The sequence below is a fragment of the Hypanus sabinus genome, chromosome 7, assembly GCF_030144855.1.
Source record: "Hypanus sabinus isolate sHypSab1 chromosome 7, sHypSab1.hap1, whole genome shotgun sequence".
Lineage (NCBI taxonomy): Eukaryota > Metazoa > Chordata > Chondrichthyes > Myliobatiformes > Dasyatidae > Hypanus > Hypanus sabinus.
The window spans coordinates 102,377,182-102,449,270 of record NC_082712.1 but is presented as its reverse complement, the minus strand read 5'-3'; the positions used below and the strand labels follow the sequence as shown (position 1 = coordinate 102,449,270).

The 72,089-nt window shown below is 49.6% G+C and overlaps 1 protein-coding gene across 6 annotated transcripts; it reads left to right on the top strand.

Moving 5' to 3' along the window:
• Positions 1-36,421: 36,421 nt before the first annotated feature.
• On the top strand, positions 36,422-71,374 carry LOC132396378 (uncharacterized). Of its 6 annotated transcripts, none has more exons than XM_059973904.1 (4): positions 36,422-36,501; positions 50,685-50,809; positions 53,063-53,207; positions 70,242-71,374. In XM_059973904.1, the coding sequence occupies exons 2-4, from the start codon at positions 50,717-50,719 to the stop codon at positions 71,339-71,341; spliced, it is 1,338 nt and encodes a 445-aa protein (XP_059829887.1). In that variant the 5' UTR covers positions 36,422-36,501; positions 50,685-50,716; the 3' UTR covers positions 71,342-71,374. The 6 variants fall into 6 exon arrangements, with proteins under 6 accessions (XP_059829887.1, XP_059829886.1, XP_059829884.1 ...); XM_059973903.1 differs by lacking the exon at positions 36,422-36,501 and adding an exon at positions 39,724-39,816; XM_059973901.1 differs by lacking the exon at positions 36,422-36,501 and adding an exon at positions 39,729-39,832.
• Positions 71,375-72,089: the final 715 nt, after the last annotated feature.

The following is a 72,089-nucleotide window of genomic DNA, read 5'->3' as shown; positions in this document are numbered from 1 at the left end:
GTGACAGACCCGTCCCCACCGGTACTGTACCCCGGTGTTATACAGTGACAGACCCGTCCCCACCGGTACTATACCCTGGTGTTACACTGTGACAGACCAAACCCCACCGGTACCGTACCCAGGTGTTACACAGTGACATACCCATCCGCACCAGTACTGTACCCCAGTGTTACACAATGACAGACCCGTCCCCACCAGTACAGAACCCCGGTGTTATACACTGACAGACCCGTCCCCACCGGTACTGTACCCCAGTGGTACACTGTGACAGACCCGTTCCCACCGGTACCGTACCCCAGTGTTATACAGTGACAGACCCATCCCCACCGGTACAGTACCCCCAGTGTTATATAGTGACAGACCGGTCCCCACCGGTACCGTACCCCAGTGTTATACAGTGACTGACACGTCCACACCGGTACCGTACCCCAGTGTTATACAGTGACAGTACCGTCCCCACCGGTACCGTACCACAGTGTTATACAGTGACAGACCCGTCCCCACCGGTACTGTACCCCAGTGTTACACTGTGACAGACCCATCCTCACTGGTACCATAACCCGGTGTTATACAGTGAAAGACCTGTCCCCTCCGGTACCGTACAACGGTGATATACAGTGACAGGCCCGTCCCCACCGGTACTGTACCCTAGTGTTACACTGTGACAGACCCGACCCCACCGGTACCGTACTCCGGTGTTATACAGTGACAGACCCGTCCAACTGGTACTGTACCCTGGTGTTATACAGTGACAGACCCGTCCCTAGGTACCGTACCCTAGTGTTACACTGTGATAGACCCGACCCCACCGGTACCGTACCCAGGTGTAACAGAGTGACAGACCCGTCCCCACCAGTACAGTACCCCAGTGTTATACACTGACAGACCCGTCCCCACCGGTACTGTACCCCTGTGTTACATAGTGACAGACCCACCGGTACCGTACCCCGATGTTACACAGTGACAGACCCGTCCCCACCTGTACAGTACCCCGGTGTTATACAGTGACAGACCCGTCCCCACCGGTACTGTACCCCGGTGTTACATAGTGACAGACCTGTTCCCACAGGTACCGTACCCCAGTGTTATACAGTGACAAACCCATCCCCACCGGTACAGTACCCCAAGTGTTATACAGTGACAGACCCGTCCCCACCGCTACTGTACCCCAGTGTTATACAGTGACAGACCTGTCCCCACCGGTACTGTACCCCAGTGGTACACTGTGACAAACCCGTCCTCACTGGTACCATACACCGGTGTTATACAGTGAAAGACCTGTCCCCACTGGTACTGTACTCCCTGTTACACAGTGACAGACCCATCCCCACCAGTACCATACCCCAGTTCTACACAGTGACAGTCCCGTCCCTACCAGTACCGTGCCCCGGTGTTATACAGTGACAGACCCGTCCCCTGGTACCGTACCCTAGTGTTACACTGTGATAGAACCGACCCTTCCGGTACCGTACCCCGGTGTTACACAGTGACAGACACATTCCCACCGGTACAGTACCCTGATGTTACACAATCACAGACCCGTCCCCACCAGTACAGCACCCCGGTGTTATACACTGACAGACCCGTCCCCACCGGTACCGTACCCCGGTATTATACACTGACAGACCCGTCCCCATTGGTACTGTACCCCGGTGTTACACAGTGACAGACCCACCGGTACCGTACCCCGATGTTACACACTGACAGACCCGTCCCCACTGGTACTGTACCCCGGTGTTACATCGTGACAGACCTGTCCCCACCGGCACCGTACCCCAGTGTTATACAGTGACAGACCCGTCCCCACCGGTACCGTACCCCAGTGTTATACAGTGACAGTCCCATCCCCACCGGTACCGTACCACAGTGTTATACAGTGACAGAGCCGTCCCCACCGGTACTGTACCCCAGTGGTACACTGTGACAGACCCGTCCTCACTGGTACCATACCCCGGTGTTATACAGTGAAAGACCTGTCCCCACAGGTACTGTACCCTGGTGTTATACAGTGACAGACCCGTCCCCACTGGTACTGTACTCCCTGTTACACAGTGACAGACCCATCCCCACTGGTACCATACCCCAGTGCTACACAGTGACAGCCCAGTCCCTACCAGTACCGTGCCCCGGTGTTATACAGTGACAGACCCATCCCCACCAGTACTGTACCCCAGTGTTACACAGTGACAGACCCGTTCCCACCGGTACAGTACCCCGATGTTACACAGTGACAGACCCATCCCCACCGGTACTGTACCCCAGTATTACACAGTGACAGACCCGTCCCCACCAGTACAGTACCCCGGTGTTATACACTGACAGACCCGTCCCTACCGGTACTGTACCCCAGTGTTATACAGTGACAGACCAATCCCCACCAGTACCGTACCCTAGTGTTATACAGTGACAGACCCATCCCCACCAGTACCGTACCACGGTGTTATAAAGTGACAGACCCGTCCCCACCGGTACTATACCCTGGTGTTACACAGAGACAGACCCGTTCCCTGGTACCGTACCCTAGTGTTACACAGTGAGAGACCCAACCCCACCGGTACCGTACCCCGGTGTTACACAGTGACCGACCCATCCCCACCAGTACTGTACCCCAGTGTTACACAGTGACAGACCCGTTCCCACCGGTACCGTACCCCAATGTTACACAGTGACAGACCCATCCCCACCGGTACTGTACCCCAGTGTTACACAGAGACAGACCCATTCCCACCGGTACCGTACCCTGATGTTACACAGTGACAGACCAGTCCCCACCAGTACAATACCCCGGTGTTATACACTGACAGACCCATCCCCACCGGTACCGTACCCCAGTGTTATACACTGAAAGTCCCGTCCCCACCAGTACCGTACACCGGTGTTATACAGTGAGAGGCCCGTCCCCACCGGTACCGTACCCCGGTGTTATACAGTGACAGACCCGTCCCCACCGGTACTGTACCCTGGTGTTACACAGTGATAGACCCGTCCCCTGGTACCGTACCCTAGTGTTACACTGTGACAGACCCGACCCCACCGGTACCGTACCCCGATGTTATACAGTGACAGACCCGTCCCCAACAGTACCATACCCCGGTGTTATACAGTGACAGACCCATCCCCCATCGGTACCGTACCCCGGTGTTATACAGTGACAGACCCGTCCCCTGGTACCGTACCCTAGTGTTACACTGTGATAGACCCGACCCTACCGGTACCGTACTCCGGTGTTACACAGTGACAGACCCATCCCCACCAGTACTGTACCCCAGTGTTACACAGTGACAGACCCGTCCCCACCGGTACAGTACCACGATGTTACACAGTGACAGACCCATCCCCACCAGTACTGTTCCCCAGTGTTACACAGTGACAGACCCATCCCCACCGGTACTGTACCCCAGTGTTACACAGTGACAGACCCGTCCCCACCAGTACAGTACCCCGGTGTTATACACTGACAGACCCGTCCCTACCGTTACCGTACCCCAGTGTTATACAGTGACAGACCCGTCCCCACCGGTACTGTACCCCAGTGTTACACTGTGACAGACCCGTCCTCACTGGTACCATACCACGGTTTTATACAGTGAAAGACCCGTCCCCACCGGTACCGTACACCGGTGATATACAGTGACAGACCCGTCCCTACCGGTACCGTACCCCAGTGTTATACAGTGTCAGACCCGTCCCCACCAGTACCGTACTACGGTGTTACACAGTAACAGACCCGTCCCCACCAGTACCGTACCCCGGTGTTATACAGTGACAGACCCATCCCCACCAGTACCGTACCCCAGTGTTATACAGTGACAGACCCGTCCCCACCAGTACCGTACCACGGTGTTATACAGTGACAGACACAACCCCCATCGGTACCGTACGCCGGTGATATACAGTGACAGGCACGTCCCCACCGGTACCGTACCCCGGTGTTATACATTGACAGACACCGTCCCCACCGGTACTATACCCTGATGTTACACAGAGACAGACCCGTCCCCTGGTACCGTACCCTACTGTTACACTGTGAGAGACCCAACCCCACCGGTACCGTACCCCGGTGTTATACAGTGACAGACCCGTCCCCAACAGTACAGTACCACGGTGTTATACTGTGACAGACCCATCCCCACCAGTACCGTACCCCGGTGTTATACAGTGACAGACCCGTCCCCACCAGTACTGTACACTGGTGTTATACAGTGACAGACCTGTCCCCTGGTACCGTACCCTAGTGTTACACTGTGATAGACCCGACCCTACCGGTACCGTACCCCGGTGTTACACAGTGACAGACCCATCCCCACCAGTACTATACCCCAGTGTTACACAGTGACAGACCCGTTCCCACCAGTACAGTACCCCGATGTTACACAGTGACAGACCCATCCCCACCGGTACTGTACCCCAGTGTTACACAGTGACAGACCCGTCCCCACCGGTACCGTACCCCAGTGTTATACAGTGACAGACCCGTCCCCACCGGTACCGTACCCCGGTGTTATACAGTGACAGACCCATCCCCACCGGTACTGTACCCCAGTGTTACACTGTGACAGACCCGTCCTCACTGGTACCATACCCCGGTGTTACACTGTGACAGACCCGACCCCACCGGTACCGTACCCCGGTGTTATACAGTGACAGACCCGTCCCCAACAGTACTGTACCCCGGTGTTACACTGTGATAGACCCGACCCCACCGGTACCGTACCCAGGTGTTACACAGTGACAGACCGGTCCCCACCAGTACAGTACCCCGGTGTTATACACTGACAGACCCGTCCCCACCGGTACTGTACCCCGGTGTTACATACTGACAGACCTGTCCCCACCGGTACCATACCCCAGTGTTATACAGTGACAGACCCGTCCCCACCGGTACAGTAGCCCCAGTGTTATACAGTGACAGACCTGTCCCCACCGTTACTATACCCCAGTGTTATACAGTGACAGTCCCGTCCCCACCGGTACCGTACCACAGTGTTATACAGTGACAGACCCGTCCCCACCGGTACTCTACCCCAGTGGTACACGGTGACAGACCCGTCCTCACCGGTACCGTACCCCGGTGCTATACAGTGAAAGACCTGTCCCCACCGGTACTGTACCCTGGTGTTATACAGTGACAGACCCGTCCCCTGGTACCCTACCCTAGTGTTACACTGTGATAGACCCGACCCTACCGGTACCGTACTCCAGTGTTACACAGTGACAGACCCATCCCCACCAGTACTGTACCCCAGTGTTACACAGTGACAGACCCGTCCCCACCGGTACAGTACCCCGATATTATACAGTGACAGACCCATCCCCACCAGTACTGTACCCCAGTGTTACACAGTGACAGACCCATTCCCACCGGTACAGTACCCCGATGTTATACAGTGACAGACCCATCCCCACCGGCACTGTACCCCAGTGTTACACAGTGACAGACCCGGCCCCACCAGTACAGTACCCCGGTGTTATACACTGACAGACCCGTCCCTACTGTTACCGTACCCCAGTGTTATACAGTGACAGACCCACCGGTACCGTACCCCGATGTTACACAGTGACAGACCCGTTCCCACCGGTACCGTACCCCAGTGTTATACAGTGACAGACCCATCCCCACCGGTACAGTACCCCCAGTGTTATACAGTGACAGACCTGTCCCCACCTGTACCGTACCCCAGTGTTATACAGTGACTGACACGTCCACACCGGTACCGTACCCCATTGTTATACAGTGACAGTACCGTCCCCACCGGTACCGTACCACAGTGTTATACAGTGACAGTCCCGTCCCCACCGGTACTGTACCCCAGTGTTACACTGTGACAGACCCATCCTCACTGGTACCATAACCCGGTGTTATACAGTGAAAGACCTGTCCCCTCCGGTACCGTACAACGGTGATATACAGTGACAGGCCCGTCCCCACCGGTACTGTACCCTAGTGTTACACTGTGACAGACCCGACCCCACCGGTACCGTACTCCGGTGTTATACAGTGACAGACCCGTCCAACTGGTACTGTACCCTGGTGTTATACAGTGACAGACCCGTCCCTAGGTACCGTACCCTAGTGTTACACTGTGATAGACCCGACCCCACCGGTACCGTACCCAGGTGTAACACAGTGACAGACCCGTCCCCACCAGTACAGTACCCCAGTGTTATACACTGACAGACCCGTCCCCACCGGTACTGTACCCCTGTGTTACATAGTGACAGACCCACCGGTACCGTACCCCGATGTTACACAGTGACAGACCCGTCCCCACCTGTACAGTACCCCGGTGTTATACAGTGACAGACCCGTCCCCACCGGTACTGTACCCCGGTGTTACATAGTGACAGACCTGTTCCCACAGGTACCGTACCCCAGTGTTATACAGTGACAAACCCATCCCCACCGGTACAGTACCCCAAGTGTTATACAGTGACAGACCCGTCCCCACCGCTACTGTACCCCAGTGTTATACAGTGACAGACCTGTCCCCACCAGTACTGTACCCCAGTGGTACACTGTGACAAACCCGTCCTCACTGGTACCATACACCGGTGTTATACAGTGAAAGACCTGTCCCCACCGGTACTGTACCCTGGTGTTATACAGTGACAGACCCGTCCCCACTGGTACTGTACTCCCTGTTACACAGTGACAGACCCATCCCCACCGGTACCATACCCCAGTTCTACACAGTGACAGTCCCGTCCCTACCAGTACCGTGCCCCGGTGTTATACAGTGACAGACCCGTCCCCTGGTACCGTACCCTAGTGTTACACTGTGATAGAACCGACCCTTCCGGTACCGTACCCCGGTGTTACACAGTGACAGACACATTCCCACCGGTACCGTACCCTGATGTTACACAATCACAGACCCGTCCCCACCAGTACAGCACCCCGGTGTTATACACTGACAGACCCGTCCCCACCGGTACCGTACCCCGGTGTTACACAGTGACAGACCCACCGGTACCGTACCCCGATGTTACACACTGACAGACCCGTCCCCACTGGTACTGTACCCCGGTGTTACATAGTGACAGACCTGTCCCCACCGGCACCGTACCCCAGTGTTATACAGTGACAGACCCGTCCCCACCGGTACCGTACCCCAGTGTTATACAGTGACAGTCCCATCCCCACCGGTACCGTACCACAGTGTTATTCAGTGACAGACCCGTCCCCACCGGTACTGTACCCCAGTGGTACACTGTGACAGACCCGTCCTCACTGGTACCATACCCCGGTGTTATACAGTGAAAGACCTGTCCCCACAGGTACTGTACCCTGGTGTTATACAGTGACAGACCCGTCCCCACTGGTACTGTACACCCTGTTACACAGTGACAGACCCATCCCCACTGGTACCATACCCCAGTGCTACACAGTGACAGCCCAGTCCCTACCAGTACCGTGCCCCGGTGTTATACAGTGACAGACCCATCCCCACCAGTACTGTACCCCAGTGTTACACAGTGACAGACCCGTTCCCACCGGTACAGTACCCCGATGTTACACAGTGACAGACCCATCCCCACCGGTACTGTACCCCAGTATTACACAGTGACAGACCCGTCCCCACCAGTACAGTACCCCGGTGTTATACACTGACAGACCCGTCCCTACCGGTACTGTACCCCAGTGTTATACAGTGACAGACCAATCCCCACCAGTACCGTACCCTAGTGTTATACAGTGACAGACCCATCCCCACCAGTACCGTACCACGGTGTTATAAAGTGACAGACCCGTCCCCACCGGTACTATACCCTGGTGTTACACAGAGACAGACCCGTTCCCTGGTACCGTACCCTAGTGTTACACAGTGAGAGACCCAACCCCACCGGTACCGTACCCCGGTGTTACACAGTGACCGACCCATCCCCACCAGTACTGTACCCCAGTGTTACACAGTGACAGACCCGTTCCCACCGGTACCGTACCCCAATGTTACACAGTGACAGACCCATCCCCACCGGTACTGTACCCCAGTGTTACACAGAGACAGACCCATTCCCACTGGTACCGTACCCTGATGTTACACAGTGACAGACCAGTCCCCACCAGTACAATACCCCGGTGTTATACACTGACAGACCCATCCCCACCGGTACCGTACCCCAGTGTTATACACTGAAAGTCCCGTCCCCACCAGTACCGTACACCGGTGTTATACAGTGAGAGGCCCGTCCCCACCGGTACCGTACCCCGGTGTTATACAGTGACAGACCCGTCCCCACCGGTACTGTACCCTGGTGTTACACAGTGATAGACCCGTCCCCTGGTACCGTACCCTAGTGTTACACTGTGACAGACCCGACCCCACCGGTACCGTACCCCGATGTTATACAGTGACAGACCCGTCCCCAACAGTACCGTACCCCGGTGTTATACAGTGACAGACCCATCCCCCATCGGTACCGTACCCCGGTGTTATACAGTGACAGACCCGTCCCCTGGTACCGTACCCTAGTGTTACACTGTGATAGACCCGACCCTACCGGTACCGTACTCCGGTGTTACACAGTGACAGACCCATCCCCACCAGTACTGTACCCCAGTGTTACACAGTGACAGACCCGTCCCCACCGGTACAGTACCACGATGTTACACAGTGACAGACCCATCCCCACCAGTACTGTTCCCCAGTTTTACACAGTGACAGACCCATCCCCAACGGTACTGTACCCCAGTGTTACACAGTGACAGACCCGTCCCCACCAGTACAGTACCCCGGTGTTATACACTGACAGACCCGTCCCTACCGTTACCGTACCCCAGTGTTATACAGTGACAGACCCGTCCCCACCGGTACTGTACCCCAGTGTTACACTGTGACAGACCCGTCCTCACTGGTACCATACCACGGTTTTATACAGTGAAAGACCCGTCCCCACCGGTACCGTACACCGGTGATATACAGTGACAGACCCGTCCCTACCGGTAGCGTACCCCAGTGTTATACAGTGACAGACCCGTCCCCACCAGTACCGTACTACGGTGTTACACAGTAACAGACCCGTCCCCACCAGTACCGTACCCCGGTGTTATACAGTGACAGACCCATCCCCACCAGTACCGTACCCCAGTGTTATACAGTGACAGACCCGTCCCCACCAGTACTCTACCCCAGTGGTACACTGTGACAGACCCGTCCTCACTGGTACCATACCCCGGTGTTATACAGTGAAAGACCTGTCCCCACCGGTACTGTACCCTTGTGTTATACAGTGACAGACCCGTCCCTTGGTACCGTACCCTAATGTTACACTGTGATAGACCCGACCCTACGTGTACCGTACTCCGGTGTTACACAGTGACAGACCCATCCCCACCAGTACTGTTCCCCAGTGTTACACAGTGACAGACCCATCCCCACCGGTACTGTACCCCAGTGTTACACAGTGACAGACCCGTCCCCACCAGTACAGTACCCCGGTGTTATACACTGACAGACCCGTCCCTACCGTTACCGTACCCCAGTGTTATACAGTGACAGACCCGTCCCCACCGGTACTGTACCCCAGTGTTACACTGTGACAGACCCGTCCTCACTGGTACCATACCCCGGTGTTATACGGTGAATGACCCGTCCCCACCGGTACCGTACACCAGTGATATACAGTGACAGGCCCGTCGCCACCGGTACCATACCCCGGTGTTATACAGTGACAGACCCGTCCCCACCGTTACTGTACCCCAGTGTTATACAGTGACAGATCCGTCCCCTGGTACCGTACCACGGTGTTATACAGTGACAGACCTGTCCCCACCGGTACTGTACCCTGGTGTTACACAGTGATAGACCCGTCCCCTGGTACCGTACCCTAGTGTTACACTGTGACAGACCCGACCCCACCGGTACCGTACCCCGGTGTTATACAGTGACAGACCCGTCCCCAACAGTACTGTACCCCTGTGTTACACTGTGATAGACCCGACCCCACCGGTACCGTACCCAGGTGTTACACAGTGACAGACCGGTCCCCACCGTTACTGTACCGCAGTGTTATACAGTGACAGTCCCGTCCACACCGGAACCGTACCACAGTGTTATACAGTGACAGACCCGTCCCCACCGGTACTCTACCCCAGTGGTACACTGTGACAGACCCGTCCTCACCGGTACCGTACCCCGGTGCTATACAGTGACAGACCCGTCCCCTGGTACCCTACCCTAGTGTTACACTGTGATAGACCCGACCCTACCGGTACCGTACTCCGGTGTTACACAGTGACAGACCCATCCCCACCAGTACTGTACCCCAGTGTTACACAGTGACAGACCCGTCCCCACCGGTACAGTACCCCGATGTTACACAGTGACAGACCCATCCCCACCAGTACTGTACCCCAGTGTTGCAGTGCTATACAGTGACAGACCCGTCCTCACTGGTACCATACCCCGGTGTTATACAGTGAAAGACCCGTCCCCACCGGTACCGTACCCCGGTGTTATACAGTGACAGACCCGTCCCCACCGGTACCGTACACCGGTGATGTACAGTGACAGGCCCGTCCCCACCGGTACCGTACCCCGGTGTTATACAGTGACAGACCCGTCCCCACCGGTACTGTACCCTGGTGTTACACAGTGAAAGACCCGTCCCCTGGTACCGTACCCTAGTGTTACACTGTGACAGACCCGACCCCTCCGGTACCGTACCCCGGTGTTATACAGTGACAGACCCGTCCCCAACAGTACCGTACCCCGGTGTTATACAGTGACAGACCCATCCCCCATCGGTACCGTACCCCGGTGTTATACAGTGACAGTCCCGTCCCCACCGGTACTGTACCCTGGTGTTATACAGTGACAGACCCGTCCCCTGGTACCGTACCCTAGTGTTACACTGTGATAGACCCGACCCCACCGGTACCGTACACAGGAGTTACACAGTGACAGACCCATCCCCACCAGTACTGTACCCCAGTGTTACACAGTGACAGACCGACTGGTACCGTACCCCGATGTTACACAGTGACAGACCCGTCCCCACCAGTACAGTACCCCGGTGTTATACACTGACAGACCCGTCCCCACCGATACTGTACCCCGGCGTTACATACTGACAGACCTGTCCCCACCGGTACCGTACCCCAGTGTTATACAGTGACAGACCCGTCCCCACCGGTACAGTACCCCCAGTGTTATACAGTGACAGACCCGTCCCCACCGTTACTGTATCCCAGTGTTATACAGTGACAGTCCCGTCCCCACCGGTACCGTACCACAGTGTTATACAGTGACAGACCCGTCCCCACCAGTACTCTACCCCAGTGGTACACTGTGACAGACCCGTCCTCACTGGTACCATACCCCGGTGTTATACAGTGAAAGACCTGTCCCCACCGGTACTGTACCCTGGTGTTATACAGTGACAGACCCGTCCCTTGGTACCGTACCCTAATGTTACACTGTGATAGACCCGACCCTACCGGTACCGTACTCCGGTGTTACACAGTGACAGACCCATCCCCACCAGTACTGTTCCCCAGTGTTACACAGTGACAGACCCATCCCCACCGGTACTGTACCCCAGTGTTACACAGTGACAGACCCGTCCCCACCAGTACAGTACCCCGGTGTTATACACTGACAGACCCGTCCCTACCGTTACCGTACCCCAGTGTTATACAGTGACAGACCCGTCCCCACCGGTACTGTACCCCAGTGTTACACTGTGACAGACCCGTCCTCACTGGTACCATACCACGGTTTTATACAGTGAAAGACCCGTCCCCACCGGTACCGTACACCGGTGATATACAGTGACAGACCCGTCCCTACCGGTACCGTTCCCCAGTGTTATACAGTGACAGACCCGTCCCCACCCGTACCGTACTACGGTGTTACACAGTAACAGACCCGTCCCCACCAGTACCGTACCCCGGTGTTATACAGTGACAGACCCATCCCCACCAGTACCGTACCCCAGTGTTACACAGTGACAGACCCGTTCCCACCGGTACCGTACCCCAATGTTACACAGTGACAGACCCATCCCCACCGGTACTGTACACCAGTGTTACACAGAGACAGACCCATTCCCACCGGTACCCTACCCTGATGTTACACAGTGACAGACCCGTCCCCACCAGTACAGTACCCCGGTGTTATACACTGACAGACCCGTCCCCACCGGTACCGTACCCCTGTGTTATATGGTGACAGACCCGTCCCCACCCATACCGTACCCCGGTGTTATATGGTGACAGACCCGTCCCCACCGGTACTGTACCCCAGTGTTACACTGTGACAGACCCGTCCCCACCGGTACTGTACCCCAGTGTTACACTGTGACAGACCCGTCCTCACTGGTACCATACCCCGGTGTTATACAGTGACAGACCTGTCCCCACCAGTACTGTACCCTAGTGTTACACAGTGACAGACCCGTCCCCACCAGTACCATACCCCAGTGTTATACAGTGACAAATCTATCCCCACTGATAGCATCTCTCCCAGTGTGTGATGTTCCCTCATACTGCCCTCCCATGGGGACCCGTGGTGGTAGGAGCTGGGGAAGGGGTATGAAACAGAAAGCACTGAGGGCCACAATCTCTGAAACCAATTCATGCTCAACGCTGTAGCCCAGAACCGCAGTGTTGGAAAACAGAAGGGACACTCGGGGAGTCGTACTGCAAGTGCAGCCTCTTCACGTGCTCATCTCTTGGGCCATTTGAATGCGCTCCAGGTGATTACAATCTTCTGCTTCCTTTGTTCCGGTGAGGATCAGGTCGCTGTGCTGTGAATTATTGAACATAACGGCCAATGTCTCTGAAATTAATGCAGTCATTAACTCAGTCAGCTGTGTATGGGAAGGTCCCTGTGTTGTAGGCGTGGCTGAGTGTGAGTGTCCCCTCATGAGCATCTCTCACTCCCTTTAAATATTTGGGGATATCAGTGAGTTTGTGTACATGGACAGAATCCTAGATGTGTGTGTGGAATAGTGTCTGTGAATCCTATGGTGGGGGAATTTGTCATATGTGAGTAAGTATGTGTGGATAATTCTAACTTTGACGATAAGATGAGGCAACGCAGGAGCAGAATTAGGCCATTTGGCTCATCGAGTCTGCTCCACCATTCAACATGGCTGATTTATTTTCCCTCTCAACCCCATTTTCCTGCCTTCGCCCATAACTTTTGATCCCCTTTTCTAATCAAGAGCCTATCCACCTCCCTTGAAACAAAGAAAAAGAGAAGGTGGGCTTTATTTGTGACATGTACTTGAAACGCACAATGAAGTCAACGACCAGCACAGTCTGAGGCTTGGCCCACAGGTGCCATCACGCTTCTGCCAGCAACACAGCATGCACACTAATCCTAACCCAGACGCCCATGTGGGAGGAAACTGAGCACCTGGAGGGAATCCACATGTCACAGGGAGAACATATAAATTCCTTACAGACACGGGCAGGAATTGATCACCACTTCTGTAAATTAGGCTAACCACTATGCTACGGTGCTGCCTGTATAACATATATCTCAGTGTGCATCCATGTGTGTGTGTGTGTGTGTGTGTGTGTGTGTGTGTGTGTGTGTGTGTGTGCGTGCGTGTGTGTGTGTGTGTGTGCATGTGTGCATGTGTTTGTGTGCGTGAGTGGGTCAAGATAGTTTTGAACACAAGTGTAAGTGTGAGAATGGATTTGAGTGTGTGCACATATTGTCTCCAGAACCGACACTCAATCATTTAATGCAGAGACAGAGTTTGACTTTGGAAAATATTTTATACCAAACTCAGCAGATTCTCTCTAAGTTGTGGAGAGGAGAGAGAAGGGTCACACACACTTGACAACTGTTGTCCAGTAGGGTCATAGATGGTTATCACTGCCCAGTACCCCTCATCCCTAGCACCAAGGGAGCATGCACAAGGCAGGATACCCTCTGTTGTGGAGCAGAGCAAGGAGAATTCCCTTGGGTGAGTGTCCCATGGGAATCAGTCCTGGATCCCAGGGAACAGACAGAGAAACAACTTTGTCTGACTTTTAATGGACTATGGGTTGTCCAACCCAGAACCAGTCTGACCAATCCCCTCTGGTCTCTGATTAACATAACCTCCACCTGTATATCCTACCTACCCACCTATCCATCACTCCCACTCCATTACCCCATCTCCCCATCTTCTCCAGCTCTCTAGCTCCCCCATCTCTCTATCTCACCCTTTCTCCCACCTCCCCAACTCTCCATCAGCTCCCACTCTCTATCTCCATCTCCTGCCCATTTCTCCATTAATCTCCATCTTCCCTTTTCCACAGCTATAGATCACTCCTCACTTTATCACCTCCTCCATCTCCCCCAGCTCTCCACCTTTCTATCAACCCCACCTCTCCATCTACCCCTCATCTCCATCTCCCACCTCTCCATCTACCCCTCATCTCCATCTCCCACCTCTCCATCTACCCCTCATCTCCATCTCCCACCTCTCCATCTACCCCTCATCTCCATCTCACACCTCTCCATCTACCCCTCATCTCCATCTCCCATCTCTCCATCTACCCCTCATCTCCATCTCCTCAGCTTTCCAACTCCCATAATATCTCCCCACCTCTCCATCTACCCCTCATCTCCATCTCCCACCTCTCCATCTACCCCTCATCTCCATCTCCCACCTCTCCATCTACCCCTCATCTCTATCTCCCCACCTTTCCATCTTTTCCAGCATTCCATCAACCCCATCTCTGCATCCCCACTTCTCATCTCCCCCTCTCCATCTCTTCCAACTCTCCATCCCCCCATCTATCCCATTCCTCTATTTTCCCCAGCTCACCCTCTCCTCCACCTCTCCATCTTCCTCCCCTAGCCATCTCAATCTCCCCCATCTCTCCATCACACCCATCTCCTATTCACCCCATCCTCTCCATCCCCAAGTCCTTCCATTCCTCCCTCCTACTCTCCCTTAAACCCAGTTCTGCTGTTCACACAGCATGCGTTCCACATTTCCTGCTCTCCAGGAACAGATGGTTCCCAAGAGTTCCCAGTCAGATTGTCCAATACTGATGGGCCCTGGATCTGATCTCTCTGTTATATGAACACCTATCAGCTCACTCCCAGTGCCCAGTCCATCCCTAGGAGACAGACTGGGTAACATGGTGTGTGAGAGGGACGTTGTTTTGTTCTGGTATCAGGAACCAGAGAGATGAGGAATGACTAAACAGAAAACTAAGGTTAAGCACTGGGGTCCCATCGAGGTAGAACATTGCAGTGACCATGACCCTAGGTGGCAGGTCAATTCCCTGGATATTATACAGGCCAATGCACTGAGCTATGAAGCAATTTCAGCTCAGTATTAAAGCTAAGATACTTAAAGACCAAAAATAGATTTGCAATCTGGTTCAAGCATGGATCACATCCGTGACCGCTGGATTGTGGAAACATGCAGAGTCTCAAAGAGAAACTATAAGCTCATTCGGAGCTCATTCGCAGCTGATGGAATGCGTCCCATAAGACCATGAGCCATTCGGCCTATCGAGTCTGCTCCATTATTTGATAATGGCTGACTTATTACCCTCCTCAACTCCCTTCTCCTGCCTTCTCACGGGAGGCCAGAAGGGCCTCTTCCATGCTGTATCTCAATAAATCAGTAAATCCCACTGATTCACCACCCTCTGGAGAATGGCAAATGTCTTTCTGAAGGGAGGGAGGCAGTTAGCCTAAATTCAGTGGTTGGATTCCACTATTAAGGATGAAGGTTCGGGGTATCTGGAGGAGCATGATAAAACAGGACGAAGTCAGCATGCCTTTGCGGAAATCTTGCCTGACAAATCTGTTGGAATACTTTGAGGAAGTAGTAAGCAGGATAGACAAAGGAGAGTCAGTGGATGTTGTTTACGTGGATTTTCAGAAGGCCTTTGACAAGGTGCAACACATGAGGGTGCTTAACAAGATAAGAGCCCAAGGTATTGGGGAAAGATATTAGCATGGATAGAAGACTGGCTGACTGGGAGGAGGCAAAGAGTGGGAATACAGGGGTTGGCTGTCGAAGACTAGAGATGTTCCACAGGGGTAAGTGTTTGGACTACTTCTCTTCATTTTATATGTCAATAATTTGGATGATGGAATTGAGGCATTGTGGCCAAGTTTGTGAATGATATGAAGATAAGTAGGTGGGCAGGTAGTGATGTGGTATTAGGAAGTCTATAGAAGGTGTTAGACAGATTACAAGAATGGGCAAAGAGGTGGCAGATGGAATATGGCGAAGGGGAGTGTATGGTCATATACTTCGGTAGAAGGAAAAAGGCATAGACGATTTTCTAAATGGGAAGAAAATTTAAAAATCAGGTGTGCAAAGGGAGTTGGGAGTCCTTGTAAGGGTTCTCTACGAGTTAACTTGCAGGTTGATAGTAAGGAATGCAAATACAACGTTAGCATTTATTTCTAAATGACTTGTATATTAAAACAAGGATGTTTTTATAAGACATTGGTTACATTATACTTGGACTATTGTGAGCAGTTTTGTGCTCCTTATCCAGGAAAATATGTGCTGGCATTGGAGAGGTCCACAAGAATTATCCAGGGAATGAAAGGGTTAAGGTATGAGGAGCATTTGATGGCTCTGGGCCTGTACTTGCTGGAGTTTAAAAGAATGAAGGGGGATCTCAATGAAACTTACTGAATATTGAAAAGCCTAGATAGTGAATATGGGGAAGACAGTTCCTATAGTGTGGGAACTCTAGGGTGAGAGGACACAGCCTCAGAGCAGAAGGATGTCTCTTTAGAACAGAGATGAGGAGGAATTTCTTCAGCCAGAGGATGGTGAATCTGTGGAATTCATTGCCACAGAGAGCTGTGAAGTCCAAGCCAATGGGTATATTTAAAGTGAAAGTTGATAGGTTCTTCATTAGTCAGGGTATCAAAGGTAACAGGGAGAAGACAGGAGAATGGGGTTGAGAGGGGTATTAAATCAGCCTTGACAGAATGGCAGAGCAGTCTCGATGGACTGAATGGCCTAATTCTATGCTTATGTCTTCTGGTGTTAGAGTCTCTGGTTTTGGGCTGAGACCTTCCTTTCCAGTCCTGATGAAGGGTCTCAGCCCTTAAGAAGATTGTTAATTTCTCTCCATAGATGCTGCCTGAGCTGTGGAATTCCTCCAGTATTTTGTGTGTGTTATTCAGGCCCAGACAAGGAGGCCAGATCTGATCATCACAATGAATGATCCAGAGCAAGAGAAAACCATCAATCCATCAAGTCTGTGGTAGCTCTCTGTACAAATTTTCTGAATGGCCAACTCCTTTCTCCGCTCTCTCCCCTCCTCCTGACACATACCCTCTTCCAGTGTTTTCTCTCCAGTTCCCTCCGTATGTCCCTATTAAATCCATTCTTACTTTCCTTCTAGGCTGTGTGTTCCTGACCACAACACCTCACTGAGGAGAAACCTCCTCCTCTTCCCTCTGGTTCTTCTGCCAACCCCCTTCACTCCGTGTCCTCTGGGCACCCGCCCTTCTGCCCTGGGAACAGTTCCTCCTCATTCACTCCATCCCACCTCTCCCTGACTCCTAAAACCTCCATTAATCCTTCCCTGAACCTATTCTGAGGGCAACAGTCCTTAGAGGTTTGGGAATTCTGAGAAGCATTCACTAAGTATTACTGAAAAACACATCACGGAAAGCAGCATCCCTCCACAATCTCTGTCTACCTTTCTCGCTGCTTCAGTGAAGCAGCCAGCATAATCAAAGATCCCACTCACCCTGGACATTCTCTGTTCTCTCCCTCCCATCGGGCAGAAGATACAAAAGCCTGAAAGCACGTCCCACCAGGCTCAAGGACTGTTCTTCCCCAGTTAGACTCTGGCCCTTACAATATACCTTTGTTGTGACCTGACACTTTCCTGTCTACCTCCACTCCGCATTCTCTGTACTGTAACAGTTCTGTTATTGTTTTAGGGCAGAAAAGTCATGTAGAGGTTAACACAATCGTTTTACAGCACCAGCTGTAAGATTGGTGTTTAATTCCAGCCGCTTGTACGTTCTCCCCATGGCCCCACAGGTTTCCTCCAGATGCCTGCACATTCCAAAGGTCAGGGTTAGTAAATTGTGGGCATGCTACACTGGCAACATGGGGTGCTCAGCATAATGCTTGCTGATCTGATTTGACACAAATGATGCATTTCACTGTATCTTTTGATGTTTCAGTGTACTTGTGACAAATAAAACTGATCTCCTTTTCCCTTGCACTACTTCAATGCACTGTTGTAATGAATTGATCTGAATGGATGTTATGCAAGAAAAGCTCTTCATTGGACCTCACTACATGAGATAATAATAAAACCAATTTGCCAAAGAGCTTCAATATTAACTACTCTGTCCTCTCATGTTGCAACAACTGGCATCTTAAGTAGACACTAGTAACTCTCCAATTACTTAGTCTCTGGAGTATTGAGTATCATTTCACATTTGATCATGCAGGTAAGATTAGCTCCATATCATAGCCCTGTGCTCTATGCCAGACTTTCTGCCCCATTCTGGCTTCTACTTACCCAACACCGTATGGTACCAGGTGGCATGGTAGCATAGTGGCTAACGTGACACTTTACAGCACCAGAGATCAGGGTTCTATTCCTGATGCTGTATGTTCTCCCCATGACTGTGCGGGTTTCCTCCAAGTGCTCTGATGTCCTCCCTCATTCCAAGGATGTATGGGTTAGGGATATAAGTTATAGGCAGGCCATGTAACATGGCTACACTTGTGGGCTGCCCCCAGCACTTCCTCAGTCTACATTGGCTGTTGATGCAAAGGAAACATTTCAGTGGATTTTTGGATGTATTGTGACAAATGAAGCTAATTGTTCTTTCTTTCCCTTTCTCTCTCACCTGCTTATTCATATTCCACTGTACTTGTTGGAGTTTAGATGAACTGAATGAGATCTCATTGAAATTTTTCAGATATTGAAAGGTCTAGTGAACATGGAGAGGATGTTTCCTATAAAGGAAGAGTCCAAGACCAAAGGGCAAAGCCTCAGAATAGAGGGATGTCCATTTAGAACAGAGGTGAGGAGGAATTTCTTTATCCAGCCAGTGGTGAATCTGTGAAATTCATTGCCACAGACGGCTGTGGAGACCAAGCAATTGAGTATGTTTAAAGCAGAGCTTGATAGGTTTTTGATTAGTAAAGGTGTCAAAGGTTACAGAGAGAAAGCAGGAGAATTGAGAGAGAAAATTGGGTTGTGACTTGTTGGGCTGAGTCTGACTTATCATGGCTAATTTAATTTCTCTCTCAACCCAATGGCCAAATTCTGCTTTTATGTTTTATGGTCTTATGGGAGCCAGGGACTGATGGAGCGACTTTTGCTCCACAGATATACTACAGTTCCCAGTGAGGGAACTCTTCAGATCTCCTCTCACCTTCCTCCCCACTTACTGAGTAATAATGACGGTAACCATTGGTAACAGATCTGTCTGTAGTTTACAGCTGCCACATAGAAGCAAGGCGTAACAAGTTAATCCTGATCAAATTTATCCCAGCATTTATCCCTTCCATCTCTTCCCTCACCAGGGACATCCTTCCAAAGGCCAATGTGGACAAAAACAAAACTGGTTGCAGAACCATGAAAACTCTTGGCTCAAAAGGGAGCAGTTAAACCACCATATCAGTGGGGGGTGGTAACAGAACTTTAGTTGTGCAGGAAGAGGGAGGGAGGGTGCTAGGCATCATCAAAGGCCTTAAGGTGGATAACTCACCTGGGCTAGATGGTCTACATCCCAGAATCTTGAAAGAGTTTGCTGAAGAGATAACTGATGCATTGGTCACGATCTTTCAAGAATACTTGATTCTGGCATGGTCACGGAGAACTGGAAGAATTCAGATGTAACTCCACTCCTTAAGAATGGAGAAAGGCAAAAGAAATGAAATTATAGGCCAGTTAGCCTAACTTCAGTGGTTGGGAAAGTGTTGGAGTGTATTATTAGGATGAGGTTTTTGGGTAATTAAGAGACTAAAGATAAGTCAAAGTCAAAATGTTTTTGTGAAGGGAAATCTTGCCTGACAAATCTGTTAGAGTTCTTCAAGGAAGTAACAAGCAGGGTGGACAAAGGAGAGGCAGTGGATGTCATTTACTTGGATTTTCAGAAGGCCTTTGATAAGGTGCCATACATGAAGCTGCTTAACAAGATAAAATCCCATGGCATTACTGGAAAGATATTGGCCCAGATAGAAGAATGGCTGACAGGCAGAAGGCAGAGAGTGGGTAGTAAAGGGGGCCTTTTCTGGCTGGCTGCCAGTAACTGGTGATGTTCCACAGGGGTCAGTTTTGGGACCACTATTCTTCACATTGTTTGTCAATGATTTAGATAATGGAATTGATGGCTTTGTGGCAAAGTTTGTTGATGATATGAAGATAGATGGAGGAGTAGGTAGTGCTGAGGAACCAATGTGATTGCAGCAGGATTTAAACAAATTGGAAGAATGGGCAAAAAAGTGGCAGATGGAATACAGTGTTGGGAAATGTATGATAATGCATTCTGGTAATAGTACGTTTTCATATATTAAAACAATAGTGCAGACTATCATCTACATGGGGAGAAGGTTCAAACATCAGTGATGCAGAGGGACTTAGGAATCCTGCTGCAAGACTCCCAGAAGTTAATTTACAAGCAAAGAGATAATGCTGAGCCTTTATAAGACACTGGTCAGGCGGCACTTGGAGTATTGTCAACAGTGTTGGACCCTAAGATGTGTTGCCTAGGCTTTAAAAGGCACTGGTGAAGCCTCACCTTGAGTATTGTGAACAGTTTTGGACCACCCCCCCCCCCCCATCTTAGAAAAGATGTGCTGGCATTGGAGAGTGTCCAGAGGAGGTTCACAATAATAATTCGAGGAATGTTTGATGTCTCTGGGTCTGTACTCACAGGAATTCAGAAGGATGAGGGGGAATCTCATTGAAACCTTTAGAATGTTGAAAGGCCTAGACAGAGTAGATGTGGAAAGGATGTTTCCCATGGTGGGAGAGTCTAGGACAAGAAGGCACACCCTCAGGATAGAGGGTCGCCCTTTCAAAACAGAGATGCAGAGAAATTTCTTTAGCCTGAGGGTGGTGAATTTATGGAATTTGAGGCCAAGTCATTGGGTGTACTTAAGACGGAGATTGATAGGTTCTTGATTGGTCATGGCATCAAAGGTTATGGGGAAAAGAACAGGAACTGGGGTTGAGGAAGAGATAGAAAAAAAGGATCAGCCATGATTGAATGGTGGAACAGACTCAATGGGCCAGATGGCCTAATTCTGTTCGTGTGTCTTATATCTCAGAAAGGATGAGTTGGCATTAGAAGAGTCCAGAGGAGGATCACAAGGATGATTCTGGGAATTAAGGGAGCATTAATAGGAGGATAGGAGGAGCATTTAGCAGTTTTGGGGCTGTACTCACTGGAATTTAGAAGAATGCGTGGGGATTTCATTGAAACCTACTGATTGTTGAAAAGACTAGATAGTTGGATGTGGAGAGGATATTTCCTATAGTGGGGATGTCCAGAACTAGAGGGCACAGCCTCAAAATTGAGGGATGACCTTTTAGAACAGAGGTAAGGTGGAGTAAATCTGTGGAATGCTCTGCCACAGACTGCAGTGGAGGCCAAGTCCATGGGTATATTTAAGGTGGTAGTTGATAGTTACCTGATTTGTCAGGACATCAAAGGAAATGGCGAGGAGGCAGGTGTACAGAATTGAGTGGGATCCAGGATCAGCCAAAATGGAATGGTGGAGCAGACTCAAAGGGCTGAACGGCCTAGTTCTGCTCCAATGTTTTATGGTCTTATGGAGGGTGAGAGGGAGGAGGGTAGAGAGGGGGAGATGGAGAAAGAGAGAGTAAAAGAGAGAGAATAGAGAAGAAAGAGAGAGAAAGAAAAAAAGACAGAGGAAGAACGAGAGAGGGGGAGGGAGAAAGGGAGGGGGAGGAGAGAGAGAGGATGGGGAGAGAGAGAGAAGAGACTGAAAGGCAAGGGATAGGCAGAGAGAGAAAGAAAGATGTAAAAAAACTTTTAAGACGACTTCCAGATTTACCTGGACAAGACACAAAAATTCAATTTTTATTAACTGTGATTTGAAATGTTCTCAGCCAGCAGCAATGTGTTTCCTCTGAAATATGGATTCAACTGCAGTCTGTAAGGAACCATGGGACCTTCAGAGAGGTATGATCACATTGAGGAGATCTTTCTAAGCAACACACACAAAATGCTGGAGGAACTCAACAGGCCAGGCAGCATCTATGGAAATGTGTATAGTTGATGTTTCGGCCCAAGACCCTTCGGCAGGAAGATGTGTGCGGTTGTGCGTGAAATGGAAGAGGTGCAGTTGAGGGCAGCGAGATGGTGGAATCCCCTTTCTTTGAAGAAGAAGGACATCTCCTTCATTCTGGAATGAAAAGTCTCATCCTGAGAGCATAAAGTGGTGGAGACAGAGGAATTGAGAGAAGGGGGTGGCATTTTTACAAATAACAGGGTGGGAAGAGGTATAGTCCAGGTAGCTGTGAGAGTCAGCAGATTTATAATAGACATCAGCAGATAAACTATCTCCCAAGATAGAGCCAGAAAGATCAAGAAAGGGGAAGAAGTTGTTGGAAATGGACTAGGTAAATTTAAGGATACAGTGGAATTTGGAGGCAAAGTTGATGAAGTGGACAAGCTGGAGTACTCTTTTCCATGGATGCTGCCTGACCTGCTGAGTTCCTCCAGCATTTTGTGTGTGCTGCTGGGATTTCTAGCATCTGCAGCTGGGAGGAGATCATTCTACTGAGATAGATGATCAGCAAGATGGGTATAAGATGTCACTCAGCGCCTTGACAAACTGTGCTCTTTTCACCTGTCTCAGGGTTCTCTCATGGTCACTCATCAATAGTCATCAGCAAATTCAAACACCTCATTTCCCACAGACCTTCACTATATCAATGAGACCCAACACAGACTGGGGAGATCCCTTCGTCTGTCCACCACAAAAGGTGGGCTTTCCAAGGGGCCACCTATTTCAATTTGATTTCCCAGTCCCATATGCCCATGGCCTCCTCTTCTGCCACAATGAGGCCACACTCAGGTTGGAGCAGCATCACCTCATATTCCAATTTCTCTAACTTCCAGTAATTTCTCTTTACTTCGATTTCCCATTCTGGATTCCCTCTCAGCCCTTCTCCTCACCCGCCCATTGCATCCCTCTAGTTCTCCCCCTCCTTCCTTTTCTCCCATGGTCCACCATTCTTTCCTATCAGATCTTTTCTTCCCTTTACCTTTTCTACCTATCACCTCCCAGCTTCTCATTTGATCCACTTCCCCCACTCATCTATCTCCTGCTAGCTTGCACTCCCCCCTCAGCCCCACCTTTTTTATTCTGACTTCTGCCCCCTTCCTGTGCAGTCCAGACCAAAACATCAACTGTTTATTCCCCGCCATAGATACTGCCTGACCTGATGAATTCCTCTAGCATTTTGTATGTATTGCTCTGCATTTCTAGCATGTGTAGATGATTGTGAAAACCCACTAAGTCCATTAATATTCCTCAGGGAAGGATATCTATAGGCTTTACTTAATCTGGGTTATGCGGGTCTCCTTGGAATCAGATTATGGACAGGGCAAAAATGTTGGTCTTTCTAAGGATGCCCATGTTTATCTGGACAATTGAATTAGTAATCAAACACCCAACTAAACTTATCCTTTCTGCTACACAATGTCCATATCTTTCCATTTCCTGGGTATTCGTGTGCCCATCTAAGAGCTTCTTAAACACCTCTATTGTATTTGCTTCTACCACCACCCCAGGCAGCACCTTCCAGGCACCCACCACTCTCTGCAAAAATCTTGCCCTGCAGAAATCATTTGAACTTATGCCCTCACACACTATGTACTCTCTAACTTTAGACATTTCAGCCCTGGGACAAAGGTTTTGGCTGTTTTCTCTATCTATGACTCTCAGAATCTTATAAATTTCTAACAGGTCACCCCTCAGCCTCTGCTGTTCCCGAGCAAAAATCTCAAGTATGTCCAATCGCTCCTTGTAGAAACAGAAACGTAGAAAGCCTACAGCACGATACAGGCCCTTCGGCCCACAAAGTTGTGCCGAACATGATCTTACCTGAAAAATTACCTGGGGTTACCCACGACCCTCTATTTTTCTAAGCTCCATGTACCTATTCAGGATTCTCTTAAAAGACCCTATTGTATCCACCTCCACCACCGTCGCCAGCAGCCCATTCCACACACTCACCACTCTGCGTAAAAAAACTTACCCCTGACATATCCTCTGTACCTACTTCCAAGCACCTTAAAACTTTGCCCTCTTGTGCTAGCCATTTCAGCTCTGGGAAAAAGCCTCTGACTATCCACACGATCAATGCCTCTCATCATCTTATACACCTCTGTCAGGTCACCTCTCATCCTCCATCGCTCCGTCAGTACTCCAAGTGGGGTCTGACCAGGGTTCTATATAGCTGCAACATTACCTCTCAGCTCCTAAACTCAATCCCACTATTGATGAAGGCCAATGCACTGTACGCCTTCTTAACCCCGGAGTCACCCTGCATAGCAGCCTTGAGTATCCTCGTAGGTCATACCATTACCTGTCATCATAGTATGCAAGACAAGCATCTTGGTACACGTGACAATACCAAAACAAATACTCTCTATTCAAGGTAATATCCTGGTAAAGCTTGTGTACTTGTTCAGAAATACATCATGGTAACAGATCCTTCTGACTCAACAAGCCAAGTCCATTTACACTACTGTGACCAATTAACTAACCCCTATGTCTTTGGAACCACAGCACCTGGAGAAGAGTGACGAGAATTGAACCTGGGTCACTGCTGCTGTAGTAGCATTATGTTAACACTGCACTACCCTGCTGCTTCTTCTACACCCTCCTCAAAGCCACAACATCCTTCTTATAATGGGGCGACCAGAACTAAATACAATACTCCAGACGTAACCTGACTAGAGTTTTATAAAATTTCAAAATAACCCCCCCCCCAACTTTTGAACTCATTTCCTCAAAATACCATTCAGCTTCTTTATAACTCTGTCAACCTGCATAGCGACTTCAGGAAATGATGGACTTGAACCCCAAGATCCCTTTGTACATCAACACTGCTAAGGGTTGTTTCCTGATTAATTGGACCCTGGTGTACTCACATACATTCCTTCATCATAGTTTATTTTATTGTGCACAAGGAGAAAAGCTCCAGCATGGACAGTCCCAAGCCTGTTTGTGAATGGAGGAGGGGCGGGCATGGGGCTAGCAACCCTAACTGTAAAAAAACTACAGAAATGCCAACAGAATCTCCAAAAACTTCATCCCTGGGAGAGGAAGGACAATTTTAAAAACTGTAGCACGAGAGTCTGGCAAACTAGCATTTCTTCAGTGATTTGATTGAGGCATGACTGTGCGTGTGGACGTCAGCCAGTGAGAACAGCGAGAAGAGTTTAAAAGGAGACACCTTATAGAACGGGCATCAGAGTAGAGGGAGACAGAGTAGAAAGGCTTTGGCTCAATGGAGCTTCGGCAGTAACAGGTTGAGAGGTAGGTTGCCTATGTAAAATACAGACAGGAAGAATGTGTGTGAGGCCAGTGTTCTGTGCTCTGTGTCAGATGTGCGAAGTCCGGGAGTCCTGGACAGCCACACCTGCAGCAGGCACATCAAACTGCAGCTCTTAGGGTCTCTGTTAGAGAAGTGGAGATGTAGCTCGATGGCCTTCGTCTGGTTAGGAGAGCGAGGAGGTGATAGAGAGGAGCTACAGGCAGGTGGTCACACAAGGGTCTGGGGAGACAGACAAGTGGTAACAGTCAGGTTAGGGAAGGGCAGGAGTCAGGCACTAGAGAGTACCCCTGTGGCTGTACCCATACCTGTGGGAAGCCTCTGGCACAGAGTCCGGCCCTGAAGGGTAGGGAAAGGAAGAGGATGGCAGCAGTGATAGGAGACTCTATAGTTAGGGGGGCAGACAGGTGATTCTGTGGACACAGGAAAGAAACTCGGATGGCAGTTTATCTCCCAGGTGCCAGGATCCGGGAAGTTTCTGATCGCGTCCATGATATCTTGAAGTGGGAAGGAGAACAGCCAGAGGTCGTGGCACATATTGGTACCAACGACATAGGCAGGAAAAGGGAGGAGGTCCTGAAAGCAGACTACAGGGAGTTAGGAAGGAAGTTAAGAAGCAGGACCACAAAGATAGTCATCTCAGGATTACTGCCTGTGCCACGCGACAGTGAGAGTAGGAGTGGAATGAGGCGGAGGATAAATGCATGGCTGAGGGATTGGAATGGGGGCAGGGATTCAGATTTCTGGATCATTGGGACCTCTTTTGGGGCAGGAGTGACCGGTACAAAAAGGACAGGTTGCACTTGAATCCCAGGGGGACCAATATCTTGACAGGGAGGTTTGCTAAGGCTATTGGGGAGAGTTTAAGTGAGGATTATTGGGGGGGTGGGAACCAAACTGAAGAGATGGAGGAAGAGACAGTTGGCTCACAAATAAGGCTACCAGGAAGGAACTTAAGAAAGAAATTAGAAGAGCCAGAAGAGGTCATGAGAAGGCCTTGACGGACAGGATTAAGGAAAACCCCAAGGCATTTTACAAATATGTGAAGAGCAAGAGGATAAGATGTGAGAGAATAGGAACAATCAAGTGTGATAGTGGAAAAAGTGTGTATGGAACCAGAGGAGATAGCAGAGGTACTTAATGTGTACTTTGCTTCAGTATTCACTACGGAAAAGGATCTTGGCGATTGCAGGGATGATTTACAGCAGACTGAAAAGCTTGAGCATGTAAATATTAAGAAAGGAGTTGTGATAGAGCTTTTCAAAAGCATCAAGTTGGATTAGTCACCGGGATGCATGATATGGCTATTGTGGGAGGCGAGGAAGGAGATTGCTGAGCCCCTGGCGATGATCTTTGCATCATCAGTGGGGACGGGAGAGGTTCCAGTGGATTGGAGATGGCGGATGTTGTTCCATTATTCAAGAGAGCAGTGTTAGCCCAGGAAATTATAGACCAGTGAGTCTTACTTCAGTGGTTGGTGAGTTGATGGAGAAGATCTTGAGAGGAAGGATTTATGTACATTTGGAGAAGCATAATATGATTAGGAATAGTCAGCATGGCTTTGTGAAAGGCAGGTCGTGCCCTATGAGCCTGATTGGATTTTTTGAGGATGTGGTTAAACACATATTTTAAAATATATTTTAATTCAATTTTTTAGATAATTACATAGAATGAATAGAATAATAGAGTATAATATCAGCCCTCCCCCCCCTTAACCCTTCCCCCCTTGACATCCCTATCTAAAAAAAAGAAAAAAAAAGGAATATTGTCTGGATATCAGAAGGTACCCACATGCTCCATGGAATTCAAAATAACTTTAATATATATACTAAACACATTGATGAAGGTAGAGCAGTAGATGTAGTGTATATGGATTTCAGCAAGACATTTGATAGGGTACGCCATGCAAGAATTATTGAGAAAGTAAGGAGGCATGGGATCCAAGGAGACATTGCTTTGTGGATCCAAAACTGGCTTGCCCACAGAAGGCAAAGAGTGGTTGTAGACGGGTCATATTCTGCATGGAGGTCGGTGACCAGTGGAGTGCCTCAGGGATCTGTTCTGAGTGATTTTTATAAATGACCTGGACGAGGAAGTGGAGGGATGGGTTAGTAAATTTGCTGATGACACAAAGGTTGGAGGTGTTGTGGATAGTATGGAGGGCTGTCAGAGGTTACAGCAGGACATCAATACCATATAATATACAACCATATAACAATTACAGCACAGAAACAGGCCATCTCAGCCCTTTTAGTCCATGCCGAATGCTTACTCTCACCTAGTCCCACCTACCTGCACTCAGCCCATAACCCTCCATTCCTTTCCTGTCCATATAACTATCCAATTTTTTTTTAAATGACAAAATTGAACCTGCTTCTACCACTTCTACTGGAAGCTCGTTCCACAGTAGGATGCAAAACTGGGCTGAGAAGTGGCAGATGGAGTTCAATCCAGATAAGTGTGAGGTGGTTCATTTTGGTCAGTCAAATATGATGATGGAATATAGTATTAATGGTAAGACTCTTGGCAGTGTGGAGGATGAGAGGGATTTTTGGGTTTGAGTCCATAGGACACTCAAAGCTGTTGTGCAGGTTGACTCTGCGGTTAAGAAGGCATATGGTGCATTGGCCTTCATCAATCATGGGATTGAGTTTAGGAGCCAAGAGGTAATGTTGCAGTTATATAGGACCCTAGTCAAACCCCACTTGGAGTACTGTGCTCAGTTCTGGTCACCTCACTACAGGAAGGATGTGGAAGCCATAGAAAGGGTGCAGAGGAGATCTACAAGGATGTTGCCTGGATTGAGGAGTATGCCTTGTGAGAATAGGTTGAGTGAATCAGAGACAACTTTATTCACCATATACATTTACATGTATTAGGAATTTGTTGGGCTGTGTTGGCTGTTCATGCAAAAAAAAATTCAGTTCCATGCAATTCAAGTTTAATTATCATTCAACCACACATGAACACTCACGAATACAGCCAACAAGGCAGTGTCACTACAGGGTCACGATGCTAAATCACAATACCAAGTCACACACAAGAACACATTCACGGAATAAGAGTCCACTACCACACCCCCGCCCCCCCCCCCCCCCCGACACCGTGGCTTCCTCACAAATACAGGTCAACAAACCCACTTAGAATATCAGTAGAATACAGAATATGAATGTCTACATTCCAGACCCCACCCAACCCACCAAGATCATCTGTCGATCCGCCTCAACTACCCCCCCCCCACAAAACCCACTAGGTGACACAGTGGTTTTGAGGCCGGTCCTCACATATAGAATATGAGTAAAAATACAATGACACAGAATATGCTTGTATGTAGTCCAGACCTCCCAGCCCACGGCCCCCAACGCCCGCTAGGCAAAACTATGACTTAGAAGCCCAGTTCTTGCATATACAGGCACATATCAACAATTATAAAGAATAAAGAATTATATAACAATAAAGTTAGAAGTACCAACATGGAATAAAATGTACATAAATACCAGCAGGTTATCACAACATAAACAGCTTTATAAAAAGTGGTTTAAAATGTTTACACTGTAGTGTAGTGACAGCTAGAATGGTTGCCCAGATTAGCTGCCTGGGGGAAGAAACTGTGAAGTTTATTAGGATGAACATTTAAAAATGCTGGCCCTTCCAGGGACAGCTGTGTTTTGTAAATAAATCTAAAACACGCAAGAGAAACACCCACCTCACTTGCCTAGAGTGGGGTAGTAAGTGGGCACATCCCACGAACAGGTTAAATGAAAATGAAAATGCGAAGGAGAAATTCTGAAAAGTAATTGCAGAGTCCTTCCAGGAACAGCTCAAAGCTTTGGCTTTAATATTCAGAGCCCAGGAGGTAAGCAGGCAGCTGCCAATCAAACATCTGCCAGAGAAAATCCTTTCAGGATTAAGTTAAGTCGGATTGTTTGACAAAAATAAGCAAAGCCTAAATATTTCCAAGAAGTCAGAGGGATACAGACCCTGAGCATTCTGGACTCTGTGTTTTCTGTAAATTAAATTCTCATCCTGCTGACTGAGGGATTCATCTTGTGAAATGTTTTTTTTTCTTTGCCTCAGGATCAGGAATATTAATTTGGGTTGAGATAACATTTTTTATAACCATATTTTGTTTCCAAGCACAGACATGGTTATAATTTACAAGAATTAGCTTCCAATTTATAGCCAAGAACAATTAATTTTGTTCACCTTGATGCCAGAATTTACTGCGAAGCTTTGATCAGATGGGAGAGTGAGTCACCCTCGTGAACTGCTTGAAGAGGGTGCTCCCACAGCACTGTACAAAGGGGCGGGGTGGGACGGTGTTTGTCAATCCATACCCAAAAAGAGTGGGGCAGAATGGTGAGCAGTTAGCTCAATGCTGTTACAGCATGAGTGAGCCAGCTTCAATTCCCGCCACTGTTTGTGAGGAGTTTTGTATGCTCTCCTCATGTCCCTGGTTTCCTCCCACATTCTAAAGTTGTATGGGTTAGCAGGTTAAATGGGTGTAATTGGGTGGCGCAGGCTCGTTGGGCTTGTTACCATACTGTATCTCCAAAGAAAATAAAACTGACCCCCCAGAGTTTGGTTAAAATATGGGCATATCCGATCAAATCCTGCCTTTATCTCATTTCCTTATCCACTCCACATCATCCTTGACTAGATAAGAGTTCAAAAATGGTATAGAATCCTCTGTTTATAAACCTAACTCAGAGAGAAGAAATTCCTCTTCATTTCTATCTGCAGTCATGGTTACTTATTCATAAACTATGCTGTTAGAGAAATGGGGAGTTGCTTGACAAATAGATATTGTCCCTCAGTACTAGGAAAACAAGAACATATCAACTTCTGCTTTAAATATACCTAATGACTCGGCCTCTATAGCTCTCCGTGGCCATGAATTCCACAGATCACCACCCCCAGGCTAAAGAACTTCCTCCTCATCTCTGTTCTAAAAGAATGACCCTCCACTCTGAGGCTGTGCCCTTGTATCTTAGACACTCAGAAATCTTACTTTGGAACATAGAAACATAGAAAACCTACAGCACAATACAGGTCCTTCGGCCCACAAAGTTGTGCTGAACATGTCCCTACCTTAGAAATTACTAGGCTTACCCATAGCCCTCTATTTTTCTAAGCTCCATGTAAATACCCAGAAGTCTCTTAAAAGACCCTATCGTATCTGCCTCCACCACCGTTGCCGGCAGCCCATCCCACGCACTCACAACTCTCTGAGTAAAAAAACTTACCCTGACATCTTCTCTGTACCTACTCTCCAGTACCTTAAGCCTATGTCCTCTTGTGGCAACCATTTCAGACCTGGGAAAAAGCCTCTGACTATCCACACGATCAATGCCTCTCATCATCTTATACATCTCTATCAGGTCACCTCTCATCTTCTGTCGCTCCAAAGAGAAAAGGCTGACTTCACTCAAACTATTCTCATAAGGCATGCTCCCCAATCCAGGCAGCATCCTTGTAAATCTCCTCTTTGGATTAAACTAAATTAGTTTCAATGTTTACATAAATCTCTATCATATTATGATCATTCTCCCTCTAAAGGGACTACCAAATCATCAAATAGCCCTTTCTCAGGGCACAATACCAGTCATAAAGTAACCTTCACTCCTGTTGATTCAACACACTGATTGGGAGAACCATCCTTTTATTTATTTATTGAGGTACAACAAGGAATAGGCCCTTTGAGCCACACCACCCAACAATCCTCAATTTAACGCTAGCCTAATCATGGGACAATTTACAATGACCAGTTAACATTCCAACTGGTATGTCTTTGGCCTGCTGGAGGAAACCGACGCAGTCGCAGGGAGAAAGTACAAACTCCTTACAGACAGCAGCAGGAAGTGAACCGGGTGGCTTGCAGTGTAGAGAGTTGTGCTAACCACACTATCTTAATACACTCCATAGCTCACCTCCACACCAGCACTGTACGATTTGATTTATCAGTATGTTTCACATGACAAATACAGCTAATCTTTAATCTAGTCTTTACTGGTGAAATCCTGGGGAATATTCTCTACAGTCCAGTCCCATCCTTCTGTGTTCTGGTGACCAGTGCTCAAGCTGTGGCCTAGCTAAGTGCTCACAGTTCCAGTAGTTTTCTTGCTCTCATGTTCTGCGCCTGGTCAATAAGATGACGTCTACTTTCTTCAAGCATTACTAAGTCCACGTTACTAGTCTTTGAACACAGAACGCATAGCAGAGGTCCAAACTCTGGCCTGACATCCCTACATTTCTGTCCCTAAAACCTAACCTGACCCCTAACTCCCTTCTCTGTCCCCAAAGCCAACTAAGTCAGAATCACGATCTCAATGGACACCACAGCTTGGCGTCATTTTGAACAAAAGGCTAGAGATGTGGACATAGGACAAAGGACATCCATGGTCAGATGTCAAGCTGGCAGACAAGAGAGGATGATGGCTAGTGGTCCCCTCACAGGTTATAGTTGTCTGGGACCGGCGCCCCATGCAGGTAGGAGACTCAAATGACAGTGACCCCCTAGATAGGTGAATTGGTGAGACCAGAGACCTAGGTATGTTGGGGTCTCAGTCATCCAAGAGTCTGGAGTTTGAGGTTCTGGTCATTGGAGAGTTTTGAGTTTGAAGTCCTCATCAGCAAGTCATGGAGTTGATACTGAAGATCGAAGCCCTAAAGTCAATTGGAAGTCTGGAAGTGGGTCCGCTGGGGAAGTTGAAGCCTGATGTCTGTGAATCTGTATGTCCACTGGAGGCTTGAGGCCTGTCCTGGTTTTGATGGACTGTGGGAGGGTGTATGGGGCTTCTTTTGTCATTGCTGTTTGATTGATCATCGTGTCGTTGGATGTATTGGTTGTTAATGCAAATGCCACATTTCACTGTGTGTTTCAATTTTCATTTGTGATATGCCTGCCACATTTTGATGTACATGTGATAAATAAACTTCAGTCTTCACTTTGAGGATGTGTAGACACATGCCCTAAGGTTGCTTTACCAAGGGCAGCTGGGTTGTCCTAAAAGCACGACGAAGCAAGCCCCCACAACCTGCCCCAGCCTCGGATAACCCGGTTTCATCCAGGAAGATGCAGGTAAGGCAGGAGAATGCCAGGACAACATTTGACTGAACATGTATGGCAGATGGAGAGGTTTGACCCGACACAGTGGGCAAGGAATTAATGAGAGGCTGATTTTAGCTTGAGCGGATTACAGCTAGCAGAGAGCCTGTCCCTGGACACATGTTCCACCTACCAGCTCCCAGCTGAAGGAGAAAATGAAGGTGGCATGAATCTGAAAACTCAGCCATCACCCTCCCCACCATTAAAGGTATGCTCAAAGGGCAGCATCTGTCACGAGGGACCCTCACCATCTAGGACATGTTCTCTTCTCATTGCTCTCAAGGAGGCACAGGAGCCCAAAGACACACACTCAGCATCTTAGGAACTGCTTCTTCCCCTCCATCCTCAGCTTTCTAAATGGTTCATGAACATGAATGTTTGCTGTCTTCTTCAAGAAGGATGCCAGGGCTGGGGGTGGGGTGATGCAGTTCCAGACACACCCAGCCTTGAGACAGTAGGCAAGGTCATTTGATTCCAAACAATTGGTTTACTGATCATTGCAGAATGTCTCTCCCTGCTCCCTCCCCTTTTCCCAACTCCAATTCCCTTCTTCCTGCCCCCTTCCCACTCTCAGTCCACAATATCAGAATCAGATTGATCATCACTCGTGTCATGAAATGTGTTTTTTTTGTCAGAGTAATGTATACAATATACATCCTGAAATGCTTTTCCTTTTTGTAATTCTTTATGTAGTAATTTTTATGAATTGCCCTGTACTGCTGCCACAAAACAATAAACTTCATGATACATCAGTGAGAATAAACCCGATTCGGAATACACATTTGTTAGAGTTTAACCATACTGGCTCCCTCTGCAGCCTTGTACCCTGCTGCCATCCAATGGCCATGCACACAGTTACATCAGCCATGAGCCAGACAACCTTTAATCCGTTTCCTCGGTTGTGTGAACTACTTCCTGAAGCCCTTCATCTAACCAATCCTTTCTGGGTAGAGTCCAGGGAGGGAAAGACCTCCAACAAGACAACTCAGAATTCACAGCCCGGAAAGAAGCAACTTGAGCCAAATCCTCTGAGGTCATTGTCCATTTTCCCCCACCCATCTCGATACTTCTCAGGGCCTGAACTGTTAGCCTTGAATATTCTTAAAGACTTGGCCCCCACCAGGGAAGAAATCTACAAAGGACAATGGTTCTACCAGTAAAGTGCTTCGTGGCTGGCTGGGGCCAGGGAGGTTGGCCTGGAGTTGGAACTGGACTCTGAACTCAGTTGGTGCATGTGTGAAAGTGGTTTGGAACTTGTTGAGGGAAAGAGAGTGGGGAAGGAGTGGGAATTGCTGGGAGGGGGTTGCCTGGGCCTGGTAATGGCAGAAAAGGTGAGAGGAGGGGCTGAGGGAAAGAGAGTGGAGAAGGAGTGGGATAGGGATTTGGGATCAGAGGTAGGCAGCTGGGGAGAAATTTATTGTGAAGGGAGAAATAAAGGGAATAAGGAGATACTGAGGGGATGGATAAATGAAAACCGAGACAAAGGGAATAAAAGAATAAGAAATTACAGTGGAGAGAGTTCTGAAAGCGAGGAAGATGAACAAGTTCAGAGGGGAAGTGTTGTCATAATTAGGTTTAATGAGAAGGCGCAAGGATGCATGAAGAAAATTAACCCGTTCGTGCTAACAACAACTTTGGCAAATAAGATAGGGGAAATAGTATTTGCAAAAGTCCTTAATGATGGCAATCTATTGGTAAGATGTGCAAATGAGGAACAACTTGAGAAAGCACTCAAGCTAAAAGAGATAGGAAAATGCAAGGTGGAATATACAGGGAGGATGGGAGCACGAAATGGTGGTTGTAAAGGAGTGATCACGGGTGTACCAATGAGTATAAACATGGAGGAGTTGAAGAGGAATATCAAAGGGGGGGGAAAGTAATTAATGTTCTAAGACTGAAAACAACAAAGGAGGAAATGAAAAAGGAAAGTGAAACAGTATTGATTGAATTTGAAGAAGAAAGAGTGCCAAGGAAAGTGTTCCTGGGTTTCATGAGTTACCCAGTAAGGGTATATGTGCCAAAGCCATTGAGGTGCTATAATTGTCAAAGGTTTGGACACATAGCTAAAAACTGTAAAAGGCAGAGGAGATGTGCTAGATGTGGGGATGATCATGAATATGGAAAGTGAGGAACAGGAGTGCAACCAAAATGCTGTAATTGTGGAGGAGCTCATAATGTGGTGTATAGTGGGTGTGAGGTTATGAGACGGGAGAATAAAATTCAAGAAATAAGAATGAAAAGAAAGATCACTTATGCAGAAGCTGTAAGAATGTCAAGAGAACAGAATAATGCTCCTAATGACCAGAGAGCAATAGGGATGCAAGAGATGCAGCGAAGAGTAAATGACAGGATTTATGTGGAAAAAAGGCTCTAGTAACATTCATTGCAGGAGTCATTAATAGTACGGCAGAGATAAAGTCAAAAAGTGACAAAATTCAGCTGGTGGTCAAAGCAGCAGTAAACCATTTAGGGTTAGTAGGACTGACATGGGAAGAAGTGAGGGAGAACCTCACTAATCAGTCGAGCCAGGAAGTGTCATTGGTTGATTAGTACTCATTATAGTGATTCTTTTGCAATGGAATGCAAGGAGTTTACTGGCCAATGGCCAGGAATTTAAGGACTTTATTAAGGAAATGGTTGTAAAACCGGATGTAGTGTATATTCAGGAAACTTCGTTGAAACCAGCTTTAGACTTTGTGGTACATGGGTATACAATGATGAGGAAAGATAGAAATCTAGGGGGAGGAGGAGGTTGTGCTATATTAATCAAGCAAGGTATACCGTATAGAGTACTGGAAAAAGGAGACAATCAGGAATACATAGTGGTGGAAATATGGGAGAGAGGGGAGGGAGTGGTTATAATTAACTACTACAATCCATGTAAAAGGTTGGATTTGGACAGTCTACTAAGGATACAAAACAGACATAAAGTAGTGTGGTGTGCAGATTTCAATGCTCACAGCACAATATGGGGGGGATCCGATTACAGATTCAAATGGAACGGTAATTGAAGATTTGATGGAAGAAAGGGATTTGGTGTGTATGAATGATGGTAGAGGAACAAGGATAAACATAACAACAGGAACTGAGTCAGTATTAGATACTACGTTAGTGTCTAATGTCTTGGCTGGCATAAGTAACTGGGGAGTTTGGACTGCTTCAACAGTGGGCAGTGATCACTACCCGGTTTTATGTTCAGTGGGTGAAAGAGTTGAAATAAGACCAGGTGGGGGGGTCCCAAAGTGGGTGTTTGGAAAAGCAGATTGGGGTAAGTTCCAGAAGTTAAGTGAAGAAGCATTGACAAAGATTGACATTTCTGGAGACATAGATGAATTAAACAGTCAGGTGACTTCAGCAATTATTATGGCAGCAGAAGGATCTATACCCAGGAGTAAAAATAGGATGAATAGAAAACTAGTGCCATGGTGGACAGAGGAATGTTGTCAGGCTGTAAAAAACAGAAATAGAGCATTCAGGCTAGTTAAAAGAACCCATAATATGCAGCATTTGATTCAATATAAGAAGGCACAGGCAGTGGTGAGAAGAACTATACGTCAAGCTAAAAGGGCAAGTTGGAGGAGCTTTTGCAACAAAATAGGAAGAACAAAGCCTGTGGGAGAGGTATGGGGAATGATTAAGAGGATGGGGAGGAGATAGAAGGGATTGGGAATATCCAGTAATGATATCTAAGGAGGAAACAGCAGTCTCCAGCAGGGATAAGGCTGAGATCATGGCCAAGTCATTTGTAAAGATACATAGTTCAGAAAATTTGTCTGAAGAAGGGAGAAGGAGAAGGGAAAGAACAATGAGTCAATACCCAGGTGTGTCAAACAGGAGGAAAGAAACAGATGATATAACTGATGATCCATTTACTTTGGCAGAAATGGTGAGAGCAATAAAGAGATCGAGACCAACCTCCCCAGGGAAAGATCTAATATGCTATGTTATGCTAAAAAAGTCTAGGAGAAGGAGCGCTCTTGAAGTTACTGCATTTTTATAACAGTGTGGGAGGAGGGAAGATTACCAAGTGCATGGAAAGAAGCAGTAGTAATTCCAATAAGGAAACCTGGCAAGGATCTGTCAAAACCCTCTAGCTACAGGCCAATAGCACTAACATCAAATATATGTAAGGTAATGGAAAGGATGATAACAGACAGGTTATCGTATGATCTTGAGAAGAGAGGAATGCTGGCAAGTTATCAGAGTGGCTTTAGGAAGGGAAGGAATTCCATCGACTCAGTGATAAGGTTAGAGACTGAAATAAGAAAGGCCCAGGCAAATAAAGAATCAGTAGCTGCAGTGTTTTTTGACATTGAAAAAGCCTATGATATGATGTGGAAGGAAGGATTATTAATTAAACTGCACAAGATGGGGGTTGGGAGTAGAGTTTTTAATTGGATTAAAGATTTTTTGTTTGGTAGAAAAATTCAAGTTCAGATTGGATCAGAATGATCAAAACAGTACATAGTGGGAAATGGCACACCACGGGGTAGTGTGATTATCCCGTTACTTTTCATCATTATGATCAATGATGTCTTCACAAAGGTACCAGTGGATATAGGTAGGTCACTGTTTGTGGATGATGGGGCCTTGTGGAAAAGAGGCAGGAACACGGAGCATATAATCAAGAAACAAGGAGCAATTGATGAAGTGGTGGAGTGGGGTTATGATTGGGGATGTAGATTTTCAGTGGAAAAAATTCAAACTGTATTTTTCACTAGGAAAAGAAATCAAGTAGGGAAGAAGTTAAGGATGTATGGGATTGAATTAGAAAGGGTTGGATCATATAAATTTCTGGGAGTTATATTTGATTCATGATTAACATGGACAGACCATATCAGGAAAGTTGAGGAGAAATGTAAAAAAGTAATAAATGTGATGAGATGTTTGGTAGGGAATGGGGAGCAAGTTGTTCAGCATTGAAGAGAATGTATGTGGCTTTAGTAAGATCTGTGTTGGACTATGGAAGTGTAGCATATGGATCAGCAGTTAGGTCTCTTATAAGGAAACTGGATGTGATTCAGGCTCAGGTTTTGAGAGTGTGCAGGGGGGCTTTTAAAACATCACCAGTATCAGCCCTGCAGGTAGAAATGGGAATAATGCCTTTGGAATTAAGAAGGATGCAGTTGATGGCGAACTACTGGGTTAATATGCAGGGACACAATGATTCTCACCCTGCTAAAGGAGTGTTGCAGGAGTCCTGGGAAAATGGGAGGTTTCAGAGGGAAAACTTTAGTCGGGTAGGGAATGATATTGCTAGATCATGTGGAGTGGTTGATCTAAGGATAAGTCCTTCAGTAGTTTATCCGGTTGTAGCTCCATGGAAGCTGGTATGGCCTGATGTAGACTGGCATTTGTTAGAGGTAAAAAGGAAAGGAAAGTATAAAACTGATTTGGTAAGTGCATTTAACTGTCATGTGATGGAAAAGTATAGTGATTATACTCAGGTCTATACAGATGGTGCTAAGGAACCTGAGACAGGAGTGACAGGGTTTGGGGTGGCTATACCAGCAAAAGCAATTGCAATCAGCAGAAGAACATCTGATAAGTTAGCGGTGCATACAGTGGAGATGATGGCAGTGTTGGTTGCGTTGCGTTGGGTGGAGAAAACTAAACCAGTCAAAGTGTTGATATGCTCAGATTCATCTTCAGTACTGGCAAGTCTAAGGTCTTCTCACTCAAACAGCCGGCAAGATGTACTTCATGAAGTCCTTCAGTCAGTCACAAGAGTTGCAAATCGGGGAGGTCAGGTTAAATCTCTATGGGTTCCAGCTCACGTAGGGGTGAAGGGCAATGAAAGGGTGGATGAGTTGGCAAAGAGGGCAATAAAGAAAGAAAATATAGAAATACACATTAGTATCAGTAAAGCAGAGGTTCGGTGTGTAATCTGGGAAAAAATCAACCAAATGTGGCAAGAAAGATGGGACAGGGAGGGGAAAGGGAGGCATTTATATCAAATACAAAAAAGGTTTGCAGGTACTAGGGTAGAAAGTAGATACAGAAGAGAGGAAATTGTGTGGACTAGGTTAAGGCTGGGGCACTGTGCACTAAACCAAACATTGAAATTGATAGGGAAACACCAGACAGGACTGAGTGAGGAATGTCAGGAAGAGGAGTCAGTAGAACATGTAGTTCTGAGTTGCAGGAAGTATAGGATACAGAGAGAGATGATGAGAATTAATCTAAGGGAATTGGGGGTGCAGGAATTCACATTAAAAGGGTTGCTGGGCATGGGTGAGAGAACACAGGTCAGGGTATTTTTAGCTTTCTTAAGGGGTACGGGGTTTTTTATAGGATATGATGGATAAACAGAAATAGGGTACTAGGATGGGGAGGATAAAGTGTAGGTTAGGGTATGTGTATGTGTGCGATTGGGTGAAGGGATTTAGAATGTGAGTCCATCGCACACTCCGGCACAGAAGGAGGCAGTAATGCACCATTAAGCTGGGGAGGGGAGGGGGGGGAGAGAGAGAGAGGAGAGAGGAGAGAGAGAGACGCTTCCTCCTCCTGTATCCCAGCTGGCTTCCCCATTCCTCTGGGACTGAGCCCTATGTGAACCCCCTGCCAACCACTCCTCATCTGGGGAGGAGGAGGAGTTATGGGAATGGGGTGATGGGGAGGGGAGATGGGGGTGGAGGGGGTTTGGAGAGGGATCTGGATGGGGAAGGACGGGGCTAGAGATGGGAATGTGGATGGAGAAGGGGAGGGAGTTCGGGAGGGGAGAGGGGGAGGGGCGGGGTGGAGATTGTGAGGGGAAGGTGGTTGTGGAGGGAATTCGGGATGGGGAAGGGAAGTGGGGATAGGGAAGAGGAGTGGGATGTGGAGGAGAAGTGGGGATATGAATGGAGAAGCGTAAGGGGAATCGGGAGGGGAGTTGAAGGGAAATAGCGGGGGAGAGGAAAAGGGGTTCTTTCCTCACTATCTCTCCCTCTCCGAACTCACTCACTTTCATTTCTCTTTCACTCCCCTCTCCTCCTCCTCCTCCTCCTCAACCCTACTCCCCTTCCCCTCCTCCATCTCCGCCCCGGCCGGCGCTGAGCTGGGGCGCGCGCTCGGTGACGTAACCCGGGCGCGCGCTCGGTGACGTAACCCGGGCGCGCGCACGGCGGTTGATGTGAAGTTCGGGCGGGAAGCTCCAGGCGCCGAAAATCACCGTCGGGCCCCGGGCAGCGTTCACATCACTACCCTCACTGAGTGCAGAGTGAGGGGGGCAGGAGGCATGCGGGGGAGTGAGTCGGGGGACCGGGGAGTGAGTGCAGAGTGAGGGGACGGGGGAGTGAGTGCAGAGTGGGGGGGACGGGGGAGTGAGTGGGGGGACGGGGAGTGAGTGCAGAGTGAGGGGACGGGGGAGTGAGTGCAGAGTGAGGGGACGGGGGAGTGAGTGCAGAGTGGGGGGACGGGGGAGTGAGTGCAGAGTGGGGGGACAGGGGAGTGAGTGCAGAGTGGGGGGGACGGGGAGTGAGTGCAGAGTGGGGGGACGGGGGAGTGAGTGGGGGGACGGGGGAGTGAGTGGGGGGACGGGGGAGTGAGTGGGGGGACGGGGGAGTGAGTGGGGGGACGGGGGAGTGAGTGGGGGGACGGGGAGTGAGTGCAGAGTGGGGGGACGGGGGAGTGAGTGCAGAGTGGTGGGGACGGGGGAATGAGTACAGAGTGGGGGGACGGGGGAGTGAGTGCAGAGTGGGGGGACGGGGAGTGAGTGCAGAGTGGGGGGACGGGGAGTGAGTGCAGAGTGGGGGGACGGGGGAGTGAGTGCAGAGTGGGGGGACGGGGGAGTGAGTGCAGAGTGGTGGGGACGGGGGAATGAGTACAGAGTGGGGGGACGGGGGAGTGAGTGCAGAGTGGGGGGACGGGGGAGTGAGTGGGGGGACGGGGAGTGAGTGCAGAGTGAGTGGGGACGGGGGGGGGACGGGGAGTGAGTACAGAGTGGGGGGACGGGGGAGTGAGTGCAGAGTGGGGGGACGGGGGAGTGAGTGCAGAGTGGGGGGACGGGGGAGTGAGTGCAGAGTGGGGGGACGGGGGAGTGAGTGCAGAGTGAGGGGACGGGGGAGTGAGTGCAGAGTGGGGGGACGGGGGAGTGAGTGCAGAGTGGGGGGGACGGGGGAGTGAGTGCAGAGTGGGGGGACGGGGGAGTGAGTGCAGAGTGGGGGGACGGGGGAGTGAGTGCAGAGTGAGGGGACGGGGTAGTGAGTGCAGAGTGGGGGGACGGGGAGTGAGTGCAGAGTGGGGGGACGGGGGAGTGAGTGCAGAGTGGGGGGGACGGGGGAGTGAGTGGGGGGACGGGGAGTGAGTGCAGAGTGAGGGGACGGGGGAGTGAGTGCAGAGTGGGGGGGACGGGGGAGTGAGTGGGGGGACGGGGGAGTGAGTGGGGGGACGGGGGAGTGAGTGGGGGGACGGGGGAGTGAGTGGGGGGACGGGGAGTGAGTGCCGAGTGGGGGGACGGGGGAGTGAGTGGGGGGACGGGGGAGTGAGTGGGGGGACGGGGGAGTGAGTGGGGGGACGGGGGAGTGAGTGGGGGGACGGGGGAGTGAGTGGGGGGACGGGGAGTGAGTGCAGAGTGGGGGGACGGGGGAGTGAGTGCAGAGTGGTGGGGACGGGGGAATGAGTACAGAGTGGGGGGACGGGGGAGTGAGTGCAGAGTGGGGGGACGGGGAGTGAGTGCAGAGTGGGGGGACGGGGGAGTGAGTGCAGAGTGGGGGGACGGGGGAGTGAGTGCAGAGTGGTGGGGACGGGGGAATGAGTACAGAGTGGGGGGACGGGGGAGTGAGTGCAGAGTGGGGGGACGGGGGAGTGAGTGGGGGGACGGGGAGTGAGTGCAGAGTGAGTGGGGACGGGGGGGGGACGGGGAGTGAGTACAGAGTGGGGGGACGGGGGAGTGAGTGCAGAGTGGGGGGACGGGGGAGTGAGTGCAGAGTGGGGGGACGGGGGAGTGAGTGCAGAGTGGGGGGACGGGGGAGTGAGTGCAGAGTGAGGGGACGGGGGAGTGAGTGCAGAGTGGGGGGACGGGGGAGTGAGTGCAGAGTGGGGGGGACGGGGGAGTGAGTGCAGAGTGGGGGGACGGGGGAGTGAGTGCAGAGTGGGGGGACGGGGGAGTGAGTGCAGAGTGAGGGGACGGGGTAGTGAGTGCAGAGTGGGGGGACGGGGAGTGAGTGCAGAGTGGGGGGACGGGGGAGTGAGTGCAGAGTGGGGGACGGGGGAGTGAGTGCAGAGTGAGGGGACGGGGGAGTGAGTGCAGAGTGAGGGGACGGGGGAGTGAGTGCAGAGTGGGGGGACGGGGGAGTGAGTGCAGAGTGAGGGGACGGGGGAGTGAGTGCAGAGTGAGGGGACGGGGGAGTGAGTGGGGGGACGGGGGAGTGAGTGCAGAGTGGGGGGGATGGGGGAGTGAGTGCAGAGTGGGGGGGACGGGGGAGTGAGTGCAGAGTGGGGGGGACGGGGGAGTGAGTGGGGGGACGGGGAGTGAGTGCAGAGTGGGGGGACGGGGGAGTGAGTGGGGGGACGGGGAGTGAGTGCAGAGCGGGGGGACGGGGGAGTGAGTACAGAGTGGGGGGACGGGGGAGTGAGTGCAGAGTGGGGGGACGGGGGAGTGAGTGGGGGGACGGGGAGTGAGTGCAGAGTGGGGGGACGGGGAGTGAGTGCAGAGTGGGGGGACGGGGAGTGAGTACAGAGTGGGGGGACGGGGAGTGAGTACAGAGTGGGGGGACGGGGGAGTGAGTGCAGAGTGGGGGGGATGGGGGAGTGAGTGCAGAGTGGGGGGACGGGGAGTGAGTGCAGAGTGGGGGGACGGGGGAGTGAGTGCAGAGTGGGGGGGACGGGGGAGTGAGTGCAGAGTGGGGGGACGGGGGAGTGAGTGCAGAGTGGGGGGGACGGGGGAGTGAGTGCAGAGTGGGGGGACGGGGGAGTGAGTGCAGAGTGGGGGGACGGGGAGTGAGTGCAGAGTGGGGGGACGGGGGAGTGAGTGCAGAGTGGGGGGACGGGGGAGTGAGTGCAGAGTGGGGGGACGGGGGAGTGAGTGCAGAGTGGGGGGACGGGGGAGTGAGTGCAGAGTGGGGGGACGGGGGAGTGAGTGCAGAGTGGGGGGACGGGGGAGTGAGTGCAGAGTGATGGGACGGGGGAGTGAGTGCAGAGTGGGGGGACGGGGGAGTGAGTGCAGAGTGGGGGGACGGGGTAGTGAGTGCAGAGTGGTGGGGACGGGGGGGGACGGGGGAGTGAGTGCAGAGTGGGGGGACGGGGGAGTGAGTGCAGAGTGGTGGGGACGGGGGGGGACGGGGGAGTGAGTGCAGAGTGAGGGGACGGGGGAGTGAGTGCAGAGTGGGGGGACGGGGGGGGGACGGGGGAGTGAGTGCAGAGTGAGGGGACGGGGGAGTGAGTGCAGAGTGGGGGGACGGGGGAGTGAGTGCAGAGTGGGGGGACGGGGGAGTGAGTGCAGAGTGGTGGGGACGGGGGGGGGACGGGGGAGTGAGTGCAGAGTGGGGGGACGGGGGAGTGAGTGCAGAGTGGTGGGGACGGGGGGGGACGGGGGAGTGAGTGCAGAGTGGGGGGACGGGGGAGTGAGTGCAGAGTGGTGGGGACGGGGGAGTGAGTGCAGAGTGAGGGGACGGGGGAGTGAGTGCAGAGTGGGGGGACGGGGGAGTGAGTGCAGAGTGGGGGGACGGGGGAGTGAGTACAGAGTGGGGGGACGGGGGAGTGAGTGCAGAGTGGGGGGGACGGGGAGTGAGTACAGAGTGGGGGGACGGGGGAGTGAGTGCAGAGTGGGGGGACGGGGAGTGAGTGCAGAGTGGGGGGACGGGGAGTGAGTGCAGAGTGAGGGGACGGGGGAGTGAGTGCAGAGTGAGGGGACAGGGGAGTGAGTGCAGAGTGAGGGGACGGGGGAGTGAGTGCAGAGTGAGGGGACGGGGGAGTGAGTGCAGAGGGGGGGGACGGGGGAGTGAGTGCAGAGTGAGGGGACGGGGTAGTGAGTGCAGAGTGAGGGGACGGGGGAGTGAGTGCAGAGTGAGGGGACGGGGGGGACGGGGGAGTGAGTACAGAGTGAGGGGACGGGGGAGTGAGTGCAGAGTGGGGGGGATGGGGGAGTGAGTGCAGAGTGGGGGGGACGGGGGAGTGAGTGCAGAGTGGGGGGGACGGGGGAGTGAGTGCAGAGTGGGGGGACGGGGGAGTGAGTGCAGAGTGGGGGGACGGGGAGTGAGTGCAGAGTGGGGGGACGGGGGAGTGAGTGCAGAGTGGGGGGACGGGGGAGTGAGTGCAGAGTGGGGGGACGGGGGAGTGAGTGCAGAGTGGGGGGACGGGGGAGTGAGTGCAGAGTGGGGGGACGGGGGAGTGAGTGCAGAGTGGGGGGACGGGGGAGTGAGTGCAGAGTGATGGGACGGGGGAGTGAGTGCAGAGTGGGGGGACGGGGGAGTGAGTGCAGAGTGGGGGGACGGGGGAGTGAGTGCAGAGTGGGGGGACGGGGGAGTGAGTGCAGAGTGGTGGGGACGGGGGAGTGAGTGCAGAGTGGTGGGGACGGGGGAGTGAGTGCAGAGTGGTGGGGACGGGGGAGTGAGTGCAGAGTGAGGGGACGGGGGAGTGAGTGCAGAGTGGGGGGACGGGGGGGGACGGGGGAGTGAGTGCAGAGTGAGGGGACGGGGGAGTGAGTGCAGAGTGGGGGGACGGGGGAGTGAGTGCAGAGTGGGGGGACGGGGGAGTGAGTGCAGAGTGGTGGGGACGGGGGAGTGAGTGCAGAGTGGGGGGACGGGGGAGTGAGTGCAGAGTGGTGGGGACGGGGGGGGACGGGGGAGTGAGTGCAGAGTGGTGGGGACGGGGGGGGACGGGGGAGTGAGTGCAGAGTGGGGGGACGGGGGAGTGAGTGCAGAGTGGTGGGGACGGGGGGGGACGGGGGAGTGAGTGCAGAGTGAGGGGACGGGGGGGGACGGGGGAGTGAGTGCAGAGTGGGGGGACGGGGGAGTGAGTACAGAGTGGGGGGACGGGGGAGTGAGTGCAGAGTGGGGGGGACGGGGAGTGAGTACAGAGTGGGGGGACGGGGGAGTGAGTGCAGAGTGGGGGGACGGGGAGTGAGTGCAGAGTGGGGGGACGGGGAGTGAGTGCAGAGTGGGGGGACGGGGGAGTGAGTGCAGAGTGGGGGGACAGGGGAGTGAGTGCAGAGTGGGGGGACGGGGAGTGAGTACAGAGTGGGGGGACGGGGGAGTGAGTGCAGAGTGGGGGGAACGGGGGAGTGAGTGCAGAGTGGGGGGACAGGGGAGTGAGTGCAGAGTGGGGGGACGGGGAGTGAGTGCAGAGTGGGGGGACAGGGGAGTGAGTGCAGAGTGGGGGGACGGGGAGTGAGTACAGAGTGGGGGGACGGGGGAGTGAGTGCAGAGTGGGGGGACAGGGGAGTGAGTGCAGAGTGGGGGGACAGGGGAGTGAGTGCAGAGTGGGGGGACGGGGAGTGAGTACAGAGTGGGGGGACGGGGGAGTGAGTGCAGAGTGGGGGGACGGGGGAGTGAGTGCAGAGTGGGGGGACGGGGGAGTGAGTGCAGAGTGGGGGGACGGGGAGTGAGTGCAGAGTGGGGGGGACGGGGGAGTGAGTGCAGAGTGGGGGGGACGGGGGAGTGAGTACAGAGTGGGAGGACGGGGGAGTGAGTGCAGAGTGGGGGGGACGGGGGAGTGAGTGCAGAGTGGGGGGACGGGGGAGTGAGTGCAGAGTGAGGGCACGGGGGAGTGAGTGCAGAGTGAGGGCACGGGGGAGTGAGTGCAGAGTGAGGGGACGGGGGAGTGAGTGCAGAGTGAGGGGACGGGGGAGTGAGTGCAGAGTGAGGGGACGGGGTAGTGAGTGCAGAGTGGGGGGACGGGGAGTGAGTGCAGAGTGGGGGGGACGGGGAGTGAGTGCAGAGTGGGGGGGACGGGGGAGTGAGTGCAGAGTGGGGGGGACGGGGAGTGAGTACAGAGTGGGGGGACGGGGGAGTGAGTGCAGAGTGGGGGGACGGGGGAGTGAGTGCAGAGTGGGGGGACGGGGAGTGAGTGCAGAGTGGGGGGGACGGGGGAGTGAGTGCAGAGTGGGGGGGACGGGGGAGTGAGTACAGAGTGGGAGGACGGGGGAGTGAGTGCAGAGTGGGGGGGACGGGGGAGTGAGTGCAGAGTGGGGGGACGGGGGAGTGAGTGCAGAGTGAGGGGACGGGGGAGTGAGTGCAGAGTGAGGGGACGGGGTAGTGAGTGCAGAGTGGGGGGACGGGGAGTGAGTGCAGAGTGGGGGGGACGGGGGAGTGAGTGCAGAGTGGGGGGGACGGGGGAGTGAGTGCAGAGTGGGGGGACGGGGGAGTGAGTGCAGAGTGAGGGGACGGGGGAGTGAGTGCAGAGTGAGGGGACAGGGGAGTGAGTGCAGAGTGAGGGGACGGGGGAGTGAGTGCAGAGTGAGGGGACAGGGGAGTGAGTGCAGAGGGGGGGGACGGGGGAGTGAGTGCAGAGTGAGGGGACGGGGTAGTGAGTGCAGAGTGAGGGGACGGGGGAGTGAGTGCAGAGTGAGGGGACGGGGGGGACGGGGGAGTGAGTACAGAGTGAGGGGACGGGGGAGTGAGTGCAGAGTGGGGGGGATGGGGGAGTGAGTGCAGAGTGGGGGGGACGGGGGAGTGAGTGCAGAGTGGGGGGGACGGGGGAGTGAGTGCAGAGTGGGGGGACGGGGGAGTGAGTGCAGAGTGGGGGGACGGGGAGTGAGTGCAGAGTGGGGGGACGGGGGAGTGAGTGCAGAGTGGGGGGACGGGGGAGTGAGTGCAGAGTGGGGGGACGGGGGAGTGAGTGCAGAGTGGGGGGACGGGGGAGTGAGTGCAGAGTGGGGGGACGGGGGAGTGAGTGCAGAGTGGGGGGACGGGGGAGTGAGTGCAGAGTGGGGGGACGGGGGAGTGAGTGCAGAGTGATGGGACGGGGGAGTGAGTGCAGAGTGGGGGGACGGGGGAGTGAGTGCAGAGTGGGGGGACGGGGTAGTGAGTGCAGAGTGGTGGGGACGGGGGAGTGAGTGCAGAGTGGGGGGACGGGGGAGTGAGTGCAGAGTGGTGGGGACGGGGGAGTGAGTGCAGAGTGAGGGGACGGGGGAGTGAGTGCAGAGTGGGGGGACGGGGGAGTGAGTGCAGAGTGAGGGGACGGGGGAGTGAGTGCAGAGTGGGGGGACGGGGGAGTGAGTGCAGAGTGGGGGGACGGGGGAGTGAGTGCAGAGTGGTGGGGACGGGGGAGTGAGTGCAGAGTGGGGGGACGGGGGAGTGAGTGCAGAGTGGTGGGGACGGGGGAGTGAGTGCAGAGTGGGGGGGACGGGGGAGTGAGTGCAGAGTGGGGGGACGGGGGAGTGAGTGCAGAGTGGTGGGGACGGGGGGGGACGGGGGAGTGAGTGCAGAGTGGGGGGGACGGGGAGTGAGTACAGAGTGGGGGGACGGGGGAGTGAGTGCAGAGTGGGGGGACGGGGAGTGAGTGCAGAGTGGGGGGACGGGGAGTGAGTGCAGAGTGGGGGGACGGGGGAGTGAGTGCAGAGTGGGGGGACAGGGGAGTGAGTGCAGAGTGGGGGGACGGGGAGTGAGTACAGAGTGGGGGGACGGGGGAGTGAGTGCAGAGTGGGGGGACAGGGGAGTGAGTGCAGAGTGGGGGGACGGGGAGTGAGTGCAGAGTGGGGGGACAGGGGAGTGAGTGCAGAGTGGGGGGACGGGGAGTGAGTACAGAGTGGGGGGACGGGGAGTGAGTGCAGAGTGGGGGGGACGGGGGAGTGAGTGCAGAGTGGGGGGGACGGGGGAGTGAGTACAGAGTGGGAGGACGGGGGAGTGAGTGCAGAGTGGGGGGGACGGGGGAGTGAGTGCAGAGTGGGGGGACGGGGGAGTGAGTGCAGAGTGAGGGCACGGGGGAGTGAGTGCAGAGTGAGGGGACAGGGGAGTGAGTGCAGAGGGGGGGGACGGGGGAGTGAGTGCAGAGTGAGGGGACGGGGTAGTGAGTGCAGAGTGAGGGGACGGGGGAGTGAGTGCAGAGTGAGGGGACGGGGGGGACGGGGGAGTGAGTACAGAGTGAGGGGACGGGGGAGTGAGTGCAGAGTGGGGGGGATGGGGGAGTGAGTGCAGAGTGGGGGGGACGGGGGAGTGAGTGCAGAGTGGGGGGGACGGGGGAGTGAGTGCAGAGTGGGGGGACGGGGGAGTGAGTGCAGAGTGGGGGGACGGGGAGTGAGTGCAGAGTGGGGGGACGGGGGAGTGAGTGCAGAGTGGGGGGACGGGGGAGTGAGTGCAGAGTGGGGGGACGGGGGAGTGAGTGCAGAGTGGGGGGACGGGGGAGTGAGTGCAGAGTGGGGGGACGGGGGAGTGAGTGCAGAGTGGGGGGACGGGGGAGTGAGTGCAGAGTGATGGGACGGGGGAGTGAGTGCAGAGTGGGGGGACGGGGGAGTGAGTGCAGAGTGGGGGGACGGGGTAGTGAGTGCAGAGTGGTGGGGACGGGGGAGTGAGTGCAGAGTGGGGGGACGGGGGAGTGAGTGCAGAGTGGTGGGGACGGGGGAGTGAGTGCAGAGTGAGGGGACGGGGGAGTGAGTGCAGAGTGGGGGGACGGGGGAGTGAGTGCAGAGTGAGGGGACGGGGGAGTGAGTGCAGAGTGGGGGGACGGGGGAGTGAGTGCAGAGTGGGGGGACGGGGGAGTGAGTGCAGAGTGGTGGGGACGGGGGAGTGAGTGCAGAGTGGGGGGACGGGGGAGTGAGTGCAGAGTGGTGGGGACGGGGGAGTGAGTGCAGAGTGGGGGGGACGGGGGAGTGAGTGCAGAGTGGGGGGACGGGGGAGTGAGTGCAGAGTGGTGGGGACGGGGGGGGACGGGGGAGTGAGTGCAGAGTGGGGGGGACGGGGAGTGAGTACAGAGTGGGGGGACGGGGGAGTGAGTGCAGAGTGGGGGGACGGGGAGTGAGTGCAGAGTGGGGGGACGGGGAGTGAGTGCAGAGTGGGGGGACGGGGGAGTGAGTGCAGAGTGGGGGGACAGGGGAGTGAGTGCAGAGTGGGGGGACGGGGAGTGAGTACAGAGTGGGGGGACGGGGGAGTGAGTGCAGAGTGGGGGGACAGGGGAGTGAGTGCAGAGTGGGGGGACGGGGAGTGAGTGCAGAGTGGGGGGACAGGGGAGTGAGTGCAGAGTGGGGGGACGGGGAGTGAGTACAGAGTGGGGGGACGGGGAGTGAGTGCAGAGTGGGGGGGACGGGGGAGTGAGTGCAGAGTGGGGGGGACGGGGGAGTGAGTACAGAGTGGGAGGACGGGGGAGTGAGTGCAGAGTGGGGGGGACGGGGGAGTGAGTGCAGAGTGGGGGGACGGGGGAGTGAGTGCAGAGTGAGGGCACGGGGGAGTGAGTGCAGAGTGAGGGGATGGGGGAGTGAGTGCAGAGTGAGGGGACGGGGGAGTGAGTGCAGAGTGAGGGGACGGGGTAGTGAGTGCAGAGTGGGGGGACGGGGAGTGAGTGCAGAGTGGGGGGGACGGGGAGTGAGTGCAGAGTGGGGGGGACGGGGGAGTGAGTGCAGAGTGGGGGGGACGGGGGAGTGAGTGCAGAGTGGGGGGACGGGGGAGTGAGTGCAGAGTGGGGGGGACGGGGGAGTGAGTGCAGAGTGAGGGGACGGGGGAGTGAGTGCAGAGTGAGGGGACGGGGGAGTGAGTGCAGAGTGAGGGGACGGGGGAGTGAGTGCAGAGTGGGGGGGACGGGGGAGTGAGTGCAGAGTGGGGGGACGGGGGAGTGAGTGCAGAGTGGGGGGGACGGGGGAGTGAGTGCAGAGTGGGGGGACGGGGGAGTGAGTGCAGAGTGAGGGGACGGGGGAGTGAGTGCAGAGTGGGGGGACGGGGGAGTGAGTGCAGAGTGGGGGGACGGGGGGGACGGGGAGTGAGTGCAGAGTGGGGGGACGGGGGAGTGAGTGCAGAGTGAGGGGACGGGGGAGTGAGTGCAGAGTGAGGGGACGGGGGAGTGAGTGCAGAGTGGGGGGGACGGGGGAGTGAGTGCAGAGTGGGGGGACGGGGGAGTGAGTGCAGAGTGGGGGGGACGGGGGAGTGAGTGCAGAGTGAGGGGACGGGGGAGTGAGTGCAGAGTGAGTGGACGGGGGAGTGAGTGCAGAGTGAGGGGACGGGGGAGTGAGTGCAGAGTGAGGGGACGGGGCATGCTTGAGGGGTGTTAGAATGTACACCTGTTGTAGGTGGTGTGCAGGTGGCTGCAATGCTCTGTCAGTAAGGTGAGGGTCACCAGAATCTTTGTTGTAGTGGTGCGGGGTGGCGAGAGAGAAAGATCTTTCCCCTTGGTTTAAAGGGGCAGAGCAAAGGGGATACAAAATCAGGAGATGTGCCAAACCACCAGCAGTTTGTGACCTGATACCCCGAGACTGCAATGAGCTGCATACTGCTCTCCCACCTCTATAGTTCTGCCTGTCTGCAACTTAATAACTGCTAAATTCTTCCTTTATTTATTCTGCACTTAATTAATTTGGAAACCTGAAGGATGTGAGATTTTCTTCGAGACTAAGGACATAGCAGTTAGTGTAACGCTATTACAGAGCCAGCAAGCAGGTTTCAATTCCCAGCCCTGTCTGTAAGGAGTTTGTGCTTTCTCCCATAACTGGGTTTCCTGTTTTCTTCCCACATTCTAAAGACATGCTTTAGGGTGGGTGAGTTCTGGGCATGCTATGTTGGCACCAGAAACATGGCAACGTGTGGGCTGCCCCCAGTACAATCCTTGGAATATGTTAGTCGATGACAGAAACGAAACATTTTGTTAATGTGTTTCAATGAAAAAGTGGATATCTGTTTTCTAATTTGGCCCTGCCATGACTTGTCGAGATTTAGACCATTTTGGTGGCTCCTGATCAGTCTGTACCCTTCATATTCACAAACTCACCTAAGACCCTGCTGCCCAGTGGATTATTTTCCAGAAGCTAGCATAGAATTGATGGGCTGGAAGACCTCCCTCTGAGCTGTTAACGATACTGTGACCCCAGGCTGATTCTGCCTTAGTTTCATGGCCCCTGGGCTAACAGGTTTGGGAGCCTGTAGAGTCAGTGCTCCATGATGGGGCAATGCCAAAGCAGGTCTACGCTGGCACCATCCAGCATGACCTCACTTGTAATTCTTTCCACAGCTGCCCGTGTCAGGGTGCCCAATACACTCCTGATGATGAAGCGCCAAAGGAAGTGTAAAAACCAGAAGGTGGAGGAGTGTGGGATTTGGTTAGACACAGAGGAACTGAAGAGAAAGAGACCGAAGGTTAGTAAACTTGGGACTGTGGTATCTTATTTTGTCCTCTTTGCTCAGACTTGCCTGGTTACAGACTACAATCTAATTTATCCTGAATCAGAATTGGGTTTATTATCACTGACATAGGTCATGAAATAGCTGTTTTGTAGCAACAATACATTGTAATACATTTGAAAATTACAAATGTTAGAATGAAAAATATAAAAAATGATAGTGCAAAAAGAGAGCAAATAACGAGGATTCATGGACCATTCAGAAATCTGATGATGCCAGGGAAGAAGCTGTTCCTAAAATGTCGAGCTTTTGTGTCTTCAGGTTCCTGATGGTAGTAATGAGAAGAGGGTATCCCAGGGTGGTAGGGTTCTTTAATGATGGATGCTGCCTTTTGATGCTGGTGCTCATGATGCAGCAAGGCTAAGTTTACAACCCTCTGCAGCTTTTTTCAATCCTCTGCAGTGGCCCTGGTTGCAGACGGTGATGCAACCAATACGCTCCATGTTACATATGTAGAAACTTTCTAGAATCTTTGGCGACATCAAAATCTCTTCAAACTCTTAATGAAATATAGGTACTGTTGTGCTTTCTTTGTAATTGCATCGATATGTTGGGCCAGGATAGATCCTCAGAGATGTTGACACCGGGGAACTTGAAGCTGCTGACCCCTCACTGAGGACTGCTGGAAGGAGCTTTTGGTTCCTCGTACCCACAGTCAACTCTGTTCACTGGCTGACCCAGATTCTTGATAATAGCTGCTGCTTTCTTATGGTAGCACTCCATGTAAATGTGCCTTTTATTCTTTCAGGGCATTAGTGTTTTGTTACCAGGTCATGATGCAATCAGTCAGGATGCCCTTCACTGTGTATTTATAGAAGCTTGTCAAAAGTTTGTGGTCACATGCCAAATCTATGCAAACTTCTAAGAAAGTAGAGGCACTATTGGATCTTCTTTGTGATAGTGCTTATTGCATGCTCAGTTTTCCATTATCTGCAGAACCCTCTGAGATCTCTGGCCTCTATTTTGTTATCTTCTCTTTGTAGCCTTATCTAAGATTGCCACTCAGCCTCTTTCATTCCATAATACCCAAGCTCTCTAGTCCTCACTTTTAGGACTGTCCTCTCCTTGCCTAGCATTCAGACACCTGACTTGACATCTGTGAGACAGCTCAGTGTGCACTTTTGTTTGATAATAAAACCACAAGACATAGGAGTCAAATTAGGGCATTTGGCCCATCAAGTCTGCTGCACCATTCAATCATGGCTGATTTATTATCCCTCTCAATCTCATTCTCCTGCTTTCTCCCCATAACCTCTGAAGCCCTTACTAATCAAGTAACTATCAACCTTCACCTTAAATATACCAAATGACTTGGTGTCCACTGGCATTAGTGGCAACAAATTCCACAGATTCACAACCCTCTGGTAAAGAAATTCTTCCTCATTTCTTTTTTAAAGGGACATCATTCTATTCTGAGGCTGTGCCCTCTGGTCCTAGACTCCCCCACAATAGGAAATGTATTCTCCACATCCAATCTTATCTAGGGCTTTCAACATTGAATAAGTTTCAATGAGATCCCCCTCAATTTTCTAATCTCAAGTGAGTACAAGCCCAGAGCCATCAATCGCTCTTCATATCTTAAACCTTTCATTCCCGACATAATTTTCATGAACATCCTCTGGACCCTTTTAGCCGATCCTTTCTTAGATGTGGGGCCCACGATACTCCAAAAAGTGGTCTGACAAATGACTTGTAAGGCCTCAAGTAGCAATTGCAGTTGATAGGTGAGACCAGGTGGAGGTGGGTGAGTGACAAGCTGGGAGGGGATAGGTGGAAGAGGTAAAGGGCTGAAGAAGGAGGAATCCGATAGGAGAGGAGAGTGGACCATGGGGAAAAAGGGAAGAAGGGCAGCAGAGGGAGGATAGGCAGGTGAGAAGAGAAGGGGTAAGACAGAATCCAAAATGGGGAATGGAAAAAAGAGAGGAGGAGGAGAGGAAATAAATTACCAGAAGTTAGAGAAATCGATGTTGTTGCTCCTCCAACCTGAATTTGGACAGACTTGTTGAAATGGGTGGCCATTAGGAGATACTGTCTGTTGCAGACAGAGTGAAGGTTCTTGACAAGGTGGTTCTGTAGTCTCAGTGATGTAGCGGAGGCCACAACAAAAGCACCAGATATAGTAGATGACCTCGACAGACTCGCAAGGGTTAATTTCTTATCTGCTTCTAGCAATCTGTTTTCCTAATCTCAACACTGTTCTGTTTACAGGCCCATTCCATTTCAGAGCTTCTGAACCCCCTGTCCAAGAACAGATACAACATCGAAATTTCTCTAAATTTCACGCAGACAAGGGCACCCCAGCGGTGTGTCAAACAGACGACAGTCTCTTCCTTCTTCTTCCCAAAGTCCAAAGGTACTGTTACTTCCCTTCCTCATGTTCATTAGATTTGGAGCGGGTTCAAAACTCTTCAGGTGGGGAAGTTCTTCAGTCCTTCTCAAACATTAAAGCATCCTCTCCGATTGCCAAATAATTCACAAAGTGGTAGGGGGATGGGGTGAGATGTTTAGTTTACTGTTACCATTTGGTTGATCTCCAAAGGATGTCACCGATTGTCTGTATCAACTCTTTAGTTTTACCTGATTAGACTCCTTTCCTGTGTTTTTGTAAATTCTATCAATGAACATGCCACATCCATCTTTAGATACAAATTTCAATGATCAATAAGTCAAGAGAGGCTTAGGAGGAAGTTTAGGCTCAGAAGTCAGCACTCCTTATCCGCGAATTCCACATGCGCGAATACAACCAATCACGAAAACCCGGAAGTGCTCGTCCAGCACTTGTCGTTTGAGCATGTGCAGACATTTTTTCTTGTCATTATTCCCTAAACAATGCAGTATAACAACTATTTTGCATAGCATTTACATTGTATTAGGTAGTATAAGTAATCTAGAGATGATTTAAAGTATATGGGAGGATATGTGTGGGCTATCGTGGATCGGGATCGAAAAAAATCGGAAGTTGTCTTACTAAGTAAGTCAGAACAGGTACATCCAATATTTAGCATCAGTTAGTCAAACATTGTGACTTAGTATATAGTATATATTTTACCTTTCTGTGCATAGAAAACACTTAAGAACGTATGTTTCAAAGCCAGGCTCGGGAGCGGAAGTTCTCGGGACTTGGGACATACTGCTCCCGAGTGCGCTCTCCACTGGGCCGGGTTGATGCGGAGGATCAAAAACCCAAAACCCAATAACTAAACCACTGTGTTGCTTAGTAATAATTGTAGCTTTCATCGGGGCAGAGCCTTTCTCACTTTATCCTTTAAAATTGTTCCGATCGTTGACTGACGCTTTTCCAATGATCAATGGCATTTCACCTCTTTCTGATCACTTTATTATTTCCACTTTATTTTCAATCGTGTTCGTGATTATTTTTGCGAACAGAAACACTGCGGATTCAGTGCTTAACCGCTGGGTCCTAATGTCCACCGCACTGAGACAAGTTAAATAAGGTCTGGGGTTCCGCTGGGTCGTAAGGTCCACCGCATTGAGACAGGTTGAATAAGGGACTTGAACATCCGCGAATTTTGGTATCAGTGAGGGGTCCCGGAACCAATCCCCTGCGAATAAGGAGGGCCGACTATACTTCTGAAGTTTGGTCAAACTTGAGTTGTTTTCTCTGGAGCAGCAGAGGATGAGAGGAGATATGACAGAAGTTTATAAGATTATGAGAGGCAGAGATAGAGTAGAAAGACAGTATCTTTGTCCCAGGGTTGCTATGTCTAATACAGAGGGCATGCATTTAAGGTGAGAGGGGTAAGTTCAAAAGAGATGTACTGACTCCCTGACTGCAGTGTAACCAAGAGAGTTCTCCTCCATGGTTGGCACTCCATCGACACTGTCCTTCCCACAGCACAGATTTCCTTCAGTACTCAACAATGGTGATGAAGTATGTTTTGAGTCCTTGGTGAAGCAATGCTTCATCTGTGAATCTACTGGAGTCATCTATTGTATCCAGTACTCTTGATACAGCTTCCTGGACAGTTTTAAGAGCAATCACAAATTGGGGGACCACTCCTCAGTGGCCAAACATTTTAATTCCAATTCTTATTCCCATTCCAACATGTCAGCCCATGGCCTCCTCTTGTGCCATGATGAGGCCACCCTCAGGGTGGAGGAGAGACACCTTATATTCTGTCTGGGTAGCCTCCAACCTGACGCTTAAGGTAAAGGAACCTTAGGAGGCAATGATCTTAGTATAATAGAATTTATCCTGCAACTTGAGAGGGAGAAGCCAAAGTCGGATCTATCAGTATGAAACCCCTTTTTATCAGGTGTTTTGAGAAACACAGCTCGCTAACAGCCACTGGGCTCAGTGAGAAAACCACCTTTCTCAGACCCTGTATGTTTAGGGTCAGTATGACTTGAGTCCCTTCCCTTCCCCCCCCCCAAACTGGGAAGTTAGGATGTCTCACCCTCTTGAACTTCGATCTGCGTGAATACTGTGTAAATACTGCCCCCATGCAATTAGCCGTCGGCAAGAAATAAGAGATCATACGCTGCATATAATTATAAAGGAAGTATATTTACAAATGTCAGCTTTAACGAACAGTTAGGAAAAAAATAAATAAGAGCCCATTACGGTTAACCTAGTCCAAATGTGCACATAAGTTGGAGCAAATCTTAAAGCTGTCTTTAACTCACGCACTAGACCCTTGGTCTGCGTGAAATCACACACCACCTTTCGAATGTTGCTTGAAATCCATCTCAGACAAATGGACTCCCCCCCCCCCCCCCCCCCCCCATAGGAGTATTGGTCCTCCTTCCTTGAAGCCATTCATTTGCACAAAGCACCTTGTGCAACAGGGACGGCATCCTCAGCCATCTTCCCTCCTTTCTTCTCCCAAAAGAACTCAACCTATACCAGTGTCCATCACAAATACCTCTCCACCCAGCATTCTCTAGAACCTTCTCTCAATTCTACCATCCTGATTAAATGACACTATGTTCCTAAGCATGAAAATCACAATCCCTTATAGGTTAGCTCAAGCCTAAACATGCTGAAAGCAGAACAGATTGCTCTTAACTGCTAAAATGAAGTACCAGGGTGTTACAAATATTACAGTGGAATAAAGGAAATTACAGATGCATGAGTGAGAAGCTAGCCGAAGTTGATTGGAAGGGGACACTAGCAGGGATAATGGCAGGACAGTACGGGTTACACCTGAACCCAGAAGGATCCAATATCCTAGCGGGCACATTTAATAGAGCTGTTAGGGAGAGTTTAAACTAATTTGGCAGGGGGATGGGAACCAGAGTGATAGGGCTGAGAAGGGGGAAAACAAATAAATCAAAGATAGCGTGCAGCAGAGATTATAGAAAGAACAGGTAGGAGATTAGGTTTAATCAAAGCCAGTGACATCTGTTACAGGGCAATAGAGGTGTGGTGCAGTTAAAACAGAAAGCAACAAATACTGGACTGAGAGTGTTGTATTTAAGTGCACGCAGCACAAGGACTGAAATGGACGATCTTGAAATTCAGCTACAGATTGGCAAGTATGTTGTGGCCATCTCTGAAACTTAGCTAAAGGATGGCTGCCATTGGGAGTTGAATGTCCAAGGATATTAAATGTCAGAAAAATATGTTAGGAGGCAGAGGGGGTGGTGTGGCTCTGTGTATAAGAAATAATAAATTATTGGAAAGAGATAACATAGGATTGAAAGGTGTAGAGGTAGGGTCTCTATGGGTTCAGTTAAGAAATGGTAAGGGTAGAAGGACCCTAATGACAGTTGTATACAGGCCTCCAAACAGCAGCTGGGATGTGGATTACAAATTACAGCAGGAGATAGAAAAGACATGTCAGAAAGGTAATGTCATGATAATCATTAGGGATTTTAACATGAAAGTGGATTGGGAAAAACAGGTCAGAACTGGACCTCAAGAGAGAATTTATAGAATGTCTAAGGGATAGCTTATTGTTGAGCCCACAAGGGGATTGGCTGTGCTGGACTGGGTGTTGTGCAATGATCCGGAGGTGATAAGAGAGCTTAAGGTTAAGGAACCCTTGGAAACAGTGATCACAATGTGATCGAGTCCGCATTAAAATTTGAGGGGAAAAATATAAAAGTCGGTATTTTAGTGGAATGAAGAAAATTACAGTGGCATGAGAGGGGAACTGGCCAAAGTTGACTGGAAAGGGACATTTGCAGGAAGGACAGCAAAGCATCAATGGCTGGAGTTTCAGCGAAAAATATATTCCAATTAAGAAGAAATGTTCAAAGGGAAGAAGGACACTACCATGGCTGACAGGTGAAGTCAGAGCCATAGTAAAATCAAAAGAGAGGGCATACAAGGAAACAAGCTAGTGGGAAGGTAGAGGATTGGGGAGCTTTTAAAAACTTGCAGAAGGAAACTAAGAAGGTCATTCGGAAGGAAAAGATGAATTATAAGAGGAAGCTGGCGACTAATATTGAAGAAGATACTAAAATCTTTTTTAAGTATATAAAAGGTAAAAGAGAGTCAAGGGTTGATATAGGACCAATGCAAAATGACGCTGGAGATATTATAATGAGAGATGTAGAGATGGCAGAGGAACTGAATGCGTATTTTGCACCAGTCTTCACAGTGGAAAACGTCTGCGGTATACCGGGCATTAAAGAGTGTCAGGGAAGTGAAGTTTGTGCAGTGGAAATTACGACTGAGAAGGTGCTCAGGTTCTGAAGGAAGTAGCTGGAGAGGTTGCGGAGACACTAACAATGATCTTTCAAGAATTGATAGATTCTGGCATTGTACTGGATGACTGGAAAATTGCAAATGTTACTCTGCTTTTTGAGAAGGGTGGGAGGCAGTAGAAAGGAAACTATAGACCTGTTAGCCTGACATGGAATCGATGGTTGGGGATGAGATTACGGAGTACCTGGAGGCACATGACAAGATAGGCCAAAGCCAGCATGGTTTCCTGAATGGAAAATCCTGCCTGACAAACCTACTGCAATTCTTTGAGGAAATTACAAATAGGGTAGACAAAGGAGATGCAGTAGATGTAATGTACTTGGATTTTCAGAAGGCTTTTGACAAGGTGCCGCACCTGAGAGCCCATGGAATTACAGGTGAGTTACTAGCATGGGTGGAGCATTGGCTGATAGCAGAAAACAGAGAGTGAGAATAAAGGGATCCTGTTCTGTCTGGCTGCCGGTTGTCAGTGGAGTTCCACTGGTCAGTGTTGGGACTGCTGCTTTTTACGATGTATGTCAATAATCTGGACTATGGTATTAATGGATTTGTGGCTAAATTTGCCCATAATACAAAGGTAGGTGGAGGAGCAGGTAGTGTTGAGGAAACAGTGAGCCTGCAGAGAGACTTAGATAGTTTAGGGGAATGGGCAAAGAAGTGGCAAATGAAATAAAATATTTGAAAGTGCATGGTCATGCATGGTGGAAGAAATAAACAGGCAGACTATTATTTAGATGGGGAGAGAATTCAAATTGCAGAGATACAAAGGGACTTGGGAGTCCTTGTGCAAGATACCCTAAAGGTTAACCTCCAGGTTGAGTCGGTTGCAAAGAAGGCAAATGCAATGTTGGCATTCATTTCTAGAGGTATAGAATATAAAAGCAGGGATGTTATGTTGAGGCTCTATAAGGCACTTGTGATACCACACTTGGAGTGTAGAAGTCGAATCCGGATAAAGTCACTCAGAGACCGTATAAGTACAATCTCTTAATTCAAAGCATCCAGGGCTTTGAAAAGGCTTGCCAGAAGGGCAGTGTTATGATAATTGTAGGAGATATTAACATGCGAGTGGATTGGGAAAATCAGGTCGATACTGGATCTCAAGAGAGAGAATTTGTAGAATGTCTACAAGATGGCTTTTTAGAACAGCTTGTTGCTGAGCCCACTAGGGAATCAGCTGTACTGGATTGGTTATTGTGTAATGCACCAGAGGTGATTAGAGAGATGGGAGTGAAGGAATCCTTAGGGAGCAGTGATCATAACATGATTGAGTTCACTGTGAAATTTGAGAAAGAGAAGCCAAAATCCGATGTGTCGGTATTTCAGTGGAGTAAAGGAAATTACAGTGGCATGACAGAGGAACTGGCCAAGGTTGATTGGAAAGGGACACTAGCAGGAAGGATGGCAGAGCAACAGTGGCTATAGTTTATGTGAGAAGTGAGGAAGGTCCAAGACAGATATATTCCAAAGAAGAAGAAATTTTCGAATGAAAAAAAGATGCAACAGTGGCTGACGAGAAGTCAGAGCCAAATTAAAAGCAAAGCAGAGGGCATACAAGGAAGCAAAAATTAGTGGGAAGACAGAGGATTAGGAGGTTTTTAAAAGCTTACAAAAGGAAACTATGAAGGTCATTAAGAGGGAAAAGGTGAACTATGAAAGGAAACTAGCAAATAATATCAAAGAGGATGCTAAAAGCTTTTTCAGGTATATAAAGAGTAAAAGACAGGTGAGAGTAGATATAGGACCGAAAGAAAATGATGCTGGAAAAATTGTAATGGGAGATAGGGAGATAAGGAGATGGCAGAGGAATTGAACAAGTATTTTGCATCAGTCTTCACTGAGGAAGATATCAGCAATATACCGGACATTCAAGGGTGTCAGGGAAGAGAAATATGCACAGTCACAATTACGACAAAGAAAGTACTCAGGAAGCTGAATAGTCTAAAGGTAGATAAATCTCCTGGACCAGATGGAATGCACCCTTGTGTTCTGAAGGAAGTAGCAGTGGAGATTGCGGAGGCATTAGCAATGATCTTTCAAAAGTCGATAGATTCTGGCTTGGTTCCGGAGGACTGGAAGATTGCAAATGTCACTCTGCTATTTAAGAAGGGGGCAAGGAAGCAAAAAGGAAATTATAGACCTGTTAGCTTGACGTCAATGGTTGGGAAGTTGTTGGAGTCGATTGTCAAGGATGAGGTTACGGAGTACCTGGAGGCACATGACAAGATAGGCAGAACTCAGCATGGTTTCCTTAATGGAAAATCCTGCCTGACAAACCTAGTGCAATTTTTTGAGGAAATTACAAGTAGGCTAGACAAGGGAGATGCAGTGGATGTTGTGTATTTGGATTTTCAGAAGGCCTTTGACAAGGTGCCGCACATGAGGCTGCTAAACAAGTTAAGAACCCATTGAATTATGGGAAAGTTACATACGTGGGTAGAGCGTTGGTTGATTGGCAGGAAACAGAGTGGGAATAAAGGGATCCCATTCTCGTTGGCTGCCGGTTACCAATGGTGTTCCACAGGGGTCTGTGTTGGGGCCACTTCTTTTTACGTTGTATATCAACAATTTGGATTATGGAATAGATGGCTTTATGGCTAATTTTGCTGATGATACAAAGATAGGTGGAGGGGCCGGTAGTGCTGAGGAAACAGAGAGTCTCAGAGAGACTTGGATAGATTGGGGGAATGGGCAAAGAAGTGGCAAATGAATTACAATGTTGGAAAGTGTACGGTCATGCACTTTGGTATAAGAAATAAACGGGCAGACTGTTATTTAAATAGGGAGAGAATTCAAAGTTCTAAGACACAACGGGACTTGGGAGTCCTCGTGCAGGATACCCTTAAGGTTAACCTCCAGGTTGAGTCGGTTGCAAAGAAGGCAAATGCAATGTTGGCATTCATTTTTAGAGGAATAGAGTATAGGAGCAGGGATGTGATGTTGAGGCTCTATAAGGCCCTGGTAAGACCTCACTTGGAATACTGTGTGCAGTTTTGGGCTCCTTATTTAGGAAAGGATGTGCTGACATTGGAGAGGGTTCAGAGAAGATTCACTAGAATGATTCCAGGAATGAGAGGGTTAACAACTGAGGAACGTTTGACTGCTCTTGGACTGTACTCCTTGGAGTTTAGAAGAATGAGGGGGGACCTCATAGAAACATTTTGAATGTTGAAAGGCATGGACAGAGTGGATGTGGCAAAGTTGTTTCCCATGGTGGGGGAGTCTAGTACGAGAGGACATGACTTGAGGATTGCAGGGCATCCATTCAGAAAAGAGCTGTGGAAAAGATTTTTTAGCCAGAGGGTGGTGAATCTATGGAATTTGTTGCCACAGGCAGCAGTGGGGGCCAAGTCATTGGGTGTATTTAAGACAGAGATTGATAGGTATCTGAGTAGTCAGGGCATCAAAGGTTATGGTGAGAAGGCAGGGGGAATGGAACTAAAGGGGAGAATGGATCAGCTCATGATGAAATGGGCCGAATGGCTGACTTCTGCTCCTTTGTCTTATGGTCTTATGGCTTACTCAGTTAGTTGCTCAAACAGGAGCAGTCTGTGACTGTTCCTAATCAATCCACCAACTAACTCACAATTCCCCTTACGAATGGATATATTCATTCAGATACCCCCACATAAGACAGGCTGGAGCCAAAGTTATCTACTACATGACAGTCCAAAAAGACAAATTACAGAATAGGCATAATGGCCTCACATACACAAAATAGACTGGAGCTGTCCTATCTCTATGCATGACTGCACAAGGAGATAAGCATCTTGAAACCCTAGCTGGCTACCTTCAAGAAGAAATATTGCTCAGCAATGAATAACAAAATTAGCACATCTGTTGATCATCAGCGGTTTCTTTCAGAAAAACAGGCTACTATAACAAAGTGTTAACCCTTTTACATACTTTATTAGGAGTATTGTGTGTAGTTTTTGGTCTCCTTATTTTAGAAAGGATATACTGACATTGGAGAGGGTTCAGAGAAGATTCACAAGAATGGTTCCAGGAATGAAAGGCTTCCTGTAACTGGGAAGAATGAAAGGGTTACTGTATGAGGAATGTCTGGTAGCTCTTGGGCTATATTCCATGGAGTTCAGGAGAATGTGGGGCGTTTCATAGAAACATTCTGAATGTTAAAAGGTCTGAACAGATTAGATGTGGCAAAGTTATTTCCCATGGTAAGGGATTTTAGGACAAGAGGGGTTGAAGGACGTCCTTTTAGAACTGAGATGCGGAGACAGGGAAGTTATGGTAGGTAATAGGAACCGTGGCATACAAAGGCTGTAATAAATCTAGTCAAGAAGAAAAGCAAAGCTTACAAAAGGTTCAGAGAGCTAGGTAATGTTAGAGATCTAGAAGATTATAAGGCTAATAGGAAGGAAATTAGGAGAGACAGAAGGGGCCATGAGAAGGCCTTGGTGGGCAGGATTAAGGAAAACCCCAGGGCATCCTCGTCATCATGGCTATCTCTTGTGGTTGAGGATGATGGTCTTTGTTCTGTTGATCTATTTATGGATTCTCAAGTGGCTTATGAGTCCAATCTTGGCTTTGAAAGTTCTTCCGCATTCAGGACAGGTAGTTCCAGATGGCAGATCGGGCTTTGGTTGTTGCCGTCTCTCTTTAAATTTTCTTCTCTTTTCTTCTAATTCTGCACATCTGTTGGTTTCGAAGATTGCTGTTCCTTCTTGGATGATGGCTTGCCAGAGTTTCCTGTCCTTGGCATTGGTTTCCTAATCGTTGATGTCAATGTTACATTTCTTCATGTCGGCTTTTAAGACGTCTTTGAATCTCTTCTGCTGTCTGCCTCTTTTACGTTTGCCTTCTTTAAGCTGGGAATAGAAGATTTGTTTCGGCAGGCGTTTGTCTTTCATCCGAACAACATGACTGCTCCATCTTGGTTGGTTCTTGATGACGGAGGCTTCAATGCTTGTTGTTTTTGCTTCATTTAACACGCTGACGTTGGTTCTTCTATCTTGCCAGCTGATATTTAAGATGTTTCGAAGACAGCATTGATGGAACTTTTCAAGTGCCTTCAGATGTTGTCGGTATGTTGTCCAGGTTTCTAATGAATACAGGAGCGTTGGGATTACCACTGCTTTGTACACTAACATTTTGGTGTCTGTTCGGATGTCATGATCATGAAAGACTCTTGTTCAGAGACGTCCAAAAGCCTCCCTAGATGAGCCCTCTAATCTATCTTGCCAAAGCACCGCTGTAATATTTTCTCTGACAAACAATGCAACATCTACCCCTCTTGCCCCTCCGATTCTATCACACCTGAAGCAACGAAATCCAGGAATATTTAGTTGCCAATCACACCCCTCCTGCTACAACATCATATTTCCAGGTATCAATCCATGCTCTAAGCTCAGCCACCTTTCTTAATGTGCTCCTAGCATTAAAATAGATGCATTTTAAGAAACTCTCCACCTCTTACTCTCTGTTTATCTCTAACGGTGCAAACAACTTTATTATCTTTTTCTTCCTTCTCCCCTACATCTGTCTGAATGCTCCTCTTCTCTGTCACTTGCCTATCTTCCCTCACACACTGTCTACTAGCTTTCTCTATTTGTGAACTAACCTCCTCTCTCCTAGTCTCTTCAATTTGATTCCCAACCCCCAACCATTCTAGTTTAAACTGTCCCCAGTAGCCTTCGCAAATCTCACCGCCAGGATATTGGTCCCCCTAGGATTCAAGTGCAACCCATCCTTTTTGTACAGGTCACACCTGTCCCAAAAGAGGTCCCAATGATCCAGAAACTTGAATCCCTGCCCCCTGCTCTAATCCCTCAGCCACGTATTTATCTTCCACCTCATTCCATTCCTACTCTCACTGTCGCGTGGCACGGGGAGTAATCCCGAGATTACTACCTTTGCGGTCCTTCTTCTCAACTCCCTATATTCTCCTTTCAGGACCTCTTCCTTTTTCCTACCTATGGCATTGGTACCTATATGTACCTCTGGCTCCTCACCCTCCCACTTCAGGATATCTTGGACGTGATCAGAAACATTCCAGACCCTGGCACCAGGGAGGCAAACTACCATCTGGGTCTCTTGACTGCGTCCACAGAATTGCTTATCTGACACCCTAACTATCGAGTCTCCTCTTCCTTCCTCTTCCTTTCCACACCCTTCTGAACTACAGGGCCGGACTCTGTGCCGGAGGCATGGTTTCTGTTGCTTGCCCTAGGTAGGCTGTCCCCCCCCAACAGTACCCAAACAGGAGTACTTATTGTCAAGGAGTATAGCCACTGCGGTACTCTCCAGTACTTGTCTTCCCCTTCCCTCTCCTAACCGTGGCCCACCTGTCTGCCTCCCGTAGCCCTGACCTCCTGCCTGTAACTCCTCTCTATCAACTCCTCACTCTCCCAGACCAGACGAAGGTCATTGAGTTGCAGCTCCAGTTCCCTAACACGGTTCCTTAGGAGCTGCAGCTCGTCACACCTGGCACAGATGTGGACGTCCAGGAGGCTAGGAGACTCCAGGACCTCCCACATCCGACACTGAGAACAACAAGCTGCCCTCACACTCATACTTCCCCCTTTCCTCAAATAACAGGAAAAACTGAAACCTAAACCTACCTTGCCTCACCCATTTCTGCCTAAGCCCATTTGTTTTCTGCTCCCGGCTCACTCTGCTGCCCACTGTACAAGGCTGTGTTCCTTTTAAATCTTCTGCGCTTCACTGCCTGACGTCACATGCTGCGCAGTCCTGCCTCTCTCAACTCAGATGAGAAGAAGAAAAAATCAAAATGGCTTTCACTGTACTCCCACTCCGACTCTCAGCCTTCCTTCTCCAAATTAATATTAGTAATTTTCTGGAAGAAACTAATATCACTTCCTGGGGGTGCGTATATGTTTAATAAAGTAACTAGATTTCTGTCTATGTTCCCCCTTACCATAATATATCTGTCCTCCTTATCTCCCATTTTGAATACTTTTTCAAAATTTAGCTTGCTTGATATGAGAATAGCAACTCCTCTTCTATGTCCTGATTTATATGAGGAAAAAAACAAATTAGTGAAGCCCATTCTCTTTAATTTTCCATGCTCATTATCACTTAATTGAGTTTCCTCTAAGTATACTACATGGGCTTGTTCTTTTTTCATTTTTGATAGAATTTTACTGTGTTTGATTGGATTCAACAACCCATTGACATTAAAAGAAATGAATTTTACTTTGTCTTTAGCCATGTGTTATTAAAATTTGTAGAATATAACTTAATTGATCTACTCCCTGAACAAATAACAACCAAGAAATGCAAATAATGAAAAAAAAAGGTAACAAAGGTGTGATTCCAAGGTTGGGGTCTCTAGATGACCCTGGGTTGAGCTGGAAGAAACATCTAGCCGTGGGGGGATAGCCCCTCCAATCTGTGAGCTGCAGTACCTATAAAAGTATGTAAAAAAATTTATGTCCATTACACAGAAATGATTTCCTTGTGTATTCCTCCCATGTATATATTCTCATTTAGGTGGGGAAAAAGGAGTGAATGAATAAATAAAAGAGAAAATTTAGTGATATAAAATCCACATTATAATACGTATTTCTCGAGATAGGTATATCACCGTCTATTTTTGCTTCTGTTTAGTTTATCAGTACTTTTAAAGTTAGCCAAACCTTATGGCTTTTCTGGAAGAGGTGAGGGTTGTCATTGGAGAACTCACAGACTCTTCCTAATATCCTTCTCTCATCTTCCTCCCATCCCTTGCTTTCTCGGTTCTCTTACTATTTCCCAAGATAATTGCTTAGCCAGGCTTTTGGTCTGACCATGCTAACGGGCAATCCTCTGCTGTTCATGTCCGCAGTCTCCTCTTCCACCGTCTGATATAGATGTATACCTTCTTCGTAAAACACCCTCAGTTTAGCAGGGTACAGGGTTTGGAATTTAATCTTTTCTTGCTTTAATATTCGTTTCACTTTGGAATATTCCTTCCTTTTCTGTAGGACCACTGAAGTATATTAATTTCCCGTTCCAATACACCCTCTTCTTTCCCCAGGCCCTTCATGGAATCTCCGTCTTGCTTTTGAATCGAAGGACTCTAAGTACTATTGAGTGCGGTTTATTTTCTCTGTCTCCGGAAGGCCGCGGGACGAACGTACAATGTGCCCTCTCAATTCCAATCTCCATAGTCTGGGGAATCTCCAGCGCTTCCCGCAGCAACTTTTCTGCAAACTCCATCATCAATAACCCCTCCGCTCCTTTGGGAACATTATAAATCCTGATATTTTGCCGTCGCGATCTTCCCTCCAGATCAAGCAGTTTACTTTCCTGTTGATTTAATATTTTTATTGTCTGACTGAGTATCTGTTCCACATTTTGCACGTGATTTTCCACCTTCTCAATTCGTGTCTCTGCCATCGCTATTTTCTGATTGACGTTGGCGAGCTCTCACTTTATATCATTGAGTTGCTGTTGTATATCTTTTTGGACTTTCCTTATCTCTTCCAAAATCCTTATCATATTTGCTGCTTCGCCTGAACAAGGCCCAGCGTCAGCTTCGCCACCACACGCACGTGTTGGAGAGCCGCGCGTTGTACCTCTCTCTTCCATAGGCTCCGCAGTGATGCTTTTTTTTAATCTCCATTCTTTTTCCCCATTCTTGCCCTCCTTATCAATTCAGATATTTTCGAAAGATCTTATATTTGATGGATTAATGGGGCAAAATATGCGTTTTTCCAGAGGAGCTCTTGATTTAAGCTGCCATTCTGGACGATGACATCACTGGAACCTCTCGCGGGCGAATTTGATAAGTATTTTGCAAGAGTCTTCACTGTGGAAGACTACTAGGAGAATGCCAGAAATGTGATAGTGTTGGGTCAGACGTGAGTGTTGTTGCTATTTCTAAGAAGAAGGTGCTTGGGGAGCTGAAAACTCCGAAGGTGGATGCCACCTGGACCAAATGGATTACACTCTAAGGTTCGGAAAGAGGTTGCTGTAGAGATTTTGGAGGCATTAGTAATGATCTTTCTAGAATCACTAGACTGGAAAATTTCAAATGTCACTCCGCTCTTTAAGAACATAAGAAATAGGAGCAGGAGAAGGCCATCTGGCCTATTGAGCCTGCTCTGCCATTCAATAAGATCATGGCTGATCTGCCCGTGGATTCATCTCAACCTTTTCCCCATAACCCTTAATTCCCCTACTATGCAAAAATCTATCCAACTTTGTCTTAAATATATCTACTGAGGTAGCCTCCACTGCTTCATTGGGCAGAGAATAACACAGATTCACCACTCTTTGGAAAAAGTAGTTCCTCCTCATCTCCATCCTAAGTTTACTCCCCTGAATCTTAAGGCAATGTCCCCTTAGCTTTGGTCTTACCTACCAGTGGAAACAACTTTCCTGCCTCTATCTTATCTATTCCTTTCATAATTCTACATGTTTCTATAAGATCTCGTCTTATTCTTTTGAATTCCAGTGAGTACAGTCCCAAGCGACTCAATCGTTCCTTGTAGTCTAACCCCGTCATCTCTGGAATCAACCTGGTGAACATCCTCTGCACTACCTCCAAAGCCAGCATAAGGTGACCGGAACTACATGCTCCAGGTGCATTGTTGTGCAGGTGCAGGTGCCTTTGCTGAATCCATGCTGCATATGCCTAATGAATCTATTTATTTCCGGATGCCTTGCTAATTCTTCTTTAATGATAGCTTCAAGCATTTTCCCAACTACAGATGTTAAACTAACTGGCCTATAGTTATCTGCCTACATCCTTTTTTGAACAGTGGCGTGTCATTAGCTTCTTCAATGCGCTGGGACCTGTCCAGAGAATTTTGGTAAATTATCACCAAAGCCTCTACGATAATCTCAGTACCCTGGGATGCATTCTATCAGGACCAGGGGACTTGTATACCTTTAGGCCCAGAAGTTTGATGAGCACTACCTCTTAAGTGATAGCTACTATATCGAGGTCCTCACCTCCATTTGCATCCATATCATCTTTTCTCGGTATGTTAGATGTGTCCTCCACTGTGAAGACCAACACAAAATAGTCTTTCAAAGCATCTGCCATTTCCTCATTACTTAATATCAATTCCCCCTTCTTGTCTTCCAGGGGATTTGCATTCACTTTAGCCACCCTTTTCCACTTCATATAATTATAAAAACTTTTTCTATCCGTTTTTATATTTTGTGCTAGTTTATTTTCATAATCTATCTTCTCTTTCTTTATTGCTTGCTTAGTGGTTCTTTGTTGCTTTTTAAAGTTTTCCAGATCTTTCAGTTTCCCACTACTCTTGGCGACTTTGTAAGCACGAGCTTTTAGTTTGATGCCTTCTTTTATTTACTTAGTTATCCATGGCTGGCAGTCCCTGTGCTTGCTGTCCTTGCTTTTAACTGGAATATACTTTTGTTGAGCAATGTGAAAAATCTCTTTGAAAGTCCCTCAACCGTACAACCATATAGCCCGTGTTCCCAGTACACCCTAATCAACTCCTCTCTCATCCCATTGTAGTCTCCCTTGTTTAGGCATAATACACTGGTCTTAGATCGGATTATTGCACCCTCCATTTGTATGAGAAACTCAATCATACAGTAATCACTTTCCAAGAGGATCCCTAACTTCAAGGGAGACAGAAGAAAGGAAATTATAGGCCAGTTAGCCTGACTTCAGTGGTTGGAAAGATGTTGGAATCTATTACTAAGGATGAGGTTTCAGGGTACTTGGAGACACATGACAAAATAGGCCAAAGTCAGCATGGTTTCCTTAAGGGAATTTTGAAGAAGTAAGAGGCAGGATGGAAAGTTGTTTATTTGGATTTTCAGAAGGTCTTTGACAAGGCTCTGAACATGAGGCTGCAAAACAAAATAAGAGCCCCTGGTATTACAGGAAAGGTATTAGAATGGAGAGAAGATTGACTGCCTTGCAGGAAGCAAAGAGTAGGAATAAAGGAAGCCTTCTCTGGACAGCTGCCATTGACTAGTAATGTATGGGGTGCTTCTTTTCACGTTGTATGTCAGTGATTTGGATGAAGGAATAGATGGCTTTGTGGCCACATCTGCAGACAATATGAAGATAGTGGAGGGGCAGGTGGTGTTGAGGAAGCAGGGTGTCCATAGAAGGACTTGGACAGATTGGGAGACTGGCAGAGGGAAGTGCATGGTTGTGCACTTTGGTGGAAGGAATAAACGTGAGGACTATTTTGTAAAGGGGGAGAAAATTCAAAAATCAGAGGTACAGAGGAACTTTGGAGTCCTTGTGCAGGAATCCCTAAAGGTTAACTTGAAATTGGATTGGTGGTAAGGAAGGCAAATGCAATGTCAGATTTATTTCAAGAGGACTAAATTACAAAAGCAAGGATATAATGCCAAGGTTTTATAAGGTACTGGTCAGACCACATTTAGGCCACTTGGCTAAGAAAGGATGTGCTGATATTGGAGAGAGTCCAGAAGAGGTTCACAAGAATGATCCCAGGAATTAATAGGTTAACTTATGAGGAGTGTTTGATGGCTCTGTGCCTATACTTGCTGGTGTTCAGAAGAATAAAGGAAGATCTCATTGAAACATAAAATATTGAAAGGTTTGGATAGAGTAGACGTGAGGAGGATGTTTCCAATAGTGGGGGAATCTAGGACCTGAGGGCACCATCTCAGAATTGAGGGACATCCATTTAGAACAGAGATGAGGAAAAATTTCTTCATTCAGAATGGTGTATCTGGAATACGTTGCTGCAGATGGCTGTGCAGGCAAGTCATTGGGTATATTTCAGACGGAGATTGATAGATTCTTGATTAATCAGGACGTCAAAGGTTACGGAGAGAAGGCAGGAGAGTGGGGGTGAGAGGGATGATGAATCAGCCATGATGGAATGGTGGAACAGTAATTTTGCGTTTATTCTTGTTCATTCAAAGGAATGCACCCTCAACCGAGGCAACCACTTCTCAGGAGTGTAACCTGGTAACATACCATCAGCTGGAAAAACTCAGCAGGTTGAGCAGTATCTCTGGTGGGGTGGGGAATTTGATGCAAAATGTCAACAATTCCTTTCCTCCCACAGATGCTGCTCAACCCGTTGAGTTCTTCCAACAGATTGTTTGTTGGCCCACATTTCAGCGTCTGAAGTCTCTTGAGTTAACAATCTCCTAAACCTCTGCATTCTACACCTTCTCCTGTGCTGTCACAGCCCTCAATTCTCTACATGGTGTTCAAATTGGTTATTGGAGGATTGCAAGGGGCTGCTCAGCCAGCATAACCCTTCCCACCACTAAGGACATTATTGAGAGAAGGTGGCACCCATCACTGAGAACCCTCACCATCCAAAGCATGTCCTCTCCTTGTTATTACTGTTATGGAAGAGGTGTGGGAGTCTGAGGACCCACATTCAATGACTCACAAGCAGCTCCTTCCTTTCCACCATCAGACTTTTCAATAGTCGAATGAACACTACCCATTTTATGCACTATTTGTTTATTTTGTAATTTATAATTTTATTTCTGCTCTACTGCTGCCACAGAACAACAAATTTCATCTCATGTAAGGCAGTGATTATAACACACACAAAATGCTGGAGGATCTTAGCAGGTCAGGCAGCAATAAACTTTTGATGTTTTGAGTCTTGGTCTGAAATGATGACTGTTTATTCATCTCCATAGATGCTGCCTGACCTGCTGAGTTCCACAGCACTTTTGTGTGTGTTGCTCTGGATTTACAGCATCTGCAGTACTACTTGTGTTTCTAATGAACCTGATTCTTTTATTTGTGCATTGTAGGTAACCCTAGGAGCACCGCACATACCTCTAACCTACAAGCGGTGGACCATTCCCTTGCTGCCTTACCATTCCCCAGCACCAGTGAAGACAAAACTCTTAAAGATCAACCTGAGGTGATCATTGATGCAGATCTGTGTGCAGGTGGCCTCGACTCTCACACTCAGACAGATGGCAGGGAGATGAGGCCAACCACATTGACAGAGGTCTGCCATAGCACAGTGGGGAACATTTCCCCTCCCACCACCACGTGCATCAAATCTGCACTAGGCTCAGATGAGCAGGCTTCTCAGGTGTTGCATCGAACCCAGCTGCCCTGTTGTAAAGCTGATGGTGTGACAAGTGAGTCACAGTCCAGTACTCCAGGGGAAGACACAGCATCCGTCAAAGGCCCTATTGACAGTATCTGTCATGGGTTTACTCAGGATTCACAAGGCAGAAGAGTGATTTCGCACAGGAGGTCAGCACCGTCCGCTGCTGTCAATTCCAGGCTGGACCAGGGAGTCTGTCCTTGTGCCGATTCTGAAACACTGTGCAGAGAAAGCTTTGGATCTGAGATGTCGGGCTGTCTCACCTCGACACAGTGCTCTGTAAGCAGAGCACGGGGCCTATTGGAAAGGAAGGCAGTGCTTTTACCCAAACCAGACCGGGGCAACAGTTCATTTCTAAACAACAAGGAAAATATCTTTGAACCTATGTTGTCTTCTTTCACTGGAAAGAGGAAAGACCTGTATCAGCCACTTCTGGAAAGGACCCTGATGCCTTTCGGAAATACCTCCCTCCTGCAATGTCCAAGTGCACTGAATGACAAACCGGTGGCTTTTATGAAGTGTCGAGAGCTGCTCGGTGACCAGTGCGAGGTGTCAGATTTGTTCAGCCAAGATTCACAGGGGAACCGGGTAATCTCCCACCGTTACAGGAAAAACAGGATCCTTTCTGAGGGTCACAGTGGGGTCAGTAGTTCCCCACATATTCGAGTGTCTCGTTTGGACCATGCTCTGTGTAAATCACTCTCTGAGGATGATACTACATTCTCTCCACTATTCACACAAGATTCTGAGGGCCATGTGATGATTAAGCATAGTTCACGAGCGATGTATTAAGTAATTTGTTTTTGTGCCACCACTTTACTCCTTACCCTGAAGGTGAATGTAAAAGAAATAAAGATACATTTTATTAAACAGTAGAACTCTGGTTTCCTCCCACATTCCAAAGGTGTACAAGTTCGAGTTCATAGACTGTAGATGTGCTAGCTTGACGCCAGAAGTGTGGTGATGTTTGCGGATTGCACCTGAACATTTCTTTGGACTTTGTTGATTGTTGGTGCAAAACAACTCATTTCACTGTATGTTTGTGACATAATCTGTGTGGAATGTGGTCAGGGACTGGAGCAGTACACAGATGCTTAATGCAACAGCATCAAACAATAGCATTCCAGTTCATGTTTGTCATCACAAGCTAGATATAAAGTTCATGTAAATTAGCTTATTGCAATAGCAGCCCGAGGGCCGGTGTTTTTCATTGAAACCTATCGAATATTGAAAGGCCTAGATAGGATGTGCAGAAGATGTTTCCTATGGGGGTGGGGGGGGGGGGGGAAGGTTAGAATCAGAGGTCACAACCTCAGAATAGGAGGATATCCATTTAGAATAGATGAGGATGAATTTCTTTAGCCAGAGGATGGTGAATTTGTGGAATTCATAGCCCCAGACAATAGGCTGTTGTTGAGTATGTTGAGTCCATTTTTAGATATGCCTTTCTAAGAGGTTCTTAAATGTTTCTAATTTATCCACCTCCATCATCACCCTTTACAGATCTGCTACTATCTGTATACAAAATACTACATCTGAC

What these genes read in the sequence shown, in the direction of transcription:
- LOC132396378 (XM_059973899.1), top strand. Translation starts at nt 50,612, where the DNA reads ATGATGGGGCAATGCCAAAGCAGGTCTACGCTGGCACCATCCAGCATG. An exon ending in TGAAGAGAAAGAGACCGAAG is followed by an intron (nt 50,810 to 53,062) that starts GTTAGTAAACTT and finishes TTCTGTTTACAG; the next exon opens with GCCCATTCCATTTCAGAGCT. An exon ending in CTTCTTCCCAAAGTCCAAAG is followed by an intron (nt 53,208 to 70,241) that starts GTACTGTTACTT and finishes TGTGCATTGTAG; the next exon opens with GTAACCCTAGGAGCACCGCA.